At 33.5% G+C, this 72,089-nt stretch overlaps 5 protein-coding genes across 9 annotated transcripts; 3 read left to right on the plus strand and 2 right to left on the minus strand.

Moving 5' to 3' along the window:
- The first annotated feature begins 1,022 nt into the window (after window positions 1-1,022).
- On the plus strand, window positions 1,023-7,850 carry LOC140875612 (pyrophosphate--fructose 6-phosphate 1-phosphotransferase subunit alpha). Its single transcript, XM_073279342.1, has 19 exons — window positions 1,023-1,161; window positions 2,406-2,578; window positions 2,736-2,848; window positions 3,101-3,175; window positions 3,273-3,386; window positions 3,477-3,544; window positions 3,758-3,841; window positions 4,405-4,458; window positions 4,659-4,739; window positions 4,841-4,934; window positions 4,999-5,072; window positions 5,159-5,269; window positions 5,360-5,404; window positions 5,495-5,551; window positions 6,202-6,306; window positions 6,680-6,796; window positions 6,896-6,999; window positions 7,176-7,341; window positions 7,445-7,850. Exons 1-19 carry the CDS (start codon window positions 1,072-1,074, stop codon window positions 7,568-7,570), a joined length of 1,851 nt encoding a protein of 616 aa, XP_073135443.1. The 5' UTR covers window positions 1,023-1,071; the 3' UTR covers window positions 7,571-7,850.
- A 6,771-nt stretch (window positions 7,851-14,621) lies between these two features.
- LOC140874335 (protein PIN-LIKES 3-like) lies at window positions 14,622-18,964 on the minus strand. 5 transcript variants are annotated; one of them, XM_073277619.1, is made up of 11 exons: window positions 18,789-18,964; window positions 18,100-18,313; window positions 17,944-18,023; window positions 17,742-17,866; window positions 16,958-17,079; window positions 16,602-16,805; window positions 15,974-16,066; window positions 15,776-15,876; window positions 15,611-15,663; window positions 15,325-15,510; window positions 14,622-15,104 (listed from the first exon to the last, which is right to left on the minus strand). In XM_073277619.1, exons 2-11 carry the CDS (start codon window positions 18,232-18,234, stop codon window positions 14,977-14,979), a joined length of 1,227 nt encoding a protein of 408 aa, XP_073133720.1. In that variant the 5' UTR covers window positions 18,235-18,313; window positions 18,789-18,964; the 3' UTR covers window positions 14,622-14,976. The 5 variants fall into 5 exon arrangements, with proteins under 5 accessions (XP_073133720.1, XP_073133718.1, XP_073133721.1 ...); XM_073277617.1 differs by having other exon boundaries at window positions 18,100-18,316; XM_073277620.1 differs by having other exon boundaries at window positions 18,771-18,964.
- Window positions 18,965-28,617: 9,653 nt separating this feature from the next.
- LOC140864912 (AT-rich interactive domain-containing protein 5-like) lies at window positions 28,618-35,676 on the plus strand. Its single transcript, XM_073269327.1, has 12 exons — window positions 28,618-28,935; window positions 29,045-29,175; window positions 29,246-29,285; window positions 31,548-31,600; window positions 31,992-32,037; window positions 32,544-32,642; window positions 33,260-33,359; window positions 33,703-33,775; window positions 34,559-34,631; window positions 34,725-34,775; window positions 35,154-35,246; window positions 35,501-35,676. The coding sequence occupies exons 1-12, from the start codon at window positions 28,618-28,620 to the stop codon at window positions 35,609-35,611; spliced, it is 1,188 nt and encodes a 395-aa protein (XP_073125428.1). The 3' UTR covers window positions 35,612-35,676.
- Window positions 35,677-41,401: 5,725 nt separating this feature from the next.
- LOC140864920 (uncharacterized) lies at window positions 41,402-42,443 on the plus strand. Its single transcript, XM_073269334.1, has 2 exons — window positions 41,402-41,530; window positions 41,622-42,443. The coding sequence occupies exons 1-2, from the start codon at window positions 41,402-41,404 to the stop codon at window positions 42,441-42,443; spliced, it is 951 nt and encodes a 316-aa protein (XP_073125435.1).
- Window positions 42,444-58,832: 16,389 nt separating this feature from the next.
- Window positions 58,833-60,534, minus strand: LOC140883376 (AT-hook motif nuclear-localized protein 27-like). The gene is made up of 2 exons (XM_073289819.1): window positions 60,360-60,534; window positions 58,833-60,099 (listed from the first exon to the last, which is right to left on the minus strand). Exon 2 carries the CDS (start codon window positions 60,009-60,011, stop codon window positions 59,196-59,198), a length of 816 nt encoding a protein of 271 aa, XP_073145920.1. The 5' UTR covers window positions 60,012-60,099; window positions 60,360-60,534; the 3' UTR covers window positions 58,833-59,195.
- Window positions 60,535-72,089: the final 11,555 nt, after the last annotated feature.

Consider the following 72,089-nt stretch of genomic DNA (forward strand, 5'->3'; position numbering starts at 1 on the left):
TATTCAAAAATATTATTTTTCATTTCAGGCTTCAAATATGTATTGAGTTTAATCCGTCTTATGAATATATATATATATATATATATATATATATATGAGTTTTTTTATGGTGCCCAACACTATATGTCCACTTCATGTCCACCATGTACAAGTCAACTCATGCCTAACAACTATGCCTAACTCTGTGTCCACCATGTACAAGTCAACTCACCTATTGTACTGGTCAACTCACTTATTGTACATGGTGGACACAGAGTTGAGCATAGTTGTTAGGCAGCATAGTAAAACTCTCTCTATATATATATATATATATTTATATATATATATATATATTTATTTATTTATATCCAACTTAATTTCGTTTTTCTTATTTAAGACTTTCAATGAAATGTAATAAAATACTGCAAGTTGGAGATCAATTCAGCTGGTGTTCATGTTACCCTACATACTAACATTCAGGATAACAAAACTGTTCAATAACATATGATTCAAAATATGATCAAATATAAGACCAAGTATTTTAAATAATCATTCGAATAGCACGAAAATGATTTACGTTCAGATATGTGAGATGGTTGCACGTGTAAAATTTTGTGAAACAGATCTCTTAATTGAGTCACTCATGATAAATACTGTTTTTGATTAAAAATATCTATTTATTATAAATATTGGTATATTTGACCTTGACATCCTGCCAACACCTTCTTGAACTACCCTGTCACATAGGGCTTGCCCAGTGTGGTTTATCTGACTAGCGTATTTTGCAGGCTATTGCGTTAGAGCGCATCGAAAGGTAGCAGCTGCGGGTTCCCACGGCAAAAAGAAAAAAGAAGAAAAGACTACTCTTAATTATAATGATGATTATATTATAATAAATGTTAATAATAAACAAACTGCGCATTAAACATAATCAAAAGCGGCTCATGGTTTGGTAGCATCGCCCCAACTTTTAAATAATAATAATAATAATAATAAATATATATATATATATATATATACATAGATACATTAGTGCCATTTTGTGTCAGTAGGTTTGGTGAGTGAGTTTTGCGACGCAAGAAAGAGGAGCTAATGGATTCAGATTTCGGAATCGAGAGAGAACTCTCCGATCTGCAAAAGCTTCGGTCTCAGTACCGACCCGAGCTACCCCCTTGCCTTCAGGTCTTAATTTTCTCTGTTTGTTGTGTTTATGTGTTTTTTTTCCTTTTTAAAAAAAAAATTGGGTTGAGGTATAATCGATTTTTACACTGCGAATGCTACATTTCTGTTTAGTTTATGATTGGACTTTTTGCGGAAAAGTTTGTGTTTTTGTGGTTGGTTTTGGAGGATTGATTTTGGAGTTGGCGGAGATACTTATGCATGCGCTGGGGATGAATCTAGTCCGAGTTTTACTGTGTTTTCACGAATCGTAACGTCCAAGGAAATAGATCTGTTGTTGGATCGCCTGTAGTGTTTTATCCTTTTTCTGTTCCTGCCTTTTGATGCCATGCGTGTCCTTGATTTTGTGCGGTAAACGTTCTGGGAATTAATTGTTGCGTTTTGGTTTAAAAAGGAGAGTAGTCGCTAAAATGTAGAATCTTTGAATCCACAGCGTTTATGTTTCGGTCAAGTTTGAATTTTTTTTATTGTAGATCCCGGAAGGAGAACGTTTTTCTTTTGGAGCTTCTCTCTGGACTCTGATCTTGTATTCTCTGGTCTATTGTTCTCGATGATTGGGAAATTTTAGGCGCGGGGTTTGAATTATTGCCTTCTTAGTGCTGATTCTGTCTGCCCTGTAGTATGATTCTGTGCCAAGGCTAAGAATTTTAGTGGACGTGTTTCATAACCTTCAGAACACAAACAACATCACAAACAAACAAATATCCTGTGTATAAAGTTATGTCAATCTGAACTTTATTATTTCTTCAATTTAATCTGGACACATCATATGCTAGCAATAGACTATGACTCATCCATCTAGATATCCCGTGTACAGTATATATACCCATAGAAAATATTTTTTCTTTGTAAACCACTTGCGCCATCTTGTTGCTGGCTTATTTCGAATTACTTCTTCTGCATCAGTTTTATTTGCATGCAGAAAAGTTCAGTTGTAGTTTTGATCCTTATATACAAGGGCGGAGCTACATATATTGGCCCGGGTGGCAAAATTTTTTTTTATATTAATTTTGAATATTTTTTGATTAATTTGATATTAGCCCGGGTAGCTCAATTCAAAAAATTATAGCATTGGAGGGCTTAAAATTCTAGCCCGGGTAGATTGATAGTTCTGGCTCCGTCATTGCTTATATATATATATGTGTGTGTGTGTGTGTCTTTTACTGAATCCCCCTATGCATTTGCAGACCACTTCCAATTGCTTTGCCTAATTTTCAGCATCTACGGTCTTATTGTGACTTAAACAGGGAACTACAGTCCGTGTACAGTTTGGTGATGCAACCACGGCTGCAGACCCCTCAGGTTCTCACACCATTAGTAGGTCATTTCCTCACACTTACGGTCAACCCATAGCTCACTTCTTGAGGGCAACTGCCAAGGTCCCTGATGCTCAAATAATTACTGACCATCCTGCTACCAGGTATACTGCATAGGTATTTGTGGTGCTTTCCTGTTAACGTAATATTTTTCCTGTGCTTGTCATGTTTTGATTCATTCAAAGTTATCCATAGCGAGGCTCCATCTGTTTCAGCTAAGAGAAAATTCCCAAGAGCTCATTTTTTTCTCCCTTCTCTCAGGGTTGGAGTGGTTTTCTGTGGTAGACAATCTCCCGGAGGACATAATGTTATTTGGGGTCTTCTCGACGCTTTAAAAGTTCATAACCCCAAAAGTACTTTGCTTGGTTTTTTAGGTAAGGGGCTTAATTTCTTCCATTAGACTGTTTTTGCTCCCCATTAAAAATTTGAAGGACTGGAATTCTATGTCTATTGTCTTCATGGCGTATGAATCTCTATCAGTATTATCTTAGTTGATGAGAAAGCGTTTTTTCTATTGTATCAATTGCTGAATCATCCAAGTAGTTATTCTATGTTTCCTTCTTGTCTCATGATTCAATATGTTTTTTCAGCTTATTCATGTTGGAACCAATTTTGTGTTTTACCAGGTGGTTCTGAAGGTTTGTTTGCCCAGAAAACTTTAGAGGTCACCGATGATATTCTTGCAACGTACAAAAATCAGGGTATGTGTGGGTTATAGGCAAAAAATGTCTTCTTGATTATTTTCTTTTTGGAATAAAATTATAATCATTCTTGTTTTCTTTTTGACCTTTTTCGAAGGTGGTTACGATTTGCTGGGACGGACAAAAGATCAAATTAGAACTACTGAGCAAGTCAATGCAGCACTCAATGCATGCACAACTTTGAAGTTGGATGCTCTTGTCATCATTGGAGGTATTCATTTGTTGTCTCTTAAGGTTCCATGGCAATCCAGAATGTATGTACTACAGGTTTGCTTACACAACTCCTTTTTCTCGTTTGAAGGAGTGACATCAAACACAGATGCTGCCCAACTTGCAGAGACTTTTGCAGAAAGGAAGTGCCCCACAAAGGTATGTCACTTGATTGTTGTTTGATCAGAATAATTTTTTCTTGGTCCAGCTTTGCTATCTAATTAGTTACTTTATCCACCTTTTTTTGGTCATGGAGCTCTTCTGATGTGATGTTTTGGGTGCACAATCATGTTTCCATAGATCTTATGCTGTGTTCTTTTCACCTGTTTTTTTTCTCAAGCATTCTGATCTAAATGTGATAAAATTCTTCAGGTGGTTGGTGTTCCTGTCACATTAAATGGAGATCTTAAAAACCAATTTGTTGAGACAAATGTGGGCTTTGACACGATATGTAAGGTATTATATTTGTCTTCCCCAAATGTTTTGCTTATTGTTTCTCTCTTGAAGGTTGAGGAGTCCAGCAATGTGATTGTAATTTGAGCTTGTGGATTTTACCATATATTGTTCTTTTAAGGTTTTCTTATCATTGCGGAGATGCTCAAAACACATAGATCTGAACAATTTATCCATTTAACCAACTGTTAAGTGTTGATAGTATGCTGAAAAGTGTTTTACTCAATCTCCTATGCACATGGCATGTGTTCCCTTTACATTGTCTTATCACTCTTATTTCTCAGTGACCTTGATGGATAGTTTTATACCTCTACAATATGGGTTTTCTTTTTATCTTTGAAATATTTCTATTCTTAAAAGGGTACTTGATAAGTATGCTGAAAAGTGTTTCTTCAATTTCCTTTGCTCATGGCATGTGATCCCTTTGCATAATCTTATCTTAACTGTTGTGATCTTCTTGGATAGTTTTATACTGTATAACACAACATGAGTACCTCTTATCTTTGAATTATTTTTCTTCATAAAAGAAAATTTGAATGACCTTTAAACGAGTTTTCTGATTACAGGTTAATTCACAGCTGATAAGCAATGTCTGCACTGATGCCCTCTCTGCAGAGAAGGTAAATGATTCTTTTCAAATCCTGCATCCTTTTTTGGGTTTCTATCATGAAGACCTATGGAATATCCTTTCTTTACCTATGAAAAAAAGAACACTTTTGAAAATTCACTCAGTTTTCTCACAAGGATTTTCTTATTAAAATTGTTTTACTTTTTCCTTCTTATTTTCCTTCTTTGTTGTTCCCACTCTGTTTATTTGCAGTATTATTATTTTATTCGGCTAATGGGGCGGAAAGCATCGCATGTTGCGTTGGAATGCACTCTCCAATCCCATCCCAATATGGTTTGTATTGATTTATGTGTCATGCTGATTGAAATGTTTGTAAGAGCAATGTGTTCAAATTTCGTCGTGTTGACATTATAGATCTTTGATAATTCTTTCAGATCATTCTTGGTGAAGAAGTGGCTGCATCGAAGCTTACACTTTTTGATATAACAAAACAAATATGTGATGCAGTTCAAGCCAGGGGTGAACAAGGTAGCATTCATTAGGCACCGTAATGATCAGTTCACTATTGCCTGCTAACTGGTTCTTGTTTCAGATAAATACCATGGTGTTATCCTGTTGCCGGAGGGGATAATAGAAAGCATTCCAGAGGTTTATGCTCTATTGCAGGTAAGGAAATGTATTAAATTTATTATTTTAATATTCTCTTTCTACCCACTGATCCTGAATCTGCATCAAAATGTTGTATATCCCAGGAAATTCATGGTTTGCTCAAGCAAGGTGTCTCTGCTGATAATATTTCTACTCAACTGTCACCATGGGCTTCTGCCTTGTTTGAATTCTTGCCACCTTTTATAAGGAAACAGGTACCTCTTAGTGTACTTCGTTTCATTGATTTTTGCAGCTTATAAATTTTTTATTATCTTACTTATGCTGAAGTTTATATCATGTAATAGCTTCTTCTCCATCCCGAATCAGATGACTCTGCTCAACTATCTCAGGTGAATTGAATCTGCTCATTTTATGTCTCTGCAAGGTGATATCCACAAATTTATTTGATTTTAATTAATAATGTTATGTTATGTTGATAGATCGAGACAGAAAAGCTGCTGGCTCATCTGGTTGAAGAAGAAATGAACAAGCGATTGGTAAATTATCTCTGCATTCCTCAATTTTCTGATATGATTTAGTTCTTAAATTTACTGACTGAATGATCAGTCTTGGCAGCTGTCTCTACATATTTTATTATTTCTTCATGCTATTATAATTTCATTACCAAATTAAATGTTCCTCAAAGCGATGAATTTAGAATTTGTGTATTTCCAGTAACAAACCCTGTGATGTTGGCTGTTGTATTTTCCTTTCACAATTAGTTAATTTGTATACACTATACAGCTTAATGCATATGTTTAGAATTTTTACACCTGCTTTTCTACCATACTGAACTGTCTCAGGGTCTTATGTTATTCTTATATGAAGAGGATTTGGCTGTATGAATTGTTGATGCTATTCCACACTATCAGGCTAAAACTCTTTCTTATAGTCTCTCGTAAATATGTGGCAATTAAATTTGGATTTTCTTCTCACTTGCAAATTATTTTTTTCTTGTTGCTTAAAACCATTATTTTTGCCAAGTGAGACCTGCCTGACACTTAAATCCTAATTAATCCTTTTCTGCCTGAGAATGTAATATAATTATTTACTATTTCGCTTGTTTTAGATACAATGGGCTTGTTTGTTTCAGAATATCCTACCTAATAGATTAATTTTTTATGCCTGTCATTTTGTGTCTGTACAGAAAGAAGGAACTTACAAGGGAAAGAAGTTCAATGGTATATGTCATTTCTTCGGTTATCAAGCTCGAGGTTCATTACCATCAAAATTTGATTGTGACTATGCCTATGTAAGTATTCAATGAATTAAATTTGACTATATCCTTATGTTTTGTTAAATAGTAGACGTGAACCTAAGTCATGCAAATGCTAGTAGTCTTAGTGGCAAAAGCAGGGCAATTCTTGGATTATGCCACTGCCACCGTCCTGTCTGATATGTGATTGCATATATCTTTACCTTCTTTTTGAGGCTTGAAATTTGTTACGTAGTGCAGGCTTTTGGTTTAATTCTAAAAAAAAATTTTGGGTGGGTGGGTGGGGTGGGACAGAAATGTTTAGGATTACTTTTCTGTTGGTTTCACCTCTCATTTACTCTTCCAATCAAGTTTTGGATTTTGCAGCCAAAAAGTTGAGAAACTGAAAGTAGCAATAATGTTATTACAGGTGCTTGGTCATATTGGCTACCACATACTCGCATCTCGATTGAATGGTTATTTGGCCACTGTAACAAATTTGAAAAATCCTGTAAACAAGTGGCGTTGCGGTGCTGCTCCTATAACTGTAGGTTTCCTATTTCTGGATTGAGTTATACACGCAACCTATGTGAATGATCATCCAATAATAAATTAACTTCCACCTGGTTTTGTTACTTGTCCTCAGGCTATGATGACTGTTAAACGTTATGGTCGTGGTCATGGGGCTTCAACCCTAGGAAAACCAGCTCTGCATCCTGCAACTGTTGATTTGAAGGGAAAGGCCTATGAGTATGTCATATCTTGGTGGCAATTTGCTTAATGCTTGGTTAACCAAGAACTCAAAATATTTATTTTGAAAAATCTATTTTGATTTCATTATTCCATCAACTTTTGTTCATTTTTTTTTGTATGGTCGGTAACTTAGATGTGCTTTGCTGTTTATCATTGTTTGTTATACTTGCCAGGTTGTTGAGACAAAATGCAACCAAGTTTTTGATGGATGACGTATATAGAAACCCGGGACCTCTCCAATTTGAAGGCCCTGGGGCCGATGCAAAGCCTGTAACCCTTTGTGTTGAAGATCAGGATTACATGGGTCGCATCAAGAAATTGCAGGAATACCTTGACAAGGTCCTGCACTTCCCCAGCACAGTCATCGAGTTCAAATTGAATCTTTTAATTCATTATCAATTGGTGAACTTTGGTTTGATTTTCCCCCTTGCTATCGTTCCAGGTTCGTTCGATAGTGAAACCAGGATGCTCTCAAGATGTTCTTAAAGCTGCTTTGAGTGCAATGGCATCCGTGACTGACATTCTTTCTGTGATGTCCTCTCCTTCAAGTGGGAATACTCCCTTCTAAAAATCTTTACTTGTTTTCTCCTGCTGCCGCAACACCACCTCTCCTCCAACCCCACTATTCTTTTTCTTTTGCTTCCATCTCAATGAAATTTTGATGCAGGGTTTAGACGACGGTAACAAAAACAGTTTTGATTTTATGTTTTAGTTTCTTCTATTGATGTGTAAGATTGACAAATAAAATGAGGAATTTCTTTTGCGGCTAATGGGAAAGTTAGGACTTTGTCTTCTTTAACATATGTTCAGAACTTGTTTTGCTTTGGTCTAGTTTCATCTTTTCTCCCTCTGCTTTCTTTCTGCTTCGGCTTTCTAAACGTTTAAATATGGGAATTAAATAATTCCATGATGTGTGTGGAAGAAAGGATTTTGATTAGATCGGAGGGTGGATATGAAATTGAAGCAAAAGAATATACTTACATGAATAAATATACTTAATTTTCAGTCAGATGGTTATGGATTTGTGATTTTGAGAGTGGATCAAATATACTCAAATTTTTCGATCTAAATGAAAAAATTTTATTGAGAAAATAAACAAGAAAAAAGATTTTTAGTGATAAAAAAAAACAAGAAAGCTTTAAATTAGTTGCGGTTCATAAATTTTTGAGATTTTTAGTCCAATTATGATGAAGTAATATTGTCACTTGTGTAAATGGACCGGTAAGCACGATGTTGGCGGTAGGGATGACAATTTTTTTTGCGGATTCGTGTACTCGTGAAAAAAACTTGAAATGAGACTGGTTTGGGGAAGTATTTTTGGATATGGGTTCGGGTTCAGGGATTTTTAAAAATCCTCGAAACATATTATGGTAGGTATGTGGATGCTATCTCTATCTTCGAACCCGCCCCGATAATAATAATAATAATAATAATAATAATAATAATAATAATAATAATAATTTAATTATCAAATTTTATTAAATCTAAAATATTATTAAAAAATTTAAATTAAAATTATTATTATTATTTCATTTATATAAATATATATTTATACATTATATATAATACATCCATTTATGATAGCGTAGTTTTTTATAACATAAAAATATTATTTGAATCTCATTTATGTTATGTACACATATAAAATATTTATATTAGTATATATATATATATAATATTTATATTAGTATATATATATATATATATTATTTATTTTGATAAATTTAGAAACAATATATAATCTTAATAAATTTTTGATGCATATTATTTTTTTAAAATAATAATTTTAATTTACAGAAATATTTTGTATTTAAATTTTTTTTATTAATTTTAAAAGTTAATATTATAATAAAAAATTTGACCCAAAATATTTTAGATATTTTATTATAAAATTGAATAATAATTTTTATATTCTTATATAATAAAATTTACTAATATATATATATATATATATATATATATATATATATATATATAGAAATTTTCAGTTGCCCAACCAATGCTGCTCAACTCGTCCCCGACAACTAAAATCCGGTACCGCATTTTAGTGATACGAAAAATTAAAAAAAAAACAACTAAACCCCGGTATGTGGTTTTAGTGATCGAGGACGAGGACGAGGTGAGTAGGAAACTAAGAATGGTTGAGCAGCTGAAAATTACTTATATATATATATATATATATATATATATATATATATATATATTAATATATATATATATATATATATAATATATATATATATATATACTTATATAAAAGTGTGAATAAAAGGTCAAAGTTTTACAATTGTGAAATAACAACTTTGTCCTTTTATTTGTACTATAAGCAAAACCATATAAAAATATATAGGGTTATAAAACTAAAAACAACATTTTAGTTAGGGCATAAACGTAAATCAATATTTATATTATATGTAAAATTGATTATTATTATAAGGTCAAAATTGACAAAGTGTGTGCATATTAGATAAGGATTCAGTTTCCAAAAAAATTAAAATACCAAAATACTTTATATTCTATTTTCTTTATGATAGGTCAAAATTCAAAGTGTGTGCATATTAGATAAGGATTTAGTTTTCAAAAAAATTGAAATACCAAAATACTTTATTTTCTATTTTCTTGTAGATAAAAGTGAATATATTTTTTCACAAATATTTTTAAAAAAATTGCACAAAAACCTTAATTAAATACTAAAAGATTGAAACACCAGATATTTGATTTTTATTTGTTTGTAGACTGGATAAACATATATTTTTTTAAAAAAATCTTATATATTTTAATTTGGGTAAGGACCTATTGAGATAAATAATTATATCATGAGTTCATATTTAAATATAAAAAAATATTAGATTTTTAAAGTTATTAATATATATATATATATATATATATATATATATATATATATATATATATATATATATATATATATGATATGTGTGTGTTGGTGTGTTTTTTATTTATTATTTTAGATTAAAACTTAAGTCTACTTGAATTGATTTATTTCAACATGAGTGTGTAATTTAATTAACATATATATATATATATATATATGTTGAAATTAAAAAAATTAAACTAATTTTCCTCCTCATAAAAACTAAAACCATTAAAAAAATTATGAGATAGTCTTACAATTAATGAAGGAATATTAAATATACCAAAATAAATAATAATATGCATTTACTCTCAAAATAGAAAAAAAAAATTTGAATTAAAATATGAAATGTAAACGTTTTTAATTAATCACATTTAAAATTCAATCAAAAATTTCAGCAACGAAAATATTAAAAGCAAAAGGAGATAATTAAATTTTCAAAAACAATAAATTAAAAGGAAAAGATGATGTCCAACAATTACATCAATCATTAACGATATTGACATAAAAGTAATAGAAGACGATACATACCAGAATGTAGTTGAGAACGATGAAACTATTGTTATTTTTGTAACTAAAAATTTTTAGTAATAAAAAAAATTATGTCCAACGAAAAATAATAATAATAACGATAGCAAAATGTAAATGATTGATGGAGAAAGACATAATCACAAAAATTATATTAAGATGATGTGTATAATATTGATTCTTTCATAGAGAAGTAAAAAACGGATGGTAAATGGAAAAAAAAGTGAGAGAAAAAAATTCAAAATATAAAAGTAAAAAATAATTGCGCAATAATATAAATTAAGATTTAGAATGCATTATCTATATTACATTTATTTTTCATAAATCAATAGTCACAAAATAAATAATCAACACATAAGGTAAGAAATTATAAAATAAATATTTAATTTAATTAACTTATCTCACTTATTAACAAATAGAAAATAAATAATATTACTTGAAAGCATACATACATGAGTTAGAAAATAAGACGAATTCATGATTAAAAAAACCGACCATAATTTCTCAAGAATAATCAAGAAAACAATAGAAAAACTAGCTGTAATAATTGCATATGTTTCAATATCAACATTGTGACAAGGTAAAACTACATTAAATACTATATTTATAAGCTTATATAAGTTATCGATAATGTCTTATTCTAAACTGTTAATGTAGATATAAAATAATGATAACCATAAATGATGAAAATATTAAAACTCGGGGGTTACATTGTTCGAAAATATTGTAAATTTTTTTATTAGTTGCAATGTTAAAGATTATATTGATTCCATAACAAAACATGTAATAGTTTTTTTATTTCAAATAGTATATATATTATCAATTATTATAAAATATACTTTATTTAAAGAACGACAGCACTTCAATAAAATGATGATAATGGATCAGGTCTAAACTTAGCCTTGTATTAAATCTGCCCCAGAGAGACGAGTTTAGACTTGCCCAAACGTATTCACAAACAGGTCCGAGTGGGTCTTCGCGTTTGGCCAGACCCACCATAGAAATTGCTATTAATAAAGATGATAAGAATATTGATTTTTTCATAGAAAAAAATAGTGCATGATAAATAGAAAAAAATCGTGAAATAGATAAAAAAAAATTCAACATATAGAGGAAAAAATATTTATTAATAATTTAAATTAAGTTTTAGAACGCATTATTATTATTATTATTATTATTATTATTATTATTATTATTATTATTATTATTATTATTATTATTATTACGTAAATCAATACTCGTAAAACAAGTAATTAACACATAAATTAAAACATTACAAAATAAATATTTTATTTAATTTGATTAACATATATCACTTATTAGAAAATACATAATAAATCATATTGATTTAGAGCATACATACATAAGAAAAAAAATAAAACAAATGCATGGTACCAAACATATCATATTGCTCAATATTAATCAACCAAATGATGTGAACTCGAGTTAATAATTGATTCTTTCACACAGAAATAAAAAACATATATGGTAAATGAAAAAAAAAGTGAGAGAGAAAAATTCAAAATATAAAAGGAAAAAATAATTGCGCAATAATTTAAATTAAGGTTTAGAATGCATTATCCATATTACATTTTTTCCATAAATCAATAGTTACAAAATTAATAATCAACACAAAATATAAGAAATTACAAAATAAATATTTAATTTAATTAACTTATCTCACTTATTAACAAATACAGAATAAATAATATTTCTTGAAATCAAACATACATGAGTTAGAAAATAAGACGAATTCAAGATACGAAACAAACTATAATTGCTCAAGATTAATCAAGAAAACAATAGAAAACACTAACTGTAATAATTGCATATGTTTCAATATTAACATTGTGACAAGATAAAACTACATTAAATACTATATCTATAAGCTTAAATTAGTTATTGATAATGTCTTATTCTAAACTGTTAATATATATATATATATATAAAATAACGATGATCATAATGATAGAAATATTGAAACTCGGGGGGCTATATTGTTCAAAAATATTGCAAATTTTTTTATTAGTTGCAATGTTAAATATTTTATTGATTCAATAACTAAACATGTAATAGTTTTTCTTTCAAATAGTATATATATTACCAATTATTATAAAATATATTTTATTTAAAGAACGACAACACTTCAATAAAGGGATGATAATGGATACAAAATGAATATTTTATTTAATTTGATTAACATTTCTCACTTATTAGCAAATACATAATAAATCATATCGATTCAGAGCATACATACATACATAAGAAAGAAAATAAAACAAATACATGGTATCAAACATGACATATTTGCTCAATATTAATCAACCAAATGATGAAAACTCGAGTTAATAATTGCATAATAATCAATATCAATATTGAGCCAAAATAAAACTATATTAAACATTATATTTATAGGCTAACATGAGTTATTGATAATATTTTATTTTAAACCGTTAATATATATAGCTATATAATAACGAATTAATGATGACTGTAAGTGATGAACATTGAAATTATAAGCTTTTGATAAAGTGACAAGCGATCGATCCTACAATCGATATCAGAGCTAAGGTTATGAGTTTGATTCTCATTGATTACAAGGAGTGCAATGAAGATTGTTGAGTGCAATAATTGTCTTGCTGGGTAAAATAATCGAATCATGACGCTTGGCTGATGTGCGGTTTAAAAGATTTGAGTTGCACTATTACCGCCAGTTATAACTTTTGGTAAAGCAGCAAGCGCTCGGTCCTGTATATTGTTACAAATTATTAATAAAATCTTCTTTATTTATAAGACAACATCACTTCAATATATTACAAAATTTTAGAGACACTAAATAAAATATATATACATTTATTCTCAAAATGAATAAGACGGTTGAAATACAAGAAATGTTAACATTTTTAATCAAAAGCATTCAAAATTCGAGCAAAAATTAGCAACAAAAATTATTGCAATAGTATATTTCGAGCAACTTAGCATGAAATTAAAAATAGAAAACCCGTCCAATAACACATTGATTTTTAACGATATTGACTTACAAGTAATCGAAGATAATAACACAAGAATGGAGGTTGGAGACAATGAAATTATTTATACTCTTGCAAAAAATTATTTCAGCATGATCCAACAAAATAATCAAAGAATAAAGATATAAAAATAAAAATAATTGATAGAAAAAACATCACAAGAATTATTATCGAAGAAGATGAGAAAATTATTTTTAAATAATAAATAATGGATGACAAACGAAAAAATCGTGAAAGAAGAAAAAATGGTTATGTGAAGAAAGAAAAAACGCTGTAATTTAATTTAAAGTTTAGAATGCATTATCTGTATTATTATTATTTTCTCAAAATCAGTAGTGGTAAAATAATTTTTCAACCTATGTATTTTTTGTTATATTTTTTTCTTAAATTTTATTTATTAAATATTTCATGAAATCAAATTATATATTTTTCTCAATGTCTAATTTATACAAAATTATAGTATTTGTTACAACCATTATTTACAATAACGTCTATAAATTCAATTAAATTTGTAACATATAAAATCTTTAAACAAAGATTCTTCATACTCATTTTATAAAAAATGTTCTAAATATCATATTACATTGAATTTAATATTTACTAAAATATCATGAAAATTATTAACTAATTGCATGTTTATCTCTTCTTTTCTCATCTCAACTCATTTATTTAACAATATTTATCGATAATAAAAAGTGTTCCCACGTGCAACACACGTGACTTTTACTAATATATATATATTTGAGTATAGGTATGAGGATGAAGACTTGATCCCCGCGGGGATGGGTATGAGAAATCCTCGATAAAAATTAATGGAGATCGGTGTGGGTATGAGAAATCGGATTTGAATTCGGGGATGGGGAAGACATTCCCGTCCCCGACCCGCCCCATTGTCATCCCTAGTTGGAGGCGTCGAGCAATATATACTAATTCATGTTTTGAAGAATTTTGTTACTAGTAATCCACACACGCAAATTTTCACGTACACAAATAATTACGTTACATTCAAAAATAATAAATATTTTTTAAAATTTTAAATTGAAAAAATCAAGTTGAAAATTTTTGTGCATCCATTAATTTGATTAAGATTATTCTAACAGAAACTAACTCGGGTAATAGTTTTGGTTCGGTATTAAATTCGAACATGCACCAAGGCTTTGGTTTAGTCTCCATTCTCCACACAAAAAACATGAAAATTTACTAATTTCTGCAATTGAAGGAGAGGATAATGATGCCATTGTGATATTAGAATTCCTACTAAAATTCTACATAAAATTGCCAACAAAGTAATTGATACTCGAGCACCTACAACTGTGGTTAGCCTTCAAGGATGAATTTGACCCGAGAAGAAATTCTTATAAATTTCATTATTATAGGTTGTAATGGTTGACAAAATCACCCAAATGCTTCATTTGGTTGGCGCTCGTGCCACTCCAGCTTGCTACTTACTATTCCATTCACCAACCCGAACCATCCATCATGCACGAACTGGCAATGGTCCGGTAACGGAACAGTGCATGTAAACCCAAAAAGACGAGGTGCTATTTATTGAAGCAGAAGCCACAAGAAGAACGTCGACCAAAACGTTAATGCAACCGAAGCCAGCAGATAGCACCACAACATAATGACTGAGCATTCTGTCTCTCCAGACCCAAATAACTGGGTTATGGTACCTGAGGCCGTGTAAAGACATAATCAAGCAACTCTTTTAACAATTTGAGTCAAATTTTTTTTTTTCTTTCTACTACTGTAAATTTAAATAGAGATGAGGTTTTTAATGGAATCTATGGTGTAATGTGTTGTTTGTGTGATCCTGCGGTCACAGGGAAGTGGTAACTTCAGTTACACACCACAACGAAAATGAGAAAGGGAATGCTTCAAGATTTGATGTACCTATGTTCATTGCAGGAGGGAGGGCAAACTGCAGCAAGAGAACAAACTGGTACAATAGATCATCATGCACAAAACCGAATCGAACTGCCCCTTTAACAACACCAATGCCTATCAGAGGCATCACTACATATCGAACAACAATAATTCCGAAAACAATAGATTTCTCAATTTCTGAACCTTTTAAGCCTGACAGAAGAACCATGAGTCAGTCATCAGCAAAGAAAATTTCCAGACAGGATCAAGAATTGATTTTACTCTCGATTATCATACATATGATATGACATACCTTTTAAAAGGTTTCCTCCCATGATCAATGTAACTGCTGGAATGGCTCCATCCCTGCATTTTAGGACCCACCAAAGAGTACACACACTCAGTTTAATAAGCTTATGGAGAAGTCACAGAAAATATGAATCTAAGTCGTTAAGTATATAACACACAGCTACTGTACCCCAGCAAAAGAGCAGTATCTTGGAATACACGGAGAGGAGCCGTATCACCAATCAGAAAATTTCTAATTTGAGGTACGAGTCCGACTATAAATCCAACAATCTGTACAAAATTAGCAGACAAATGCTATCACATAAACAAGTTAAAGTTACATACAAATGAGTTCCATAATGGATGTCAAGGAGAGAAACAAACATACTGCACCAGTTGTTGATGGCGCGAGCAACCTCTTGAGGTTCATCTTTTTAAAGATCTTTTCTAAGTGATGCTTTATTTTATCTGAAACTCCTACCTGCAATCGAACTTCAGACATCAAAAATTTAATATTCGAAGTCTTCTGAAATGGTGTTTTGAAACAGGGCATGCCACAGTTATCTTGCAAATACGAAGCGCTAGCAAAGCAGCTCTCTTAGCTGCAAGTTTGAGTCAATCAAAGCCCGGCACTAATTGTACGATTTGGTATATTTACTAATCTGCTACTCTATTGCGGGAAAGGGATATTGTGCAACTTCGAAATGCCATGAAGTTCTTGGTGGATTCTTTTTTTATTTTACCTTTGTGTCCCTTTCCACATTACTGCCCATCAAAGTCTTATATAACTAAAAAGACAATGTGTATGGGGTCTACTAATGGCCTTCAGAAGAGTTATAAGCACAAAAGTCCAGCGCTTAAACGTATTACTTACAACTTGATTTGCTTGAATACACAGAGATGATATGGATGATACTAACACTGAACATAAAATTCAACATTTTCACTGATTTCAACGGAATTTAAACTTGCTCCTTGTGAAGTTATGCAGATTCAAAGAAACGGTGGACGATTACCTGAGGAGGCGTATCATTATCAAATCGATCTCGTGGCAAAGTCAATCCAGTTTCATCTGCCGAAAGTAAAGGTTCGGTCCAAGTCTCTCCGGATGGCAACAAGCTTGATTTTGGAGAGTTCCTTATTTCAACTTCCATCGAACTCTTACTTGATGATATTCGGACGATGTTGTACACATAAGACCACAGATAAATTGCCCCAATCTAAACCAGAAGAAGAATAAGAAGAAACATAATACAGTTTCAAAACTAACTTTACGGAATTTATGACCTTTAAGAATCATTGCTGAACTTTTATCAATAAGATTGATTGTTCATGTTTCCTAACAAGCAAGCATTGTTATCTGAAAACTTACGGCCATCGAAAGAGAAGCATAAGCCATTCCATATGTATGGCAAACATCAGGACTTCCGAATGGGCTTCCCTTCTCTTTACAAACTGCTGGAATTATGATGAGAAGCAGGTTCCCCAAGTTCCCTGATCATACAAACACAGCGAACATATCAGGTTCCGGATAAATTATTCAATATAACAGAAACGCGAGCCTTAATTGGTTTCTTCTTCTTTTCGCCCTTATCAGATTCCTCTAGAACCATTATTTTAACTTACGCCAAAACTATGATCCAATCGGTTCCTTCAATTCATCCGAAACATAGTAAAACTGATTTTTAAAAGACGCTTCCTGAATGTATGAACAATGTAACTAGATGCCTTTTGTTATCTAGTAACCATTAATGTGTGAATCATTTAACAGAATGAAGGAAACATATGTGACTTGCAAAAAAGAAATGCTACTAGTTACTACAACTGGTGCCTATTTATACTGTGGCAGAGCATGGAAATCTAACTTAAGGGGAATGTCTATGCTAGCACATGGGCAATGACCCATTTTTTTTACATTTTAGATGTTAAGGGGAATGTCTATGCTAGCACATGGGCAATGACCCATTTTTTTTTTTACATTTGAGATGTTCGCGCGAAAATCTCAAATGCAAAACAAATTCGGCCGTTGGATCCCCATTCAGGGAGTTCCCGAATGGGTTAGCATAGACTGCTCCGATCATATACAAAATTACACTCGACTACAGAAAAGTTTACCCTGGCGGGGGGACTGTTGATTTAAAGCTTATTACAAGTACCTGCAGCACAACAGCCTATAACAAGTCCTCGGAGATGAATAGGAGCTCTTGTAACTTGAATGACCACCCATCCGAGGACCGAACCAATAATGAATGTGAAAAGGATATTAAAAGGCATGAACCACCTGCAAAAATCAGCTAGACTTGTACTCGAAATCGATACAGCATGAAAGTAAAAGGATAGAGCAAGAATGCTGCTTACAGCTTAACCATGCTTTCATATGTTATGGATTTGGCTAAGTTGCTGTAGACGAGAGATGGATTGAACACATAGAAAACCACCTGCCCACAAAAGACAGTACTGAAATTATTTCGAAGAATGGTCGAACATTCAAGATGAAGATCAAATATTACTTACATTGTTCAAATGTTTCCTTGCATCATCTCCAAGAATGTTAATACTGTCTGAAGCAAGATATGATCCCAGTCCAGTAACCAAAAGCACTTTCAGCACAGGAATCGAAGAGGCAATGAAGAGATCGAAAAGGCCCATTTTGAAAAAAAGATCACACAATCTGGGATCCTCCAAGAATTGATGTTTGATTAATTAATAATCAAGAATCAAATGTGACCTGCTGTTTCAAAGCCAGCTAGCAACTCAGTATACATGCACGGATGATTCTTGAATTGCAATCAAGAATGCATCTTAAAGCGAATTAAGTTGCAGTACTGTTTCTAAAATTATATAAATTAATAGATATAAGAATCGATGTTTCCATCCAAAGCACAGGTTTTGAACTTAGAATTCACCAATTTCCATTAATAATTAATTAAACAACAGGAAGACACCAAAAGACATGTCCTTTTCAATTTTTTTCCAGATTCTGGCGCATCACGTTCTGCTTTAATTTCCTCGAATTCCTTCTCTGTTTCTTTCTTTTATTTTTTCCCTTGGGCCCGTACGCATGCAATTATTGCTCCGCGATAGAAATCAAACAACACGCAGAAAAAGTATACTTTTCGAATCAAGAAACGTGTTGTAAGTTGTAACAATCAAAAAGTAGAGGGAAATCTGCAGAATCAACGGACCCTTCAATTATCGATTACCATTCAAGAATCCATGGAAGATGAATCGCTGGAAAGCTTTCTGTAAAATTTAACATGTGCCGACACTTTGAATTAACGATCTGCATGGTGGGCTACTATTTATGTACTTAATTGTCATAAATTCTCTGAAAGTATATATATGGGGACAAAAGGGTAAGATAGAAGGCGAAGGAATTTTTAAAATTATTTTTTTGAGCAGGAAAGAAAACACAAATATGGATACATTCATGGGAATTAAATAAAATATAATTTATTGTATCGAAAACATTCATGCATCAAATTTGATATATTTAAATAAAAACAAAACAATACACGTAAACGTAAACGTAAACGCATGCACGGTTCCTAAATATCATGACGTGCAGGTATTCAAATCTCTTTTTGTTGAAAAGTTCAAATTGATAACTGAGTTCGTTATTGTTTTCTTTAAATTGAAAATTTAATTTAAAAATTCTTTGAACTAGCTAATCTTCGCGTGCGCTGCATATTCATATATAAGTTCTTTTTTATAATTAATTTTATTTATATTCAAATAATAGTAATGTCATAATGGTAAAAAGTCGTGAAGGTCTGTGCTGTAATTTGAAATAATAGAGTAAAAAAATAAAAAATATATAAAGTGACTAAATTATTATAATTTAAAATGATGAATAAAAAAGAGAGAATAATAAAAATTCAAACCATGACACCAAGTTTTGTCCTTAAACTTAATAAATAGTATCTTTCAAAAAAAACTTAATAAATATTATATATATATATATATATATGATTTAAAATGGTTATAAAGGTGTACTAATTAAATTGCTTTTTGATATTTTTATTCGATCTTGGTGGTGACTGGAATTTTTTTCGAATGGTCATCACTCATCAGGTTGATGTGAAATGGATTCCAATATTCATTTATAAGCAACAATATTAAAGTACTAATTCTCAATCCTAAATTTTTCATTTTCATCTATTTAATTAATTAATTAATATTACGGTACTTGTTGAGATTTTTATGGTATTGGGATTAGGGCTGACAAAAAATATCGAAATGCCGTCATACCACTTTTACCGTACCAAAAAAAACCGAAAATATCGAAAATTTTGGTATACCTTAAATTTCGGTACGGTATGATACCGTACCGAAATTTTCGGTATCGGTAACGGTATAAGATTTTCGAATTTTCGGTATTTCGGTATACCCAAAAAAAATCGGTATACGCGGTATCGGTATGATACCGTGTATACCGATATTTTTTTTTAAAAAAACAGTATAAAAAATCGGTATACATGGTATCATACCGATACCGTATCGAATTTCGATATTCGGTACGGTATCGGTATGAATTTATGTCATACCGAAATTTGTCGGTATACCAAAATTTTCGGTATCGAAATTTCCGGTACGGTATGCGTTATTCGATACGGTATGCGGTATACCGTACCGAACCACCCCTAATTGGGATTGATTAGAGACATCAATTTGGATTTGGTTAATCCGGATCTACTCGTGTCTCCTCCTAAAAAAATTGCAGGTTGGTTTATGATTTTGGTGGCTCGTACGAGTCGGAAAAAATATTGAATTTTTGGTATATCAAGGTTATCTAATCGAATAAATATCTAATTTAACGAATTTTTTGTATACCGAAGATCTCGTTACGGTAAGATAACGATATGAAGTTTGAAAATTAATAAGTATAACGAAATACTTGAACAATATATAAAAATTTAAAAATATATAATATTTTTAAACAATAAATTTATATATTTTAACATATAATGTTTTTTTTCATTATAAACCGTATATACCCATACCGTAGCGAAATTTTGATATATGGTAAAATTTTAGTATAATAAGTATGCTAGTTATATGTACCGATATTTTTAGTATACCAAAAGTTTTGATACAGTACTAGTATTGATTTTTTTATACTCTAATTTTTTATACGATATATATTATATGATTTTTGGTACGATAATTATAGTATACCACTTCTGGTGGCTGGTTTGAAGGCAGGTCAAAATAGGTGGCATGTTTGGGTGAGAGGTTTAATTTCGATTGTTTTAATAATTATATTCTATTTATTATTTTAAGTGTTAACGTATCATTGGTAAATTTTGAAAGTTATATTTTATTTTAAATGATTTATATATGGTTAATAAGTTTTGAAATATTTAAATTATTTATAATATTTTATGTATAATCGATTAATTTTGAAAGAATTAGTGCATGTTTGGACAATTAGTTTAAAAACGTCTTTAGTTTTTTTATAAGTTTTTTTTTTAAAAAAAACTTAAACATATGCTTGGAAAATATTTCTGTAAAACATATTTTAAAAATATTTTTTAAATAATGTTCTTAAAAAATAGTTTTTAAAAATAATTGAGACATGTTTTGATATTTTTAAAATCGAAAGTAATGATGAAAAACAAAAAATGCTACTTTTTTTTATATTGTAAAACGTTTTTAAAGAATATTTGTTCAAATGTATATTTATTTTTAAATTTTTTTAAAAAAATTTATTTAAAAAAGTAAAAAAAAAAAACACTTTTATAAAATGTGTACTTATCCAAATGGAGCTTTATATTATTTATAATGATTATGTATGGATTACGAATTTTGAGATACGCATATTATTTATAATTGTTTACACGTGATTTTTTTTTTTATATATATATATATATATATATTCCGTCTTTTTGTTTTAATTTTTTGGTGGATTGGATGGAGTTGGAGTTTTATCAACCTACCAAATCATGGTGGACGACCAATTTGACAGCTCTAGTGTTGATAGGACATAATTTTGGGACATCTACAATATTCCCTTTCAAAATCAATGGATTTGATTTGGAGAGGGGAATACCAGATTTTGGGAAATGATTTGAATGGTGAATTTTAAATGACAAGTTAATTAATTGGAAATTTTTATTCACCGTCTCAAATTTATCAACACAAATGCAATCTAAAAGTAATTAACAGTGTGTTTGGATTCGTAAAATAATGAGATTTGGAATTAGATTTGGAAATTGATTTCAAATCCATGAAATCGAAATTTCATTTTAGTTTTTGGGAAAAATTTTGAAATTGTGGTAATTGATAGTATTGATTTGTGAATAAATAGTATTTTGTAAATTTTTTAAAGAATACGTGAAATTCATGAGTAAGTTTTATATATTTAATGATTTTATTTTATTTTTTCGAATCCAATGAAATCCAATAAATTTTATAAAGATTTTGTTTAGTTAAATTAAATCCAGTTAAATCTTACCAAATACCAATTTCATTTTAAAATCTTATTTTGTCAAAAGCTAAAACTATCCCTCCAAATCTATTCGAGTGTAGGGATTTACAAGTTATCATATATTTAAAAATGTAAAAAAAAAATTGAATTGATACGTTGCGGTGGCAATGGCAACGACTGCACATTCGATTGGACCAATTCAATTAATGACGACGATAAATAAACTGAATGATTGAATAAAAAAATTATGATATTTAATGGCAATTCTTTATTGACATAATTTTATGAGATATTTTACAATTTGAAAAGTATAACATATCGGATTAAATTAACATATATATGATAAGAAAGATGAGACTGAAAAATGCTTATTGGAATGATACTACAATAAAATTACAAGAGATCTTAAAAAATGACAAGAGAATTGTTATTTCTCTTCATTCATTAATTAGTACCTTGGATTGACTATATTTCATATATAATATTATTAAACTTGGATAATATGAAAATTTTGTCTATCCACATAAGATGTAAACACTACTGGTTGTGACTAATACATTTAACGTGCGAAAAATATATTATTGCTGGGTGTACTTGTAAAATAAACATGTTGAGTGTATCTATACTAATTAACTTACTTCAGTATGATGTTGTTGGAAGATATATATGTTTGTGCATAAAACACATTTTCTTATTTTGCTTGCACACTTTATTTCCCTTAGTTTAGGCCGTGTATAATTAACATTTTCTTCATCATTATGTAAACAATATATTTTATGGGGGTTTTTTTTTCCCCTTTCTGTTTTTAATGGAACTGCAGTTTTTCATCGCAACCCTTGTTCTTCTTAACAAGTGTGAAGCTTTTTTTTAACCTAAAATATCACCTAATTCTAACCATCCAATTATATTTACCCTATATTTTTTTTTCACATTTAATTTTCTTTACTATCATTTCAATTTCAAAAATTAATATTTTCATTTAGGAAAAAACTATTGCATTTTCTAATTTTTCTTCAGAACACGCATATCATGTGTGCCGTGATCCGCTAGTATTTATATATGTGCAAAATAGCAACCGTATTAAAATCAATTAAAATTTGTTTAATTTCGAAAAAAGATAGTTGAAAGATTTATATTTCATCAGCAAATTAAAATCTATAGATATAGACAACTCATAAGATAAAATCTTTATTTTGGTGATGATATAAAACTCAATAAAGTTAAAGCAGACTAGATGATACGTTGAATAAAACCAAGAACACATTCAATTTATATATCAAATCGGTCTTATAAACATTTGATCTAAACAAAACTAAAACGATAAGAAATCTCTTATCATATTAGTAATTTTATTGGATCAAGCTTTCGGCTAAAAAGAACTAGTCTGGTCCTTTCAGATCGATCGTCACAGCCAGACCAGTTCAAACAAATCCAAAACAGATCAAATATGTCTTCCGAACAACACTCAGTTTATATTCAAGATGGATCTAGGTTGTTGGAGAAAAAAAAATAAAGTCGTTATTCCCATATCTAGCAACATTTCAATTGTCTCGTACTGTCTGTACTATATCTGAAAATAAGAAAAAGACACGTGGTGCATTCTGGTGAATTTTCGGCTATTTGTGGAACAAATTCTCATCGGCTAGATTTTTAAACGTTGGACATTCTCTCCTATAAATACTAGAAGATGTACGCAGTTGCAGTCTCTCTTGAACTTTTGAATCATCAAGCATACAAGTGTTTTCAAAGCTTTTACAATCTTCATATTCAAGCAAAGAACCAGATCAACTACTTCGAGCTGCTATCACTTACCTATTGCTATATCATATCAATACCAGTGATCAAGCTGTGATATATACCAAGTCAAGCTTCGAAGAGTATACATTAGTCTTATTACTGTGTTGTAACTCTATCAGAAGGTGATCTGATTTGAGATTATATTACTAGGAATTTCAGTCAAGAGTTGATGAGATTTATGCAAAATATTGTATAAATTAAATTTTTCTAGTGAAAATCTTTCTAGAAACATAAGAAAGGTAAACGTAGAAGTTTTAGATTCGAACTTTCATAAAATATCTATGGTGTCATGTACTTTTATTTCCTTTCATTTATCTTTAGTCTGCCTAATTTTGAAAAAAATAGTTGAAATGTTTCTACTTCATTTGAAAATTTGAACTTTTAGATGTCGAACAGTTGTCTTTAATAAAAATTAATCACTATCATTAAAAAATTTTAATCTAGTTTGTACGATTAAAATTCTTTTTTTTTTTCTAAAAAAATAGTAAGTAATATGAATGTTTTCGAAATCGTATCCGCGATCGAATCGATATATCTTAAAAAAAATTAAACGATCCAACCGATCGAACCGGAAATGCTAAAAGCATGATTCATGAATGACCAATTATGTCAGTAAATTCAATTTGGATGGTGTTATTATTGAAGAATAACAAGTATATATATTGAAATGTGAGATTTTCACAAATTATTTGGGACGAAATGATACAATATGTTTTTTTTATTATGCAAAATGAATAAATGATGATTGCCAATAACAAATTACATGTGGTAGTATGAAAATTTTTTAGCAAAAATTCTCAAAATATTCGAAACTGATTATGAGAAAATACTTGGACTTGTCATATATGCATCGATTAGATAGTGAAATATAGAAAAATTGTCAAGGATTTGATGTCCAAGATATCTTTTCGCCAACATGAAGTCATGAAAGTGAAAAAAAGATATTTGGTTTTGAAGTACCAGTCTGAAGACAATGTCATCACTTGCATCAATTTCGGCGAATCAATGTACATACAAGAGTTCAAAATTTCAAGTGATACTTGCAAGAGGGGGAAGTAATCAAAATTGTACTCTTTTATTTTGTTTATGATTTTTTCCATGTGATTTTTCATAACAAGATTTTTATTGAGGTAATTAACAAGTAGCGAGATGTCGTATTTTTTTTCCTTTTATTATAGGATTTTGTACCACAGAATTTTTCTTGATAAGGTTTTAATGAGACACATCTATCGTCGGGAAGACATTCAAAAAAAGTATATGTTGTTGTACACTTTTTCTTTCATTCAGATTTTTCCCACGGAGTTTTACTGTCAAGGTTTAATGAGGCAACACTTGATTCTTGATGAAGTTTTGGAGATTTTGAAGAATCGGTTGTTTATGAAAATAATCATCTAAGGGGAGTGCTATAAATATATTGTTTTTTTAGGGTGTTATAAATATATTGTTATTATGATCAAGATCATTGCACCTGAATATTGACTCATACGAATTCTCTTCATCTCATAAATTTTCTCTAATTATCTCTCTATTTCTATTATAATTTATAACATATTCCTGTTTTAAGCATAATTTATGTTTTTATATATAGATACCCAACCATTAAATAAAGTTTCATATTCAATAAATATGATAATTTCTTTTTTTTTTCTTTCAACATACGTTTTATATGAAAAGAGGGCCAAATCGTCACATTTAAGTTTTTGTTATTTTTTTAAAAATTAATATTTATACAAGTTTTTTTATTTAATTTAATAAAATTAATCAATTTCTTTCAAAGTACTTTGATAATTCACTAAAAAATTATTTTGTGTATACAAAATTCTAAAAAAACTTATTTCACTAATTAATGTTTCAATAGATAATTTTTTTATATATAAAAACAACTTATACTCTCAATAAAATGTAGTTAATCAATACCATATGTGAAATCCTAATTTTTATTTTTTAAAATTTTTTGAACTGATATTATTTATTACTTATAAAAAATTGAATTTGTGTTTGTAGAAATATACAATCGACGTGTTATATAATAATAAGAAACTGAATTATTTACTAACTTTATGTATTTATTAAATAACGAGAATTCATTAATATGTCAAAATTAAAAAAAAATTATAGGTTCATTTCTCTCTTAAAATTTTGAAAGTAGATGCTGTCCACTTAACTTCATTATAGAATCAAAAATTAATATTCAGTAATAATAATTACTTCAAAAAAAAAAGAAAAAAGAAAACGGTAATAATTAAATATTATTTGGAAACAACATGCAAACGATATAAGTTGCACACTGCTTTACTAACGGGCAATTTCGTTTTGCGGATAGAAAGTTTCTCTCACCTCGACTTTGTTCATCTTTGTTGCTGCTATTGTTGTTGTTGACGCAATCATTTTCAGAATTCGAAATACACCCAAATAACAAACGATATAAGTTGCACACTGCCTTGCTAGAAGAGCTTTGAATTCGTCGTCGAGTATGGAATGGGTTAACGATGGTCTTCCACCTTGGTTGTTTAAGATTGTATCAAACGATTATTTGACAGCTTAATTACTATAAGTGTGTTTTCTTTAAAAAAAAAAAAAACCATAACTCAGCTCCGCCGCCATCGTATAGGGGTAGGGCCGGGCTCGGGCTATGGTTGGTTACTTTCCGTCACCCACTGATTTATTTCTTGTGTCCCAACAATTTACACATCGTTCTACAATTTTTTATTTACTATTTATCATTTATGTATAATTTTCATTCATGTACTATCATAAACAGTCATCTTAATTAATTATTATAATATACATTAATTCTATATATTAAATCTATAAAGCATTTTAATTTACCAATTATTATATAATAATTATATTTATCTCTAAATATAATATCCACTTAATATATAGTGTTTCTTTTTTGAAAAAATGAGGTCGGAGAAAAAAAAAATTGCTCTAATTCAAAAAGTGAAAATAATTTTACTTAGTCATTTTACGGCTTAAAGAAGTTGAAACCATTTGCATTTAATCTAAGAAATGAAAACAATTTTGATTTTTGAACGTCGTGGGTTGAAATATGGCTTCTAAGAAGCCCAATGCAACGGTGGGCTTTCTGAAAACCAAGCTATTTGGGTTATTAGACTTTCATTGTTTAGTTTTGGTCCACTAACATAGATTTTTTCTGTTTGTATTTATTATATTTACTAACGTATTATTGAAAATTGTTGACTTATATGTTGCCACATATATTCAATCCAATTTATGAAAAATATTATTTTTTATCTTAAAAATACTTTTTTCCACTTTATATATGGACAACTCTCCCAAAAAAACATATCAATTCTCATGCATGCTTCTTAATATCCACGTTATGACCTATGATATATCTTCTATATTATTAAGTTTGAGACATAGATATAACTACTTTTAAAAGCTTATGTCATACCAATTTTTGTTTCCAAAATACCTTATCCCATAACTATCACATTTTTTTTAAATAAAATAAATAATAAAAAATTAATAATAAAAAAATATAACATTAAATATAAATTACTCAAATCTTATTATATTTTACATACATGTTTGTTATACACAAATATAAACTATATTTTATAAAAATTTAATATATGTACACGCATCGTGCGGTATATGTTTACTAATATATTCTATAAAACATTAAAACTCCAGGCTCCTTTAGCAATTGAATTTGATCTCATTTGATTATATCAAACTAAATTTACATAACCTAAAACTACAAGATGCTAAAAATTTGTGCTCATATTATCATATAATTTAACTGGTCATTAATTTACATACGCGACTCATCTACTACTTTAGTAATCTAGACATTTGAGTATTTAATAGAAATAGACTTTTTTTTTTAAAATTTCAAAACTAATGAAAATAGAAAATTTTATAAGGATACGTTGGAACTTCTAATTTTTCCGTCACATTTATTAAAAAAAAAAAGTGACCAAAATTTATTAATTTCGAATATTATATATATATATATATATATTATATTTATATTTAAAGATTTTCCCTCTGTTTTTTGCGCTTAAAGCCCGTTTGTCTTCTTCAACTGCGAAACAACCAACCAACCGTAATTGTTTGCAGAGCTACTCTCTCCAAGCTCACGTAAAACACATCGCTCACCCAATTAATATACATTTCGCTCCGATTCAAGAAAATTTGAAAACACAAGCTGTGGATTTGGGTTTGAATTGCGCCACCCAAGCACTAGCCTCTTGTTGCAGGCAAGTTTTTCGCCCGTTTCAGCTGTATATGATATGATGTACGTTGTTTTACGTTCCGTAAGTGAATCTTGAGTTATTTTTGACACAATAATGTTTTTCTTGGTCGGGTTTTTCAATGTTCTTCCACTTATTTGCTTCTGGGTTATTTTTCTTTCGTCCATGCTTGCCAATTCTAGCTGTTTCTTAATTAAAGGAAAGGGTTCTAGACGTTGGTGGAGGATAAATTTCGATGGAATTGCGTGTCTGTTTTGTTTTTATTTTTGATCTTGTGATTGTACCCATGGGTTTTTATCCCCCCATCCTCTCACATACTGATTTTGAAAAAGTTTCAACATTCAAAACGTCTAATGGAAGCTATATTGATATTTTGGAGTAGATATCAAAATGGATAAGAGTGATATAGAGATGGAGGATACTGAAAATCACCCTCATGATTCAACAAGTTATGTCAAAGAGTCAGAAAATAACAGCAAGGAAGAAAAATCCACCCCTGCAACCGCTGTCTGGGAGGATGCAGAGGGAAGTGAGAATGGAGGAGAGGATCCCTGTGAATGCGACACTGCTACGAGTATAATGGAACGCCCAATTAACACTAAGGGTGAGGTCGATGAACCCATGAATGTTGAGGGATCTTTTGAGGGGCAAATCAACAGTGAAAGAAAGAACAATGTGGGGAGTAATGTTCAGGAGTTGGGAAATAAGCTGGATGGTGGAGAAGACACCGGTATATCGAGAGATGATTCAAAAGACAATAAAATTCTCACGGGTTTGCTGGAAGGCCAAACTAGCCCCAATATTGAGGCCACTGAAAATGTCAATGCTGTGAATAATTGTGGTGAAGATAAGGAGCTTACGGACAAGACCATATTTGCTCCAGCGAAGCTACCTCTGGTAATATAATAACCATAGGATATTAGAAGTAAAATTGTGAAATCTGAGTGACTGGGGATGTAACGCAACGAGAATCTCATATTTAAGTTGGTTTTTCTTTGTTTCTTAGATGGTGGAGGATGATGATGGAACGCCGGAGGAACAAGCCACATTTATTAAGGAACTTGAAAGTTTTCTTCAGGAGAGGGCAATGAACTTTAATCCACAAGAAGTTAACGGGAAGCCGCTAAATTTCCTGAAGTATGTTGCTCATTATTTTGTTTATGAGTCGGTTGTCGGGTAAAGATTTATCACCTTTCTTCATTTCTAGGTTATGGAGATGTGTGATAAGATTGGGAGGCTATGACCGGGTATGAAGAACTTCCTCGTTTTTCTTACTTCGGCATACTTGATAGTGCATTTTATTATTAATTTTTGTTACAGCCAACTGTCAGCCCAAAACACAGTAATCAAAAGCCCTTAAGTGGAATTTCATAGCCTCTCATTTTTGTTTGTAGATGAATGGAACATTTTTTTTCTTTTTCAATAATCTGTAAAATCTGTATTGGATATCAAATGGAATCGTGTATCAAATACATAATTTGTAGAATATTATGCCAAAATGCGTCTTATTTCTTCAAGACAGTGTACCACCTTCAGCATCCTGCCTAGACCTCTTTACACCATGCCGCCCACATGCCTTGATGTGCCTTGTGCTTGTAAAGTAGTGGAGGGGCCAGTACTTCAACTTTGGGTGCACTGCAGCTGCATCTGTTATCTTTTTCTCAATAGCAAGACATATCACAAGGAATATATACGTCGACCAGACACCCTTATTCAGCTTCATTTTTATTCCTTTCCATAACATCCCTTCAATTTTCCCCACTTTCTTCCTTCTCTTACACCTTTTTCATACATCTGTGTTTACATTTACACTCACACAACACACATACCTATGAAATAGTTCATTTAACAACAGTACATCTCCTTCTTCTTCTTGACTTATTATTTATGCCATCCCTTTGTTGAAACTTGAAAACTTTTCTGTACTTAAAACACACTAGTAGATGCTATATATCAGTACGGGGTGAGTAAATTGTAATAACAAATAACGTAACTTTCTTGCTAAAGGGAACTTCGTGAATTCTAGCTAAACCTTTTTGCCATTACCAGTTAAAGGCTTGGTTGGCCAACTTTCGTGGCAGTAGGGGGAAGTCATTGTTGATATTTTCCATTTTTTTGATGTGCTATATGGCATCTTAAACATTTTGATTGATTTCTGTGGTAAAAACTGGAAGTACCATGTGCCAAGCTCTAGGAATACAAGTACATATCTAATTATCTGAAATGTTTGGATCTGTGCAGTAGTTGTGATCATGGTTCGAGGGCATGGTCACAGAGGGTGTCGCTGAAGCTATTGATGTAGTTCTATTGGTATTTCATGGAACAGTCACAGTGACTGCATGAATTTTTGTGGAAAAAAATTAAAAAATTCAGAAATTTTTGTGGAAACAAATTTTATGATTTTCATTAGCAAAAAAAAATTAGAAGGTTAAAATATCTTAATTTTGAGAAAACATGGTCATCCACCAAATACCAACAACAGAGCAAAAAGAACGTTCCATGATGGTTGATGTCATTTTGCAATGCTGAGAAATCACCGCGGTTCTTTTTAAAAAAGCAGTTACATCTCATAAAAAATAAAAAAGTTCTCCCCGACACCAAGAAAATTGGCATGATTAACAAATGCTGTTACATAACATCGCCTGGAAAGCTTGGATGGCAAGAGCCATTCCTCTTCGAAGACGACCATTCAGTTTTTCTGTGACCATTCCACCAAACCAAGGTTGTGAACAAAATTTTTAGGCAATACTGTTTTCCATAGTTGTTCATTTGAATTGAAACTGACTTATGGAGTATATATGATTGCCTTTATGCAACTGAGATTGTCTCTCTTTCTCACAGCTTGTCTAATTTATTTATCTTATACTTCCACAATCCTGCACTGGGAAGGAAAAATTCTTTGTCTATGTTAGTCAGCTCATTATTTGCCGTTTGACCTTTGAGGTGGAAATTGTTTGTTAGTCCTCTTGATAGAGTAAAAACGACGTGCACATTGGAACTGCCTAGAAAATTATTGAAGTAATATATATATTTTTTCTATTGAATGAAGTCTGATCCTTTGTTTTTTGGATCGCCTATAATTTCTTTCTTTTCACCTTCATGTTTACTTTGCACCTTCTACAGTCCCAGTATCTTTAAAATCTAACTTATAATTATATATGAGCTTTATGTATGTCTCTTGATTGAATGAATGAACTAAAATATTCTAATATTTTGGAAGCAATTCCCAACTCTTGGAATTTTGGATGAATGATTTTGCATTTGTTTTTCCTACTGTGGAGTATTCGAGGCACAATCACTTTAACTAGCCTAGGAGACCATTCATTTTCATGCTGCTAACTCATAGAACTTTGAGCTGTAACCATAATATCTACCAACTAGCATGGTGTCTACAATCTCCCAGGAAAAGTTATGTTATGCATTCCTAGTGGACTATAATGTCAACATTCTTGAAGTACATTTGTACAAACACTGAACCTAATTGTGAAATTTTATGGATTTGTAATTAGGTAACTGGATACAAGTTGTGGTGGCAGCTTGGAGAGTTATTCTTCCCATCAAAGTAAGGATGTCTTTTGGAACTTCGTGACAATTCTAGTCACGTGCAGAGTTTCTTTCCTTTTTTATTCATCTCATTTAATGGTCAGGCGAGGGTTTTTGAATTGCCAGTGTTTGTCATCAAACGGTTGTGACGCATTCAGTTGGAATAGCTTTCATCAATGTTCACTAATGTAGGACATAAATTATGGTCTGCTATGAAATTTAAGGGATGTTTAGTGTACTTAATAACTTTAGATATCATTTTGTGCTAATGGAAAACGTGTTTGAATACTTTGTTTTCCACTTCTTGAGGCTTCAGTTGGCATGCTTGTACAGTCTCTGATTAATCATCGTCATTATAATGAGGGAGGTAATGAAAGTTAGGTTAGTTGATCTCATCTTTCCTTCTACAGGACATGCGTAACAATTTCTTGGGCATGCCAAACTCTCTATGAAAAGGTGACAATTCAGGCTCAATTTTCATTTGTTGGTGCAACAATGTTTTCGTTTCCAATTTCAATCCATCAGTAGAAACTGATATGATCCTATTGCAGGACCTGCCTCATCGTTTTGCAATTGAGATTTCTTAACTTCGCAATTTCTGGTCTGCTTATAGAATTGTGAAAACTAAGGAATAGAATCCCGGTATCGGGTCTACCATACCTTTTTAGTAGTTTCATTTCACTAGGATTCACTTCTAAGAGTAGAGCACCTTATATCATTTAAGATACTTGGAGGTAAATATGAGTTTGAATGAAAATCCTGTTTGTTCGTAGAAACTTGCGAAAGAGATGGATAAGAGCAAGGAAACTCTATTAATTCAATAAACATATTCTTTAGAATTAAATTTACGCATTCTTGTAACACTTCCACTCTAGCATGCGTTTAATATTGCTTTATCATTTCTGATTTAGTCACATGTTTTTATTACATTTTATGACCTAATTTCCTATCCACATGCATAGTATGTCCTGGAATATGAAAGGCACAAGACACAAAGTGGTGAGCTTCAACTCCCAGAAGTAATGCCCCGTGGACCTGAAACTTCTGGTGTTGACAGAGAGGTGTGTGTGTCTTTATCCACTAATTACATGTTATTTTACCCAAAAAGTGAAGGTTGCAGTTTTCTTCGGTTTCTGTTTTTCGCGATGTCTCACATCTAATCAGGTAGAGTATCTAGTTTATTATGTAGCTGTCCAGAAATATTAATGATATTTTTGTAGAATAACATTGATGAAGAATCGAATATTTGTTGATCATATAGATTATTTTCCTATCAATATCTTCATTTTTCTGATTTCAGTTTTTCTTATTTTGTGTCTCTGTGCAACCCCACAATGCATCCTTTCTAGAACTGGAAAACCGATTTTTTTTCCTCGTGTGTTATGTAATTTCATTGTTGTACATTTAGAAATAATAGTGATATCTCATGGAAGAGGATGTTTCTTAAGGCTTTCGTAACACCACCACACCTAGCAGTGCCCAAATATATTCCTTATCACTACTTAATGTACAAGCATGACTATTATACTATCATCTTTCCATGCATGTATGTTGTAGGTTTCTAGATTTGTATACTCTTATCAGTTCTTTTTTTTTTATTCTTGCTAAAAAAAATTGGTTGTGTCGCGGGAAATTCATTACATAATCTTCCATTTGATCCTCTTAAATAATTCCTCAGGGAAATGGTCATCAAGGATCTGGGTCAGATAGGACTAGAAGAGATTCTGACTCTCATTCTACGCAAGGTTCGCATGCCCACCATTTAGGTCTCGGTGAAAGTATGCCTTTGAGCTTACTATTATTTCATCATGTGAATTTTTTTTCACTTTCTTTATGATAATTTGATAGGACAAGAATCCTAGCAATATAGCATTTAGTGAGAAAAATATCAAGAGCATTGGTAAGATAGCTTTAAATATTTTGAAAAGGATGACACTCCTCAGATAAATATTTTGGAAAATTTAGATGTAAATGAACTATATTGTGTTGTAACCTCAAGCTGAGAGTGTCGTATTGTTTCGGTTTGTTAGGTAACACTAAAATGAATGTATGGTTCAGGAACCTGAGAGTATTGTATTGTTTCGGTTTGTTAAGTAACACTAAAATGAATGTGTGGTTCAGGCTCAATCAAACAGAAAAGTCCAAATGACGGGAATCATTTAATCAAGGCTGCTCGAACTGAAACATCTAAGCAGTTAAGTTCGGTTTATGATATATTCATTCCTATTCTTTGGTGGTTTGTATGGGGTAATCTGATTTTGATTGGAGGTTATCAGTTCATATTTTGATTTTGAGTGAAGTTGATATCTTAAAATGCATGCCATGAGCTGGAAGAGTGATTTGATTGATCCTTTTTCATGTAATAATATATGTTGAATGTGGCAGATAGATGTGTTCTCTGTTATGAATTGAGATCTGAAATGAATTCGATACAAATGCATGGATTTGGATTTGAAATGGTTATAGCACATCAAGCAACAAAGCATAAGCTGTTTCTGTTGATCTTTTGATTGTTGTGCCACGGTGAAGATGATACTTGCTTGGCTTGTAACATATCATTATTAATTCAAAAGGGGTGCTTACGATTCACACCGAATGCTACACGTGCACGATGAAAATTCTGTGTGCCAGATATTCATCCATAATTTTTTTGTAAAACTAGGAGTACATCAATTCTCTTCGTCAATTGGATTCTCCAAAATACTTGTATAAAACGTGTGGTTGAAAGTTTGGATTATGCTTGCTCCCCTCTGTTTCTTTTCTATTAGTTTCTGGAGTAACATACTCTAGACTTCTACTCCAAACCAACAAGCCTGATACGAAGAATATGTTTCAAACTGGTAGTTGATGGTGTATTGCTTTGTTTGTGGCACAGTTGCTACATATGTACTCGCCTCTAACTAAGTTTTTCAGTCAGAAAATTGAATCCTACTTGTGACAATATTGTCCATTCTTCAAAGTACTATTTGGTTGGCAGGAAGCCGACAGTACCAGTTGTTATTAATGTTGGCCCCTCAGCTGATTGGGTGAAGATCAACATACAGGAAACTGTATGTTCGCTTCAATTTTTTTACTTTAATTCCTTTTCATCAAGATGCCCATATTTGCAACACGAAAAAAATTGAATGTCTTTTGGTGTGCAGAGCAATTTCTATAAAGTTTATGGCTTGGTTCCAGGGCTTTCACCTGAAGAGGTGTGTACTTCATGTGGCTTTTCTTGCAAAATCACCGTCACCTTTCGGTGGCTATCGGTCCCCCCACCCGCACATAAACCAGAATAGAATGTCACACCCTCTTCATGTTTCTACTAAAAAAGTGCTCGCGTTGCTCGATCCGTAGTTTCTTTATTTTTTCTTTATGTGGAGGATATCTTCTCGAGTAGAAATGGTGAAAGAAAGCTTCAAAGAAGCAATTTACCTTATAATGTTGTGGTATTTCGTTTTTGTTTCCTCTGTCAAGGGCTGGCACATATTGCATACACATGTATTATGCATGCAATTTCTCTATTCAAAATTGTGAACTTAGACTTGGACACCGAATCATATTTATGATATTTTTTGGTGTGCGCTTAGATACGAGTTCAATCGGATCCTGCTGGACGTTTGGTCATATTTGGTCAGCCTAAGAGAAGTAAAGTTCGTTGGGGAGTTGCATCATTCCGAAAGGTGATCTCACACTTCATTTTTAGAAATCTATGCTATATCTCAGCAACTTATTATTAATCCTGTTTGGTTGTTTACGAATGTGAAGTTTGTGCATTGTTTTTCATCGACTAGATTTTGATGTTATGCTTGGATTGATAAATTTGAAACTATGGATTTCAAACTCCTTGAATTGCTTGGATGAACAATTCAGCTGAATTTCAAACCTGCTCTATATTGAGGAGCCAACTTTAGTGATTGATGATGGGGTTTTCCAGATTGTTATCTTTCCTGCGAGGATCAATCCACGCAAGACTTTTGCGTTCGTTAGCATGTATGGACGTCTCTGGATTCGCGCTCCTTTCGAGCAGCCAAAGAAATCCAGCTAAATATTCACCTTTTGTAAAGATTTGGCATTTTTTTTTCTGATGACCCATGAAACTGCTAGAGATAGCACAACTCATTGCAGAAGCTTACGAGTTTGTGAAAGTGTAGTATTGAGCATTACTTGTGTATGATTTGGTGTATTGCATCATTAGCAGATTACTTGGGTTTTCAGATCCCTTCCTAAGTTCATATCAATTTGAGAAGGCCATAGAATCCGCCAGTGTGTGTTTGGTTGAAAAAGCCAACCGAAAAAAAAAGCACTTTTAAAAAAACTCAACATTTAAGTGTTATTTATTTATTTATATACATATATATATTTTTTCTTTTTGACTTTTACTTCTATTTAAAATTACTTAAGAAAAATTATTTAACATTCAAATTCGCTTATGCTCTCTTTCTTAAAAAAATAATAATAATAAAAACACTTAAAAAAACTCCACTTATTTAAATACTTTTTGAAGGTGCAACTTTTATATAAAATTAAACTCACCCCCAGCACCCTTTGATTCAACTACTTGGCCGGATTAAATGATCTTTTGGGCTGCTAATCTTCTTGGTAAAGTGTGCACTTTCATCCAAGATTGTTAAGCTGGAAATAAACTCAAATGGCTGATTTAATGGCAATTGTTGGACTTGGGTTGAGATGAAATATGAAAATTTTAATTTGTTAGAAGATGAAATCAAATTTGGCTCATGTACCACCAAGTACAAAATTATGTATAATATAATGTGACCGTGTGAGAAAAACTCAAATTTGGCTCATGTACGACCAAGTACAAAATTATGTATAATATAATGTGACCGTGTGAGAAAAACTCCTGATAACCTTGAATAGCAACAATTCATCTCTTAGAACTGGCAAAATTATTAGAGATCACTATCATTTCCAAATCTCAACTCATTCTTGTCCCGAAAATATCTCTACTCTACTTTTATCGATCCAAAATGTCGGAATTTTTCCTGTTCCGATCAATATCGGGAGAGATATCGGATGGAAATTGTTTTCTCGACATAAATTCAGTCCCTACTACCCAATTATATTACAAATATTTTTTTATATTAATAATATTATTTTTATTAGTCAACTTAGGGTTCATTAATGTTTAATTTCAATCTGTTACAATAATCTCCTCTTGTTATGTTACTCTCCTCAACTTTATCAAATTTGTGATTTTATCCTAGCATACAAAGTACAAACGTTGCCGGAACACTTTCCAAAACATCGGTATCTTACATTTTAATGAATTGTAATATAATTTATTGTAAAATGTCTAAAAATTAATTAAATTAATTTATCATCAATATAATTTGTTTATTTTTGTATTTTTATATCAATTATATATATATATATATATATATATATCATATTTGTCTACTTTAATTTTTTCATAGATAAACATAAAAATCTGGTTTGTAAACAAAAATTTAATGAAAATGAAAATCAACAATATATAATTAATTAAATTATAAAAACCAATTTAAAGTGAAAAAAACTTGCAACATATAAAACAATAAACTTATTAATTACCTAAATCATTAATTTTAAAAACTAACAGATCAAATAAGGGCGAATTGTAAAAAAAAATCCCTAATCCTAAACTTGATTTAGTGTTCAGTCCCTACACCAGTGGATTTTAATTTGCACTTCCTGACACTCACCCGTACTTGTTTCTCACTCCCTACAAAAACCAATTTACATATTTACATATATATATATATATATATATATATATATATATATATATATTTCATTGACTTCTTCTCAACCCCCACATGTAGAAACTAAAGCTCTAACCGCCTCCACCCACTCAAGCGCTAGAAAACCTACGGTCTCAACCACCGAAACCCATCGACCGACCAAACCCACCAACGAAGAGACTGAAGCAAGCAACGAGTCACCTTGAAAAAATAGTAAGATTCTTCAATTTGTTTTATTTTTTGTTCGTTAGTCACATTTTGTTTTATTTTCTACAATTTATTATTGGTTTACATCTAGTTGTTCAATTTTTTGTCACATGATTTATTTTCTGCAGTTATTGTTGGTTTATCGCTGGTGGTGGTTCAAATTCTTGTCACAACATATCTTCTTTGGTAGTTGATGAAACCATAATTTTTGACTTATCATTTTGTATCATTGGACTTTGTGTTAGACTTTTAAACCTTGCATTTGTTTAAAAATGGTAGAGTTAAGTCTATCATTTCATCTATTAATGCAAGTATTTAGGGATTTCTCTGCTTTTAGTACAACACAAGTTGTTTGAGGGAAATTTTGGTAATTGGAGTGAAAATAAATTTCAATAATTTTCTTTTATTTTTAAAGTTACACACACAATTAATACCTCAAAGGCTCAAATCATTTGCATATTTGGGTCATTTGTACTACTATCTTGAGTTTGGGGCATGAGTTACTGAATTGCATAGTAATTGATTGAATTTGTTGCTGCTAAGGATCTTAAACTCTTTAAATTAATTTTATCAATGTTTAGAAGATATTAGTTTGGATTTTAAGCAAGAAAATAGAATTATTTCTTCATTTAGAATGAAATTGTCTTTTAAAATCTATGAACGGTTTTCCTTGTTTTGTATGGTTTCAATTTTTTGAGTATAGCTAAGTGGTGAGTACAATAGTTTTATATGTATCTTATCTTCTCAGAAAATACAGAAAAATAACTTTAATATGAAATTGTTCTTTTATATCCTTTTTAAAATTCCAAGATCGAAAATTTGGTAATGCTTCGTGCTAGCTGGTTATCTATATTTTGTGTATTGTTATCTTGAAATTGTGGTGGGCATTATGAAATCTTTTTGTAGATAAATGAAGTATCTAACTGTTGTGAACCTATAAATTCTCCAACCAAACAATATATGTATAGGAGGGATTAGTTTAGATAATGTGAGAAATCGAGTTCATTAGTACAATCGTCGAGAGGTGGCGCTATTAAAGATCTTCGATTGAAAATTATTCATGTTTAATGATGATACTCAATTTTTTTTTGTAAATGAATTGCACTAAAATCCATAAACCAAAACAACACTTATCCGTCTGTCCCTGTGTCTATATTTATTTTACTTCACTCTCTTACATAATTGATTTTTTAGTTCAAGCTCCCCATTTGCACAAATAGGCTATATTGCCCTTTTTATTTACCATTTTTTGCTTGCCCAATTTCTCACCATTTGTTTGATTCTCTTTTCGAATTCCATGGACGAAAGCCGCCGTAAGTGATATTCACCTTCTTTGGCTCCAAAAGTTCTTTTTTTTCTGCCTCCACCCGTTTCATCTTCATATTTCCTCGTTCTTCGCTCTTGAATATTCATCGAAGCTGTGTGTAAGTGCTCGTATTTTGTATTTGTTTGTTGACCATCGCTGCCTCCAAGATGTCTGTTAATGTTGAGATTTTCTGTCGATTGATCTTCTTTTATATGCTTTTTTTTTTTTTCAGATTTGTCTAGATTTGAGCTATTCAGACTCATTTCAAGTGGAATTGAGGTACTTGATTTTGATTAGGGTTTAAACCTAAAAATATAATGCCATTAATATCAATTATGAATGAAAAGTCTTCATTTTGTTTATTTATTATTTTCTTTACTTGAAATATTGGATTTTTAGTTGATATAAAGAAACGTTTAATTGTCATTGTGGTTTGGGGATTTATCAGGACACGATAACTTGGTGATTCAAAGTTTTTTTTATTGGTTGTAGCTCGCAAGAATTTGTTATTCAATGATTGTTCAATAGAAATTCACAAATTTGATAAATAGATTCATGATTTTAGTTGTTATATAAAGTTGGGTCTTGTTTTTATATTTTATGTATAGATTTTGAAACGATATTATGTTTTAGCCAATATTGCACTTCTTCTAGTTGAAGTTAGTGAAGATTTTAATTTTTCAACATTGATGATACTAGTTCATGAATATTGAAGTGCAACGATTTGTTTTTTTTTTTTTTTGGATTTTAAAAAAATAATTGTAAACTCAATAATTTTAAACATCTATCTGCCAACGACTTTTTTTTATCTGAAGAAGATGAAATTGTTGTGCGATCTACTCACCAATTATTTTTGGCTTCTAATATTTTATAATGTTATCTTCATTTTTTGTATTTTTTAGATGCACGAATCCATGGTTCTCTTGTATATGCTTTTCATAAAACTCTGAATCCAATGTTGCACGAAAAATTCTAGGTATAAAATAATAACATTTGGTTTAGATTGACATTTTCTAAATAACTTTAAGGTTATATTTATGATTTATTATATTGTTCTTTGTTTGAAATGCTTGCATGTGAAATTCTGTTTGATTTGTGCTATTGAAAGATGAAATCTTGCTTATTTCAGCTTTAAATGAATTATAGTTCTACATATATCATATGCGAGAACTTTTATTGATTGAAAACAACCTTTATTTTTGTAAAATGGAATCTGGAGTAGGGTCTTCTTCCAACCTTGCATTTTTGGGTTGCTGCAAATGTAATGAGAAATTATTTGTGATTTCGATTATGAGCGAATCTAGTTTGGATGATTTATTTAAGAGTTTTTCAAGCAAATATGAACAAATTAATTCAATCTATGCACTACAATACATAGCTTCACACTACAAGATGTATGTTACCTTGAACAATGATGATGATGTTCGTAATATGATACATCTTCACATGTGTATGAGGCTGACTATGATTGAATTGAGGGCTGAAAAAAAAGATCAGACTATAGGAGGCTTAAATACGAAAAGGTATAATTCACGCGTTCCCTTTTTTTGTTTGGCACTGTTTTTACTGCTTACTTCGGTAAATTATTTGTCATCTTTATGTATAGATAGAGCCTGAAAGTGTGATTTTGTTTTTGTACTTAGTTATAGTTTTCTGCTGATTTTTAATGCTGATTCATCCTGAAATTAATTACGAAGTTATGGTTGTGAAATTCATAAGGGACGACGAAGACGACAGACAATCCAGAAGTGATAACGAGCTTGAAGAGGCTCCCCTACAAAATTTCCTTGATTTTTGGTTTCATTGCATCCGTGGGGTGGGCCAAACATTCAAAGATGCTGCAGAATTTAGAATTTATATGAAAAAATATTCGGTTGTTATTAGACGCTCATTTTTGTATGCCAAAAATGAAAGCGATAAGATTATTGTTGTTTGTACTGAACATAATTGCAAGTGGCGATCAGTTTATGCTAGATATAAAGCAGACAATCTATTTGGGATCAAAAAATGAAATTTATAACACACTTGTGGAGAGGACAATTTATCTGGTAGAGAACATCCAAGAGCTGATTCAGCTTGGGTTGCAGATTTGATGAAGGATAAATTGAGGGGAGAGCCATCTTACCGTCCCTGTGCAATGGTGAAAGATATACACATAAATTATGGAGTAGATTTAGAGTATCACAAGGCTTGGAAGGGCAAGGAATTAGCTATGCATTATCTCCATGACACAGATAAGGGCTGTTATGATAAATTGAGATGGTATTGTCGCGCAGTTAGAGAAAAAAATCCTGGTAGTGTGACGGATTGTGAGATTGATGTAATAACTAACAAATTCAAACGATTATTCATTTGTTTTAATGCATGTGCAGTTGGTTTTGATACTGGTTGTAGACCAATGATTTTTCTCGATGTAACTCATATTAATAACAAATATAAAGGTAGTATCCTACTTGCAGTGGAAAAGGATGCCAATTATGATCTTTTTATATTGGCATACTCTGTAGTGGAGGCTGAGAATGATTTGAATTGGGAATGATTTTGTTTTCATTTGAGAGGTGTCCTTGTTTTGCAACAAATCATGGTGTTTGAAAAGTTCACTTTTTTCTTGGATAGACACCCCGGTATTATCAAGGCTATTAAGCTATTATTTCCGGGAAGTCACCATGATTATTGTTTGAGGCACTTGGTGAAAAATTTTGTGAAGCAGGTTAGTAAATAATTTATTTATTATTTGAAATATTCAAATAGTATTATTTATTGATGGTCATATAAATATGTAACGTTTCTTGTCATTGAAGGTGTTGCGAAATTATCCGCTACACAACAAAAAACATTGGTCATCTGTGTTCAAAAAAACTACATATGCCCATTCACAACAAAAGTTTACACGACACATTAATAATATTTTGAAATCCATGCCTCTTGCTAGTACTTTTATCACAAGTTCTGATCCACAAATTTGGGCCAATGCTTTATTTCCGGGAAGACGATGGAGTGTTATGAACAATAACATTGCCGAATGTTGGAACAACTGGGTTAAACCAGCTCGTCATCTTCCTATTGTTTCTATGGTGGATCATGTACGTGTGCAAATCATGAACATGATGCATAGACGACGTGAAAAAACATCAGTCATGGTTCAGGAATTAAGCCCGAAGAAAGAGAAGGCTCTAGCCAGCACATATATTGAATCCCGAAACTTGAGTATTCACAGATCATGTGGTTGGAAATTTGAGGTGGTTGATGATGATAAATCCTTTGCAGTTGATTTGAATGAATGTACTTATTCATGCAGATCTTGGCAGATTAATATGCTTCCGTGCAAGCATTCTTGTGCAGCTATTAAATCAAATTCGATGTCGCTATATGCTTTTTGTGATCGGTATTTCCATATTGAAATGTATCGTCAAGCATATGAAGGAATTATCAATCCCATACCGACATTTGACATGTACGAGACCAACAATGATGAAGGATCTGTAATCAATGCTCCGGATATACGAAGTCAACCAAGTCGTAGGAGGACTAAGAGGATTCCGTCTCAAGTTGAAACACTTGTGCCAAAGTGTGGTCGTTGTCATAAGCCAGGCACAACAGACGTAGTTGCAAAGAAGCCATAGAATAGGTTTTTATGGTTAACTAAAATAGTATCTCAATATTTAATGTACTTATAATGATTTACTTGTTGACATCCTTTCTTGTTATATATGATTTTTACGAAATATTGATAATTAATTACTTTTTTTTACTCTTTCGCAGGAGAAAGATGATAGAGGAAGGGCAATTGATCGTGGACTTACCTGCTAGGAACATACACGTTCCAATGGTGGATTTGTGGTTTAGTTTTAGTTTAATGGTTTCAGCTCTAAAACATTTTAGTCCGAACTTGTTGGGCTTTTAGTGATTTATGGTTGAATGTTGCCTAGATGGTTCTTGTATTTGTATTGTGCACAACTTATTGATATGCTTGTTATTGTTGACGTTTAACCTTGATGGTGTTGTCAAGCTTGCAAGAAAATCTCCATAATCACCGCTCCGCAATTTACGTCTACTCCCATATTCTTTCAGTCTATTAAAAATTTTCTCTGTAGAACAAAGATTGCAAACATATCATACTTCTTATTTGGTCGAAAAAGACAATAAAAGGTACATAATCGGGATGCCAAGACTAACCTGAACCGTTGTGTCCACACAATATATTTCAGATCCATATTCCTTACTTTTTGCTTGCATAATTCGCATATAAACATTTATGATTTCGAAATCAACGGGGTTGCCAAAGACAAAGTGGTAAAATTTTCGACCATCTAACATCATACTCTCGTCTTCCCAAATTACGACACTACATAAAAAATAGTAAATGTTTTCTGAATCTATAAATTTTACAACATTTAGGAAAAAAATCATTAAATATAAGCGTACTTCAATTCCTCTGTCGAAAGATAGTGTGTTAAAATTTGTTTCTCTTCATCAGTTGTTTCTTCATGTCCACAGTAATCGGTCCTATCTTTGAATTCATGTAGATCATCTTTCATTGGACTCTTAGCATTCTTATCAACATCTACAATGCACTTCTCCTTCAAAAGAATACACTTTGAAACACAATAGCAAAGAACAAAAAATTGTCAGCATATATATATATATATATATATATATATATATATATATATTTGTGTGTGCGTGTGTGTGTGTGGAAATACATAAAACCAAAATAAAAATGATGAAGAGAATTTCAAACCCGTTTTTGACCCTTCTTCTTAGGTCTTGGAGATGAACTGGGCGGCGTCACAAAGATCGATGATTTCCTTTTCTTATTGCGGTCAACCCTTGTTCTTACAGTATTCACAATCGAAGATTGAAAGCTGGTCATGTTCACTGCTTTGCTGGTACCAACACAACTCACAATTTTCCTTTCCTCACTTGTTCCATAATTTTTCTCAAATCCCACAAAATCATTGTTAATTTCATTTACAACATTTTGCACCACCAAATTAAGCTCACTGTAATTGTCATGGTCATTAGACGAACCAATCTCAGATGAATTTCCAACATCTTCAATCATTTCTTTCTCATTTTTTTTCAATATTCTCTTCATCCTCGTTTCTGACAATATGCACATCACCTTTACTGTTCTCTATATTATCATCCTCAACATTTCTCTAAAAATTCTCATATCTCTTAATATTCTCATCCTCCTCATTTCTCTTAGTATTCTCATGCCCATCATTTTTCTCAATATGATCATCTTCATCGGTCACAAATCCACACTCATTTTTAAAATTTCCTTTTCAATCACAATCTTTGTCTTCCTACGACGCCTAAAACTACCACATCCTAATTCAAAAAACATTCGATTATTAATTTCAGCCACTTTTTTTTCTCACAACTTCTTCTAATCTTACTGCATCGGTAGTACCGTCAATCAATTTCAATACCTATGGTTGAGTCAACTATTATTTAATGTTTTGAACTTTTGAGTCAATTATCCATATTCCAAAAAAAGTATTTGGAAAAAGGTCAAACTACTCATCCTATTTATTTTCCTCGTGAAAAGGATATATCGGCAAGATCTGTAAACTTATAAAATCACAAAAAATATTGTCAGTGAAACCAAGAAATTGAAATGAGCAATTTAATTCATTATATCAAACAATTACTTTTGATGAATCTATGGATTTAAGCAATAATTCAGCTTTTTTCTCATTCAATGGGATTTTGCTGTCCCCCCACCGAAACAAGCGAGGAAACATTTCTAAACTACGTCATACACCTAAAGAAGGCGTTCTCTCATACACCCAAGCCTAAATCAAATTAAATAATAGTCAATTAATCGATAAAACAATACAATAATAACTAAAGTAACAAAATACGCACCATTAGTTTTACTTCCAGTTTTGTGTATTTCTCTTTGAATAAATCGAAACGCTGCATCTCCCCAAGCATATTCAAAGAATTTGGTAAGATTGTCCAGATAAGGAAATGTAAAACTCAGGGTAAAATAATTTCCGGTGAAAAATATTATGAAGTTGAAGATGAACAAAATGTATAGCCGAACAAAATCATCCACAATCAAAGAACAAAATATATATTGTCGCTCGCTTCTCTTTTCCAACTTGACCTCCAAATTGACGAGCCACAAATATAGAATCCATTCTTAGATCCAAGTCTACAGGCTGGCCAATATGATGCAATCCAAGAATAATAGAAAACTTTTCTGGAGTAAAAGGAATCATAATACCATCATCCACAGTCAAAGAACATGATTCAATCTGAAATCTATTCAATATGAAATCAACTCTACAACTACTAACAACGAGTTCGGGCATGTCAACCCAATTAGCAAAAGGAGTCTCATTTATCCTAATACATTGTTTTTGTCCTATAATTGGTTTCAATTCTGTCATCGCATCTTTAAAACAAGTGGGCGAGCATCGACTACAATACAAATTCGTACTTCTCTTGTTTTGTCCTTCATCAACAACGTTCTCTTTCATAGTCGTTCTTAAATTCAAATATATATATATATATATATATATATATATATATATATATATATATATCAGTAAACCATAATATGATCAAGAATTGTGATAAAATAATTTACATATAAATCACAAACACACAAAAAATAACAGAAAAATAATTTACATATAAATCACAAACACACAAAAAATAAATATGATCATCACATTTTCATTACCAAGTGTAAAATCATTTAATTAAGTAATAAAAATCTATATTTTAATCATTGTTACCTTATTATTTTAAAATCCAGCTTATAATTATATAAGCATTAATTCTAATACTCAATTCAATCTAATCTAAAAAAATAAATATACAAGTTTAAGTTCAATATACCGATGTCGAAAGTTAACATTCAAAATTAGGTAACCGACGTAGAGAATTTAAGAAACTATACGCCAAAATTCTTCCAAATAAGAAACAGGGGTGTGGTATTTGCACTACAGAGAAATATTTTCTCCATTACAACATAATTTTTATATTTCATCAAGAAGAATAAACACTCAGTTTAATAATAAAACAAATCAACTGTAAGCTAACGAACAAGAAAAAAACCCTAGAATTTAGGGATTAAGATTTAGCATACGAAAAACAGTAAAATCAACAACCACCAATAATAAAAAAAATAGAATAGAAAAGAATTACTGAAATAGATTCACAAGAACATTACGTTGTGACGCTCTTTTCGATTTCAGATCTTGAGGAGCATTTCTCTACTTCTTCTGCTTTTTACTTTTTTATATGTTCTTCGACTTTTTGGGTTTAGGCGACTTTTTAATCATCTTTCACGCCAAATTTGCTGATTAAATCTCGGATGTGCAGAAGAGGATGCGTAGATGAGGGTTGATGAAGAAGAAAGGGAGAAAGGGATCGATCGGAATTAAGGAAATGAGGAAGAGGGACATTTTTTTTTATTATTTAACATATATATAAGATATATATTTTTTTTAAAGAAAGGGTATATGGGTATTTTCGGGTAAAATGGGGAGCTGAAACTAAGAATTAACATGGGTCAGGTACTGAAAAAATAAAATTACTGGCATGGGGACTGGAAAGCAAAAAACATTTAGGTTTGGGGATTTCTCCCTAATTCACCGATCAAATAACTACCGTTATTTTTTCTCGCGTTATCAATAGAAGCTCGGATAAATGGTAGAAGAAAAATTCGTCGATGTAATAGTTTAATCTAATGATACGATAATTTGAAATGTTAATATTTGCTTTAGATTTGCTCAGATTAACCAATATTTTTTTTAGTTTATTTGTAATGTACTAAGAAAATGTTTTAGTTTGTTATGATTATGTTCTAAGAAATTATTTTAATTTATTCATAACGTATTAAAAAGTTGTTTTTGAGAGTCTCCAATCCATATATATATATATATATATATATATATATATATCCGATAGGATTCGAATGTTCGAATCCCGATGCTTTTTAGGTATTGGATAAGAGAGGTTTCTGACCTGATCTCACCCCTAGCATCTCTACAATTTAATTTAAGAAAAAAAATCATTTGGTCCTTTATCTTTGTCTGTTTTCTTTTTTAGTCATTTAACTAGTCAAAATACTATATTGATCCTCTTACTTTTATAGTTTGGCTATATTGATCCGATTTTTATCGGAATATCTAATTTATATCGAAAACTGTTGACTAGGAAATAAAATTCGACGATATGACAAGACATTCGAGGACTTTTAAATTTAAAAGATAATCATTCTACTTGGAATGCCAAATATTTTTACAAAATTTGGTATGTTAATAGAATAAATATGTGTATAATTTTAAAAACTAACAAAATCAAAAGTAAAAAACTGTGAACTTCAATTAGATTTTTTTAATTATCTAAACTTTTGGAATGATTCTTTTTTTTTTGTTTGAGAAAATGGTTTCTTCCGCCCGACCCAAAAAAAAAAAGAATTAATGTTTGCCCCCAATTGATTTATTTTTGAATTAGTTTTTGAATCAGAAATCGGAATGTTAAAAAAATGTGATTATGAGCATTATAGCTCCTTGTGTTTTCTCTGAAAAAATTTAATTTGTAAATTAAATTTTGAAACTTCGTGAAGCAAAAGTTAAGAAATGCAAACACCACCCTCTTATTATAAATCACCACCGAAAATTGAAAAAATGGATCTGATCAACCATTTTCTACAATCCGCCGATCTGTAGAAACTAATGAGAGAATAATATTTTCATATATCTCAAAGATGATTACATATGATATTTTTATATACAACAATAAAGACTAAAGAAAGATAAAGATTACAAAGAATAAAAGATTACAAGATAAGAGGAAACAAATATACAATAAATATACAATATATTCCAATGGGCCCCCTCAAGATGGTGGACTCATAGAGACACCAATCTTGGAACATAGTAGACGAAGACGAGAACCAGAGAGCGGCTGTGTTAAGGCATTAGCCAGCTGGTCAGAGGACGAGACATGAGAAACACGAACTTTGTGGCTCTGAACCAGCTCACGTACAAAATAATAATCCAAAGCAATGTGTTTCATGCGAGAATGAAACACAGGATTTGCACATAAATAGGTGGCACCGATGTTGTCACAATAGATAGGAACCTGAAAGGACGCACGAACAACACCAAGTTCAGCAAGAAGAGAGCCAACCCATTGCACCTCCGCGGCAGCAGAGGCGACGGAATGATACTCAGCTTCCGTAGAGGATCGAACAACAGAGCCCTGCTTTTTAGAACTCCATGAAATAGGATTGGGACCGAGAAACACAATATAAGCACCAGTGGACGTGCGATCATCCACATCACCAGCCCAGTCTGCATCACAATAAGCATGAAGTGATAGAGAATTGTGACGCTGGAGAAGAATACCATAGGAACGTGTACCATTGAGGTAGTGCAGGAGCCGCTTGACCGCCCCCCAATGCATAGAGGATGGAGAGTGCATAAATTGAGACAGCTTGTTTACAGAAAAAGCAATATCCGGGCGAGTAAACGAGAGATACTGTAAACTACCAACCGTCTGACGATACACAGTGGCATCGGCAGGGGGCGAGCCATCAGACTGGTGGAGCGCAGGGGACGAAGCCATAGGAGACTGTGCCGGCTTTGAGTCTGCCATGTTAACTCGTGTAAGAATATCAATCAGATATTTTTTCTGAGATAGACGGAGGCCCCCTGAGTAGAAATCCACTTCAACACCAAGGAAATAAGACAAGGATCCAAGATCATTGACAGAGAACCAACGGCTTAACTAATCAATAAAGTCCTGGATGGCGCCAGAATTATTTCTTGTGAGAATCAAGTCATCAACATAGACAAGAAGATACATAGTAACACCCCGAGAACAGTAAATAAAAAGAGATGTGTCAGCACGGGAGGCAGTAAAGCCAAGACTGACTAAAAAATGCCGAAGTGCCGTGTACTAAGCGCGGGGCGCTTGCTTAAGACCATAAATGGCTTTTTTCAACTTGTAGACATAGGAGGGAACATTAGGATCAACAAACCCAGGCGGCTGCATCATTTACACACAATCATCGAGTTGACCCTGCAAAAAGGCATTATTGACATCCATCTGACGAAGAGGCCACCCATAGGAAACGGCAAGGGATAAGAGAATGCGAACTGTAGTGGGTTTGGCCACAGGACTAAAAGTATCAGTGTAGTCAAGTCTAGGACGCTGTTGAAATCCTTTCGCAACAAGGCGAGCTTTATAACGGTCAACAGAGCCATCAGGTTTCCGCTTAATCCGAAACACCCATTTGCAGCCGACCACATTATGAGAAGAGACAGATGGAACAAGATTCCAGGTGTCATTGCGAAGAAGAGCATCAAACTCCTCAGACATAGCGGCACGCCAACGAGGATCCTTGAGAGCTGTAGTGTGTGAGGATGGCTCAAATGAAGTGGTGTCAATGACAGCAGTGAGCGCAAAGCGAGGGTTGGGCTTGAATATATTATTTCGGGAGCGGGTAACCATAGGATGAGAGGTTGAGGGTATGGGTGGGGTGACTGTGGCTGGGTTGAGAGGTGGCTCAAGAGGCCGAGGGGTAGTAGGGTGGGGGTCGGCGACGGGTGGAGATTGGATGGAGCAGGTGGGTGAAACGAGATACGGCGCAGGAGGACATAAAGGTGAAGAATCTCCAGACGGGGAATCCTCCATAGGGACACTATCAGGCAGCACTTCAGGAGGAGAACCAGAACCAGCACCAGCGCCACCACTAGTAAAAGGATACTCGGACTCAACAAAAACAACATGACGCGAGACAAAGATTCTGCCAGAGGAAGGTTCAAGACACAGATAGGAACTCTGGGTAAGAGAGTAACCAAGGAAGACACAGGGAGAAGAGCGGTGGGAGAGCTTATGCGAGGCGTAAGGGCGAAGCCAAGGATATCACAGACACCCAAAGATACGGAGCTTGGAAAGATTAGGAGAATCAGCGAAAAGGCATTCAAAAGAGGATTTTTAAGAAAGGTTGTGTTTAGGTAGCCTATTAATGAGATAAACGGAAGTGGCAAAGACATACGACCAGAATCGAGTAGGTACCAACACATGGTGAAGGAAGGCAAGACCTGTTTCGACAATATGATGGTGACGACGTTCGGAGTAGCCATTATGCTCAGGAGAGTGAGAGGGTGTAGTTAGGTGAGAAATACCGTGCAAACCAATAAATTCTTTGAGGGCCAGGAATTCACCACCATTGTCAGTGTATAAGGTGATAATAGGACGATTAAATCGTTTTTCGACGAGAGATTTAAAACATCGAAATACAAAAAGAACATCCGATTTTTGTTTTATGGGATAAAGCCATATATATTTACTGTAATGGTCAAAAAATATAACATAGTATTTATAACCATCGCAGGAAAGAACTGGCAAAGTCCAAACATCAGAAAAAATTAAATCAAGTGGAAATTGCGAAGAAAGAGATGAGTCATGAAAGGGTAATTTATGACTTTTATTGCACTGGCAGGAATTACAATTAAATTGACGCAAAGGAGAACTAAAAGATGATAATGACTTAGACACAACTAACTGACGTAAGACTCGATCAGACGGGTGACCAAGACGACTGTGCCAGACAGGCAAGGACACGACAGAGGACAATAATGCCAGTGGTGGAGAAGGCGTGGATGCAGACCAGGAGTAAACACCGCCCTTAAGTGGACCCTGATGGATAATGGACCCAGTTTGAGGATCCTTCACCTGAAAGGCAGTAGAAGAGAAAACAACAACAACATCATTATATTTGCAAAGTTGAGAGACAGATAAAAGTTGTTTATTAATGGAGGGAACACAAAGGGCATGTGGGAACTTCAGGGAGCACGAAGTGGAGGGCGGTAAGAGACAACCTGTGTGAGTGATGGGAAGGCCAACACCATCACCAACAACAACAACAACACCATCAGAGCCAACATAGGGAGCATGCATGGAGAGATTGGCAAGATCAGACATCACATGGTGAGTGGCACCAGAATCAAGGATCTAGTCAGATGAAGAGGATGGGGTAAGCGTGTAGGCAGCAGCATGGAAGGAAGGCGGGCCAAGGTGAGGCGCATGTGTAGGTGCAGAAGCTGGCAGATACTGAAAATCCGGACAGCGACGGGCAGAGTGGCCCTGACGACTGCAGAGCTGGCAGCACCCGAGATACGGGCGAGGTGCAAGCTGACCCGACGCCGAGCGGTTGGGATTCGACGACGGCCGAGAGAGCAAAAAGCTAGGATGGCGGCTGACGACAGGGGGTTGCGGGATGGCGGCGGATGATGGACGGCGGTAGGAGCCGTTAGAGCGGGCGGAGGATAGTGCCGTGGCTGGAAGGGGGGCGGTAGCATCTCGGCGAGCAGTAAGATGAGCTTCATGATTGAGGAGTTTTTCATGTAACTCCTCAAACGAGATTGCAGTGTCCCGCGCCTGGATGGCATTGGCGAGTTCCTTGTAGTCATCATCCAGACCATGGAGAACCTTGATGGTAAGGTCCTCAATATCAAGAGGTGCATTCATGAGAGCGAGTTAATCAGCTTTGGATTTGATGAACTGCATAAATTCAGTAATGGACTAAGAGCCCTTTACCGGATTTCGAAGTTGTGTCTTGAGTTGAGTGATGCGACCACGAAAGGCCTTGCCATAGGTGAGGGCAAGAGTGTTCCAAGCGGCAGCAGAGGTGGCGGCAGTTGCAATAAACGGAATCAATGAAGGAGACAACGATCCAATGATGATATTCAGGATCAAATGGTCTTGGCGGATCCAGGAGGTATACTCAGGATTGAGAGAGTGAGTGGCGGCGGCGGTGGCCGTGGCAACGGTGGTGATGGTCTTGGCCGGACAAGGATGAGAACCATCAATAAAGCCAAGGAGATCATGACCTGTGTGGAGGGTCGTGAACTGCAATCGCCAAGAGAGGTAGTTCGAAGAAGTAAGCTTCAAGGGCGCGTGGGCAGCAACATTGAAGGAAATTGGAGAAGAAACAGTGCCGGTGGCAGCCATAGAGTCGATCGAAAAAAAAAGAAAAATTTTCCGGTGACGGGATAGCGGCGGCGGCTGGAGGCTAGGGTTAGCATTTATTGGCGTAGGTCGTGGGCTCTTGATACCATGTAGAAACTAATGAGAGAATAATATTTTCATATATCTCAAAGATGATTACATATGATTTTTTTATATACAACAATAAAGACTAAAGAAAGATAAAGATTATAAAGAATAAAAGATTACAAGATAAGAGGAAACAAAATATACAATAAATATACAATATATTCCAATACGATCGACCGGTTGGGTTGTTAACCACAAAATGGTGGATCAGAGTACAATATTTTGTTAAGTGAGGGGCCAAATTGCAATTTTATGAAATATCCCCAGAAAGATAGGATGAGATGGGTGTTAGAAATGGCAATGAACATTGAAATGTGTGCCACTCATTACACTACACAAACATTACTACTCACTCACTACTCGCTTGCAATAAGGAACTAAATAGTACTGGTCCTCATTTCTTCTCACTCACTTTCTTCAACCCTAAATCGTACAATAATATTCTTCAAAAAGACTAACAAATATTGGGTACTGTTTGTTATCATATTTGAGACTCAATAAAGATGGTAAAAAATTTAGAATGTTACTGCAGTCTTCTCTTTGTGGGGAAAAGATATTAACAATTTTATAAAAAGATTAGATTAATTTATAACTAAACAAAACAAGCATTGTATTCAAATCCATTAGTATTGGTGTAATGTCCATAAATCATAGCAGTGATTATATAACTATACAGTTAAACATGAGGGTATCATCTTCCCAGCGAGCAAAGTGTACCCGGATTATTCGAAAATAGTCAGTATTTTAGTCCAAACTTGTTGGACTTTTAGTGATTTATGGTTGAATGTTGCCTAGATGGTTCTTGTGTTTGTATTGTGCACAACTTATTGATATGCTTGTTATTGTTGACGTTTAACCTTGATGGTGTGGTCAAACTTGCAAGAAAATCTCCATAATCACCGCTCCGCAATTTACGTCTACTCCCATATTCTTTCAGTCTATTAAAATTTTTTTTTCTACAGAACAAAGATTGCAAACATATCATACTTCTTATTTGGTCGAAAAAGACAATAAAACGTACATAATCGGTGTGCCAAGACAAACCTGAACCGTTGTGTCCACACAATATATTTCAGATCCATATTCCTTACTTTTTGCTTGCATAATTTGCATATAAATATTTATGATTTCGAAATCAACGGGTTTTCCAAAGACAAAGTGGCAAAATTTTCAACCATATAACATCATACTCTCGTCTTCCCAAATTACGAAACTACATAAAAAATAGTAAAGGTTTTCTGAATCTATAAATTCTACAACATTTAGGGAAAAAATCATTAAATATAAGCGTATTTCAATTCCTCCATCGAAAGATAGTGTGTCAAAATTTTTTTCTCTTCATCAGTTGCTTCTTCATGTCCACAGTAATCGGTCCTACCTTTGAATTCATGTAGATCATCTTTCATTGGACTCTTAGCATTCTCATCAACATCTACAATGCACTTCTCCTTCAAACGAATACATTTTGAAACAAATAGCAAAGAACAAAATATTGTCAGCAAATATATATATATATATATATATATATATATATATATATATGTGTGTGTGTGTGTGTGTGTGTGGGAATACATAAAACCAAAATAAAAAGGATGAAGAGAATTTCAAACCCGTTTTTGACCCTTCTTCTTAGGTCTTGGCGGGCGGCGTCACAAAGATCGATGCTTTCCTTTTCTTATTGCGGTCAACCCTTGTTCTTACAGTATCCACGATCGAAGATTGAAAGCTGGTCATGTTCGCTGCTTAACTGGTACCAACACAACTCACACTTTTCCTTTCCTCACCTATTCCATAATTTTTCTCAAATCCCACAACATCCTTGTTAATTTCATTTACAACATTTTGCACCACCAAATTAAGCTCACTGTAATTGTCATGGTCATTAGACGAACCAATCTCAGATGAATTTCCAACATCTTCAATCATTTCTTTCTCATTTTTTTCAATATTCTCTTCATCCTCGTTTTTGACAATATGCACATCATCTTTACTGTTCTCTATATTATCATCCTCAACATTTTCCTCAAAATTCTCATCTCTCTTAATATTCTTATCCTCCTCATTTCTCTCAGTATTCTCATGCACATCATTTTTCTCAATATGATCACCTTCATCGGTCACAAATCCACACTCATTTTTACAATTATTTTTCAATCACAATCTTTGTCTTCCTATGACGCCTAACACTACCACATCCTAATTCAAAACACATTCGATTATTAATTTCAACCACTTTTTTTTCTCACAACTTCTTCTAATATTACGGCATCGGTAGTACCATCAATCAATTTCAATACCTATGGTTGAGTCTACTATTATTTAATGTTTTGAACTTTTGAGTCAATTATCCATATTTCAAAAAAATTATTTGGAAAAAGGTCAAAATACTCGTCCAATTTCTTCTCCTCGTGAAAAGGATATATCGGCAAGATCTGTAAAATTATAAAATCACAAAAAATATTGTCAGTGAAACCATGAAATTGAAATGAGCAATTTAATTCATTATATCAAACAATTAATTTTGTTGAATCTATGGATTTAAGCAATAATTCAGCTTTTTTCTCATTCAATGGGATTTTGCTGTCCCTCACCGAAACAAGCGAGGGAACATTTCTAAACTACGTCATACACCTAAAGAAGGCATTCTATCATACACCCAAGCCTAAATCAAATTAAATAATATTCAATTAATCGATAAAACAATACAATAATAACTAAAGTAACAAAATACGCACCATTAGTTTTACTTTCAGTTTTCGTATTTCTCTTTGAATAAATCGAAACGCTGCATCTCCCCAAGCATATTCAAAGAATTTGGTAAGATTGTCCAGATAAGGAAATATAAAACTTGGGGTAAAATAATTTCTGGTGAAAAATATTATGAAGTTGAAGATGAACAAAATGTAAAGCCGAACAAAATCATCAACGTCTAAGTCATTATCACTGCCTGCAAGAGAAATAAGTTTTTTTATATATTGTCGCTCGCTTCTCTTTTCCAACTTGACCTCCAAATTGACGAGCCACAAATATAGAATCCATTCTTAGATCCAAGTCTACAGGCTGACCAATATGATGCAATCCAAGAATAATGGAAAACTTTTTTGGAGTAAAAGGAATCATAATACCTTCACCCACAGTCAAAGAACATGATTCAATCTGAAATCTATTCAATATGAAATCAACTCTACAACTACTAACAACGAGTTCGGGCATGTCAACCCAATTAGCAAAAGGAGTCTCATTTATCATAATCCATTGTTTTTGTCCTAGAATTGGTTTCAGATATGTCATCGCATCTTTAAAACAAGTGGGCGAGCATCGACTACAGTACAATTTCGTACTTCTCTTGTTTTTATTCATCAACAACATTCTCTTCCACTGTCGTTCATATATATATATATATATATATATATATATATATATATATATATATATATACATACGTACATAAATATCAGTAAACCATAATATGATCAAGAATTGTGATAAAATAATTTACATATAAATCACAAACACACAAAAAATAACAGAAAAATAATTTACATATAAATCACAAACACACAAAAAATAAATATGATCATCACATTTTCATTACCAAGTGTAAAACCATTTAATTAAGTGATAAAAATCTCTATTTTAATCATTGTTACCTTATTATTTTAAAATCCAGCTTATAATTACATAAGCATTAATTCGAATACTCAATTCAATCTAATCTAATCTAAAAAAATAAATATACAAGTTTCAGTTCAATATACCGATGTCGAAAGTTAACATTCAAAATTAGGTAACCGACGTAGAGAATTTAAGAAACTATACACCAAAATTCTTCCAAACAGGAAACAGGGGTGTGGTATTTGCACTACAGAGAAATATTTTCTCCACAACAACATAATTTTTATATTTCATCAAGAAGAATAAACACTCAGTTTAATAATAAAACGAATCAACTGTAAGCGAATGAACAAGAAAAAAATCCTAGAATTTAGGGATTAAGATTTAGCATACGAAAAACAGTAAAATCAACAACCACCAATAATAACAAAATAGAATAGAAAAGAATTACTGAAATAGATTCACAAGAACATTACGTTGTGACGCTCTTTTCGATTTCAGATCTTGAGGAGCATTTCTCTACTTCTTCTGCTTTTTACTTTTTTATATGTTCTTCGACTTTTTGGGTTTAGGCAACTTTTTAATCATCTTTCACGCCAAATTTTCTGATTAAATCTCGGATGTGAAGAAGAGGATGCGTAGATGAGGGTTGATGAAGAAGAAAGAGAGAAAGTGATCGATCAGAATTAAGGAAATGAGGAAGAGGGACATTTTTTTATTATATAACATATATAAAAGATATATATATATTTTTTAAAAGGGTATATGGGTAATTTCGGGTAAAATGGGGAGCTGAAACTAAGAATTAACATGGGTCAGGGACTGAAAAAATAAAATTACTGGCATGGGGACGGGAAAGCAAAAAACATTTAGGTTTTGGGATTTCTCCCTAATTCACCGATCAAATAACTACCGTTATTTTTTCTCGCGTTATCAATAGAAGCTCGGATAAATGGTAGAAGAAAAATTCGTCGATGTAATAGTTTAATCTAATGATACGATAATTTGAAATGTTAATATTTGCTTTAGATTTGCTCAGATTAACCAATATTTTTTTTAGTTTATTTGTAATGTACTAAAAAAATGTTTTAATTTGTAATGGTTATGTTCTAAGAAATTATTTTATTTTATTCATAACATATTAAAAAGTTGTTTTGAAAGTCTCCAATCCATATATATATATATATATATATATATATATATATATATATATATATATTTATACGACAGGATTCGAATGTTCGAATCCCGACGCTTTTTAGGTATTGGATAAGAGGGGTTTCCGATCCGATCTCACCCCTAGTATCTCTACAATTTAATTTAAGAAAAAAAATCATTTGGTCTTTTATCTTTGTATGTATTTTTAATCATTTAACTAGTCAAAATTCTATATTGATCCTCTTACTTTTATAGTTTGGCTATAGTGATCCGATTTTTATCGGAATATCTAATTTATATCAAAAACTGTTGACTAGGAAATAAAATTCGGCGATATGACAAGACATTCGAGGACTTTTCAATTTGAAAGATAATCATTCAACTTGGAATGCCAACAATTTTTATATACTTTGGTATGTTAATAGAATAAATATGTGTATAATTTTAAAAACTAACAAAATCAAAAGTAAAAAACCGTGAACTTCAATTAGATTTTTTTAATTATCTAAATTTTTGGAATGATTCTTGTTTTTTTTGTTTGAGAAAATGGTTTCCTCCGCCCGACCCAAAAGCAAAAAAAGAATTAATGTTTGCCCCCAATTGATTTATTTTTGAATTCGTTTTTGAATCAAAAATAAGAATGCTAAAAAAAAGTGATTATGAGTATTATAGCTCCTGTGTTTTCTCTAAAAGATGAAAAATTAATTTTTAAATTAAAATTTGAAACTTCGTTAAGAAAAAAGTTAAAAATGCAAACACCGCCCTCTTATTATAAATTACCACAGAAAAATTGAAAAAATGGATCTGATCAACCATTTTTTACAATCCGCCGATTGACCGGTTGGGTTGTTAACCACAAAAAGGTGGATCAGAGTACAATATTTTGGTAAGTGAGGGGCCAAATTGCAATTTCATGAAATATCCCCAGAAAGATGGGATGGGTGTCAGAAATGGCAATGAACATTGAAATGTGTGCCACTCATTACACTACACAAACATTACTACTACTCACTCACTACTCACTTGTAATAAGGAACTAAATAGTACTGGTCCTCATTTCTCCTCACTCACTTTCTTCAACCCTAAATCGTACAATAATATTCTTAAAAAAGACTAACAAATATTGGGGTACTGTTTGTTATCATATTTGAGACTCAATAAAGATGGTAAAAAATTTAGAATGTTACTGCAGTCTTCTCTTTGTGGGGAAAAGATATTAACAATTTTATAAAAAAATAAGATTAATTTATAACTAAACAAACAAACATGCATTCAAATCCATTAGTATTGGTGCAATGTCCATAAATCATAGCAGTTATTATATAACTTGAGTGTATAATCTTCCCAGCGAGCAGCGTGTATCCCCGATTATTCGAAAATAGTCAGTATTTTGTATCCCTATCTCTATATATCCATGAACGATCTCATTTGTATCCATGAATCATGAATCAAAAGGTGGTACAATTTCTCATAATGTGATTCCATTCTCAATTTTTCGTATGGTGGATTATATCCTCGATTCATATAATCATCCCATTCATTATCCAATGACAATGAAATTTTAGAATCATCATAGCTAGAAAGAGATCAAAATGATCTCTTTCATCTCACAGTTAATAATTGGAACTAATCAAACAAGAAGAGCAAGCAAAACTTTCATCTAAACTCTTGAACTATCTTTTGTCGAGGGTTTTCAACATTTGTAAATGGTGTACATAGAATGGAAGATTGTATACTATAACGAAGTATCGTGACAAAAATTGGGGTGTAAATAGGTGACCCAGTATCCTAATAATCTTATGTTGCGTAATCACTCTAGAATTCTAAACTATAAAATCCGATAATGCTATCTTTTGATTATCAAATACAAACATTGAGAGTTTCCAAATAAAACATTATTCATGAATGGAACATTAAGAGGACGCATATAATATGGAAGATGATCATATATATGAATGGATGGATATACGCAAACACACTTATAAATAAATAGTATAAAGCGGACACAAATTCATGAAATCAAGAATCTCACAAATGACCAAATTAAATACAAAGATTGTGCTTGGAAATTAACTAGTTACGTACAAAAGAGATAGGATCTCTGATTACTGACCTTGAAAATGTAATGTAATAGCTTCAAATTGTTAATTCATGTGCTGCTGCCATTGATGTCTCATCTTCCTTCTCTCTTTAATTACTTACACTTGAAAATCAAAAAATCAGACCAAATCCAGCTTGATCAGCTTCACAAAAGAAAATGTCAATTTTTTACAATCACACCGCCGCCACACTTGTCTATCTAATGTAAAATTTGTAGTACAGAATCCATCAAGTTTTTGGAAGAAATCCCATAAATTACAAGTGATCCTCGCTTCATTTCTCAGCTGCTAATTAATGTACTGAAATGGAGAAAAAAGAGAACAATGAAACTAGCTAGCTAACCCCCCACCCCCAATATTGAATCGACTTTTCTTTCAAGAATTTGAAGATGAACATGATGATAGTCAAAAGGGTGGCGGCCTCGCGGAGCTTCCGCTACCCCAGCCGAATAGATTCACGGAAAACGGGTAATTGCCGCCCGCCGAGGGGCTGAAAAAGGAACTGCCGCCGCCTCCGGCGGTGGTGCCACCCTCGCTGACATGACCGCCGGCGGTAACACCGGATGACTGGGATGCGGCTTGCTGAGACTGGGCGACGGTGGCGGGAGCGGGGACGGCGGCGGCGGAGGCGTCCTCTTCTTCTTCTTCTTGTTCCAAAGGCAAACGTTCGAAGACCGCATTAGCGAAAGAAGTAGCTATCAGAACAACTGGGCCCGAAGCCAAGAGTGGGCCCACCACACTCCCTCCAACGACTTGTCCCTGCCCACCAGACAAGAATATGGACAGCCCACCAGCACCTGGCGGAGCAGGCGGCGGGAGAACCGTACCGGAGAGAGAGAGAATCTCGAAACGTCCTTGTAGCGTGACCACGGTACCCGCCGGAGACGCGGGCTGGCGCAGGGTGACATTAGACACCGTCCCGCTGCCGCTGAGTATGCAAACGCCACGCCCCCTCTTTCTGGCATAAACAGACACGCTATCCACGACGTCGTTTCCAGCGGAGACTTCGAGAACGTGGGAGCGGAGAGCATTGGGGCTGTCACGCGTGACGAAGACAGGAGGCTTGGGCTTGTTCTTGGAACCCGGAGGCCTGCCGCGAGGCCGGCGGTTTATGGTGGGAGTGCCACCGGAGCTAGTGGTAGCCACCGCATCGGGATCCTTGTCAGGTGAAGCAAGGTGGAGATCTGGGGCGGCAAGAAGGTCGTGATAATTACCCGCCATTAATCCCACATCTATATTCCTCCAATTGTTTGCCAGCTCTGAATCTTTCTCAGAAATAGCTAGCTAGGGGCCGGGGAAAAAGATGAAGCTGTAATCCCACAACAACAGAAGATTAATAAATGAAAGAAAAAAAGATCCAAAGTAAAGAAAGCAAATATTATTGACTAGAATCCAACAACAACTGATTGATTAGACACCCATCATCAGTCACACTACTACTGTTTCTCTAGCTGCTATAATTCCCTTCTTCAAGGATCAAATTCCACTTCCCCACTTGCGTAACAAAAAAAAAAAAAGAAAAATCTAAACTTCAAATCATTCCATTCCGTCCCATTATACACAATGAACCTTGTTATATATATATATATATATCCTGCAGCAGATCCAGCAGTAGCTTGGATGTTTCCTCAAATAAACCCACACCGGCCAGGAAGAAAATCTAGCTTGGAATTCGACAAATGAAGAAAAAGTGGGAAGAGGGGTCGGAAGAATGATATATTCTCAGCTGACGGTGGTGAAGTGCCCTAGGTGGGAATTAAGCAGATAATAATAATAATAATGAATACAAGAAAGAAACAATATGAATAAGCTGGATAAATGGAGTTCGGAGTTGTAGACTTCTTTTCTTTCTTTTTCTTTTTCTTTTTTTTTTTTTGAAAAAAATTAATTAAATATAATATATTGTTAGTTATTTTCATGTGAAAATATCTTACTGTACGTGGCAAAGATTTTTTTAATTAATCGGTGAAATTTTAGATGATTATATTTTAATTTAATTTTCAATAAAATTAAAATTATTAAATAAATTAGTCATTTATATTGTTTAACTCTTTTTTTTAGTCATTAATAATAATCTTATTTACCAAAATGACATTTCATTATCTTTGTTTGTATTTTTAAATTTTTAGATTACATAATTACCACTCTTAAATTTTTGAATATCTGATTTATTATGTGACTTCTAAAAATAGCATGAAAATCAATTAATATTAGAAAATTTTATGTTCATGTACGCATCGCGTGCAAGGGACGCTCGTGTTATATAAATATTAGGATGTCATTTTAATTTAGTTAGATGAGATTTATAAAAATTCCGAATATTTAAATCAATTTTAGATTTTTGAATTTAAGGATATTTGTAACTCTAAATCTTGATTTGTTTATTTTTCATCTAAAAATAAAATTTTAAAAAAAATCCCATTTTCCCCAAAAGCATATAAACACACGAAAGTATAAAGAATCGATAAATAGACACACTATGTTAGTTTAATGCGGCGGTTTCAAGTTATGTTCCTCAAAATTGAATCCTCAAAATTGAATCCATAACATAATTTTTTTTTATTTGACAGAAAAATAAGATATACAACTATGCAAAGGATACATCAGTTTTTACAACACAACTTAGCCATCTAAGGAGATTATCAAACCAAACAAAATTCCTTTGCAAATTAAAAACATGCTGAGCTATAAAGTGTGTTGTTTGATTAGTTGATCTTGGAGAGAACCGAATCTCATTCATTCGATTAAGATTTCGCATCGCTTTAATCCGATTCAATAAAGAAGCTTCCGGAGCCCTATACGCATTGGAATCTAGGGTCTAAGAATTTGATGTTATCAGATCTGGCTCCGTCTCTAAATTCAAAAATTACTTGTGATATCTGACACGACGCCAAGAAATGATTAGATAATGTTGGAAAATGATTATTTGTATCGAAAATTTGTTGACCAGAGATTCGAGTACCGGAAAATTAATCTTTGAAAAAATATAAATTAACAGACGAAGACCATGAATTGACCAACAACACGTCCTAAAATGCAAAACAATACAAGTGACAGAACAATCTCCAACACAATTTTATGTAAGAAATTGAAACAAAGTGTGATTCGGGAAGTGGTGGTGACTTGTAATTTAGGTTAGGTTCGAACACATATACTCAAGAAGAAAATGCCCACGAAATCTGACTTTGTTTTACACTTGGAAATAGATCCATCGTGCCTGTTTCCTCACGCCACCAACTTTTTCACTAAACTACAAATGCTCTTCACTAGCTATAATGCTCGTCTGCATTATTTTCTAATATTGGATGCAAAACTTGCGTGTGACTCCTCCCAACCCTCCACAATTCATAAGGAGTAGTTGATGAAATTGAATTCAATGGATTTAAGTTCATGTAATTTGGGTCAAAAATTCATCATCAAATTAGGTGCAAAAGATCAAATCATCAAACGAAAAATAGACGGTCGTTAATTTATAGTAGAACTGACTTTACTCGACTGATTTATTGAGTTTTGTGTTTATTTACAAGCATAATTCTAGTAAGGGTGTACTTAATTTAAACATTGTTTCAAGTATGTTATGCATTGTTTAGGTTAGTTTTGGTCTTATGCAGGAGACATTCGATTTTGAGGGACCTAATTCATATATTTTTAATATTTGGTTCTCGTCTCGATAAACAATAGATCGTTGTTAATCTTATAATTAAGTTATTTCCACCAACTCATTAATTCGTTTGGACCAAATATCTCATGCATTTATCTAATATATATTTTGAGTTCATATAAAAATATTTTTTATGAGTCAAATAAAATGAAAAATATATTTCAAATAATTGTTCGATGAAACAGTCTCATAACAATTTTTATATTATAATTTTTTATACAATCTTTTTCTAAACAAAATTTTTTTATAGATACTTTCAAGTAAATAAATATCGAACCGAATTGAAAATATTAATAACATATGAGTAGATGGGGTAACGGTAGTTTGTCCCCATCCCCCACTACAAATAATAAATAGTGAGGAATGAGTAGTTAATTTTTTCTGAGGTCTAAAGGGTCAAAGATGTAACACGCCATGGGACCACGTGGACGTTGTCAGTATGTTGGAACTTGATCCAAAAGACCAAAACTTATCTTTTTTCAACCAATATATTTTACATTTACCTTTTTTTAAATAAAATAATAATTTAACTAATAAATAAATAATCCTTATCTTATTTGTTATTTTTTATTTGAACTCCAAATCCAATCATTCTCTTTTGTTAAAAAATTATAAACTATTATATAAAAAGTAGGGTTTTAAAAAGTTTAATTAAGTCTCACTTAATTTTTTTTAAATTTGAAGTTTGCCTAAAACGCATTGCTTTGATCAAAACGATAAAAAACGATCAAACATAAGTTGATCATGTCAAATGTTATTAAATACGCTTAAATGTGTTTTTTTTTAAAACCAAAATTGATTAATAAGACGAAAAAATCATAAATTAGCGATTTTATTAGCAAGTGATTGTTAGCGATTTTATAAATGTATAATATTGGATAGCTAAATGTAGCGATGATGTGAATGCAGTACATATTGAGAGATTTTACAGCTAATGTTTTAAAGTAGACCAATTAATTAAGTTTATGTTCGATGACACGAGATCTGAAATGAATGATGAAATAAATTGAATTATAATCTCACAAAAAATTTATGCATTACACTTGAATTTATTATATATATTCATATTACTCCGTTAATTTGTTTGAGATGACTAAAATTATAGTTTAAATTGAAAACGTTTTTTTACGCTTAATCTCGTAGTAATCACGCTAAAGCTTAAATTTTGGCTCTCATGCTTCGACACACTTCACGTTTTTTAAAACTTTGATAAAAAATAGATTTCTTGAAGGAATTTATTACGAATCTATTATATTCACATGACAGATTAATCTGATCTATAGTTGTAATAAAATTTAATATTTTTTCATATATTGAAAATTTATTTCATAAAATTGTATCGTGAGATAAATTATCTGGAGTTTTTATTTTGTTTTAAGTTATAATAACATTTTTTTGGTAAGGGATCGGACAAAGTTTTATTATCAATACAATAATTACGACATGATATTATATATATACATTATATATTAAAATTAATTTTCATTGTGATTTGTTGATGAAGCATACCATTTTTATTCTCCTTACTTTTCTCCTTCGACCAACTTCTCTCTCAATTTTTTTTTTCAATCAATCAACCAAATACTATAAATAATTTAATGTTTAACATAATTATAAATATTTATATATCTACATTAAGCGAAGCATTTTTATTTTTATTTTAAGATGAAAATAGATTTCATTAATCTTGAATGTCGGACAATACAATTTCTTGTAACCAAGAAGAAAATTCATAGTTAATCCAAGAAATACAACTCGATGAAAATAAAATAAATCTCGCAAGGCGATGATCTACTTTGTTGGCTTGTCTTCTCATATGATAAATTCCACGGTACCAATTCTCCTCCAACAACACTTTAATTCGATCGACCAACATATATATAGTTTGCATTTTCTAGAAAATATCTCTATACACTTCATAATTAATTAATACTAATTATTCGAAAACATGTTCTTCAATCTTCCCACTAGAAGAAACTTACTCTTGTATGTTTCAAAAATCACTAACTGCTACTACAATTGGACAACTAGTGTGTGATTGTAGTGACCCTGCATGGAATCATCTACTAACTGGCAATTAATAGCATGCATTAAACCTAATACAGCAAAATTCTTAACAGAGTAAAAAACGTGCGGAAACATAATCCATAATTTACATAACAGCTTAGGAAAACATATCCAGGCTTAAATCTATAGTGATACAACCATATCGAAGAACTTAAAAGTAACCATTATACAGACAAGCAAATCCTGCTGTATAAAATCCCCTGAAAAGCTCCGGCTTCCTAGTCCTGCCTCGAACTATCGGCTCCGTCCATCCTACGACCTGCCCGTGGAATAGGGTGTCCAAGATAACAACTAGGACGTGAGCGCTAATGCCCAGTACATAGACATGAGTAAACATATGTATATGATGCATGCAACATGATGACTGGTAAATGGTCATCTGAAAAGTCATGCTCAGTACCGGCGCCACATGAGTGCTGCCACCGCACGGATCAACCTCTGGGTGCAACCACACTCGTCTAGTACACCAGAGTAGTCAGACATACATGTCCCCGCCGTCGCGGTACTCTCAGTGACAGACTATCGAGTATAGAGCTGAGCGGCTCTATAATCAGGTATAACAAGGTATAGGCTCAACGTGTGTGTGCACATGATATATGAATATAGAAAACGGTAAAACATACATCATGCCACATAATAATGCCAAATAAATGCAACATGTAAACATGTATACTCGTTGGCAATCTCAGTCAATGTGTATGTACCTAACACCGAAGTCTGAACTAAGCTGGAAAAAGACAAACCCTAGCTATCCTAGGTCAACTCCCGACCCGACCTGGTCTCAAGCTTGACCCGAACTGGTCTCTTGGTCCGACCCCGAGCTCTTCCTTCCCGAGCTATTCCTTCCCGAATTCCCGAGCTACTCTTTCCCGAGCTCCCGAGCTACTCTTTTTCGGGCAAAGGTATGAAGTGAGATGGAAGTGATGTGAAAAAAAACTGAATCCTCAGCTCCTATTTATAGACAAATATTTGGGGTGATCGGGATTCTTAAGCTGATGTCGAGACGTCCGAGCTCCTATAAGCATGCCACGTATCAGATGCTTGAGCTGAGTCACTACCATTATTGACAGCTCATGCTTAGGCGCCAACTGTCATTCATGAAAGCGTCCACACACCTGCCTTCCTGTCCTGGAGGGTTCGGGCTTCCCTAATAGCAGTTCGGGATTCCCTAGCAGCAGGTCGGGATTCCTTAATAGCAGTTCGGGATTCCCTAGAAGATTTTCAAACTTTCTTAGTAACGAAATTCTCTAACAGGCTAACAGCAGAATTTCCTAGCCGTAGAATCCCTAGCAAGAGAATTCCCTAGCTAAAAAATCCCTAGCTGTATAATCCCTAGCTGCAGTTCAGCAGCTCAATAGTTCAGCAGTTTAGACTGGACCCTTAATCATGATTATCATATTATTATCTTAAAATGGAATCTGGTTTACTACATTCTCCCCACCTTTAGATATTTCGTCCACGAAATAAAATCTAAAGACAAATTAAGATAACAATATGAAACAGAAAACCATGTCTTATTACAACAAACTGTAATTACACTGACACATGGTAATCAAAAGTATAAAGCAAACAACTCAGGATATTCTCCTCGCATACGGCTTTCCGTCTCCCAAGTTGCTTCTTCTACACCTCGGCGCTGCCACTGTACCATCACAAGTGGTATAGTCTTGTTCCGAAGCACTTTTTCCTTCCTGTCTAGGATACGGAGTGGTCGTTCAACATACGACAGATCTGGCTCTAGCTGAACATCAGTAAGTTGAATAATATGAGATTCATCAGCTATGTACTGTCGAAGTAACGACACATGAAAAACATCATGTATACTGGAAAGAGATGGCGGTAACGCCAAACGATACGCAACATCTCCGATCTTTTCCAGTATCTGGAAAGGCCCAATGAAACAAGGTGACAACTTGCCTTTCACACCGAATCTCATCACCTTCCTGAAAGGTGATACTCGCAGAAAAACATATTCACCAGGCTCGAACTGCAATGGCCTACGGTGAATATTTGCATAACTGGCTTGTCGATCTTGAGCAGCTTTGATCCTCCGCTTGATCAAATCTACCTTGTCTACAATCTGCTGCACCAACTCAGGACCCTCGACTTGTCGTTCTCCTATTTCATCCCAGAATAACGGAGTACGACACCGTCGACCATACAATGCCTCGAAATGTGTCATATCAATACTACGATGATAACTGTTATTGTAAGCAAATTCGATCAAAGGTAACTGATCTTGCCAAGATAAACCAAAGTCCATGACAGAAGAACGTAGCATATCCTCCAACGTACGAATCGTCCGTTCTGACTGCCCGTTAGTCTTCGGATGATATGCAGTACTTAAACTCATAGTGGTACCCAACGCCTGCTGAAAACTACCCCAGAAACGTGAGGTAAATCGCGGGTCTCTATCACTGACTATGCTCACTGGAATTCCATGCAATCGCACTATCTCCTGGACATATAAGCGTGTCATGCAATCATAAGAATACTCCCGGTTGTAAGGAATGAAATGTGTTGATTTCGTCAAACGGTCAACAACAACCCATATAGCATTACACTGACGCGAAGTCATAGGCAAGTGGGTGACAAAATCCATAGTTACGTGCTCCCACTTCCATTCGGGAATCTCAAGATTCTGCAGTAATCCACCTGGTCGTCGGTGTTCAGCCTTGACCTGTTGGCAAACCAAACATCTTGAAACAAATTGATATACACTCCGCTTCATCCCTTTCCACCAGAATCTAGTTCGCAAGTCCTTATACATTTTCATGCTTTCAGGATGAATAGACAATTGACTCCTGTGAGCTTGAGAAAGAATATCGTTTCTGAGCTCCGCAACATCAGGTATAACCACTCGATTCAATAAGCATAATAAACCATCTTCCTGATAATGGAATCCAGATGTATTAACTCCATTGGCTAGACGTGCCAAATGCTGAGTCTTAGCATCAGATATCTGAGCATCTCTGATCCGAGAATACAATGTTGGCTCAGATAGAATAGTATACAATCGAATCTCATTTCTCCCTTTCTTGTGCTTGAGCGTAAAACTCAATGAACAACACTCTTGAATTATATGAGATACTTCACTAGTCTGAAGTGCAGAAAATCTCACCTGCCGACTCAAGGCATCAATAGTAAGATTAGCAGAACCTGGATGATATTTGATTTCGCAATCATAATCCTTCAGAAGATCCATCCAGCGTCTCTGTCGCATATTCAACTCTGCCTGAGTGAATAAATACTTCAAACTCTTGTGATCCGTGAATATCTCAAATTTCTCACCATAAAGATAATGCCTCCAAATCTTGAGTGCAAATACAATGGCGGCTAACTCGAGATCATGTACTGGATAATTATTCTCATGCGTCTTTAACTGTCGAGAAGCATAGGTAATAACATGTCCATGCTGTGTCAGAACACATCCTAACCCCTGACCAGAGGCATCAGTATAAACAACATAACCTCCTGATCCAGAAGGTAGAGCTAGCACAGGTGCAGTAGTAAGACGTCTACGCAGCTCGTGAAATGACTCCTTACAATCCGAAGACCATATGAAGGTAACATCTTTCCGTGTAAGCTGTGTCAAAGGCCTGGCCAACTGTGAAAAATTCTTGATGAACCGACGGTAATAACCCGCTAGACCCAAAAAACTACGAATCTCAGCAACCGTCGTCGGACGAGACCAGTTCAGCACTGCCTCTATCTTACTTGGATCAACAGATATTCCTTCACTGGAAATCACATGACCGAGAAACACTACCCGATCAAGCCAGAATTCACACTTGCTTAATTTCGCATACAGCTGCTTATCTCGTAACGTCTGCAATACAATCCTCAAATGTTGTGCATGCTCATCCTTGTCATGAGAATAGACAAGAATATCATCAATGAAGACGATGACAAATATATCCAGATATTCTCGAAATACCTGATTCATCAGATTCATAAAGACTGCCGGTGCATTCGTCAAACCGAATGGCATCACCAGAAATTTATAATGTCCGTATCTGGTCCTAAAAGCAGTCGTAGAAATATTTGAGTCTCGTACCCGCATCTGGTGGTATCCTGATCTCAGATCTATCTTAGAGTAAACAGAAGTATCCTGTAATTGATCAAACAGATCATCAATTCGTGGCAAAGGATACTTATTCTTGATGGTGACACGATTCAGCTGCCTGTAATCAATACATAATCGCATCGATCGATCCTTCTTCTTGACAAACAAAACAGGTGCTCCCCACGGAGAAACACTCGGACGAATATATCCCTTATCAAGCAGATCCTGCAACTTCTGTTTCAATTCCCTCATCTCTGACGGTGCTAGACGATAAGGTGCTTGGGATATAGGCGTAGTTCCTGGTACTAGATCAATACCAAATTCAACCTCTCGAACCGGAGGAAAATCAGGAATCTCATCAGGGAATACATCAGAAAACTCGCTGAAAACCGGTAGCTGATCGATACCCGGACTACTCGTGGACATATCAACAGCATAAATGAGGTAGCCCTCCCTACCTGACTCCAAGACATGACATGCCTTCAGAGCCGATACAAGTGGCATCGGAGGTCGCGCACCCTCACCATAAAAGTACCAGCTATCATCCTCATCCGGATGAAACTGTACCAGAAGCTGATAACAATCCACAGTAGCGTGATGCAAAGTCAGCATATCTATTCCCAAAATACAATCAAAATCTGCCATCGCTAATATCATCAGATTAGCCGATAACACATTACTCTCAAACTCTAGAAGACAACCCATCACTAGACGCTTAGTTACTACCTCCTGCTCCAGCGGAGTAGATACAACTAAATCCATATCTAATGATACATAAGGTAATCTATGTCTCTTAACAAAACGACTAGAAATAAAGATATGCGACGCTCCAGTATCAATTAAGACAAGTGCAGGAATACCACATAACAGAAAGTTACCCGCCAACATGCGATCGCTTCCCTCCGTAGCCTGCTCCTGATACAGAGCAAATACCTGCCCTTGAGTCTGTGGACGGTAACCAGAAGAACTCTGTGGTGCTATCTGCTGACGTGGAAAAGTAGAAGTCTGAGATCCAACCTGTGATCCCGATCCACTAGCAGAACCCATGCGCTGAGGACAATCTCTTCGCAGATGTCCCTGCTCACCACAAATATAACAAGCACCAGTAGCCTTCCGACACGAAGCCGCAGGATGCTTCCCACCACAGTGGCTGCAAAATTCCTCCTTCTTCTTCTTCTTCCCGAAATGGAAAGTACCTCATGAACCACGAGAAACAGACGAAGTAGTAGTAGTAGTAGTAGTAGTAGTAGTAGTAGTAGTAGTAGAAGACATAGGCAGATTGCACAACAGATTGAGCCCTAGGCCCAAGAGATCCACTAGGCTGTCCTGGCATCATCAACAGTGCCCGCCTATTGCTGTTCTCCACTTGACGGAAATGGTTCACCAAAGTCTCATAAGATGTCGGATTATCACATATGACAACTTGTGAGTAGATATCTTGATTCAGGCCTTGCAGAAAGATATCATACTTGGACGCATCACTGTCATTGATATGAGGACTAAAAGGTAGCAGATCAAGAAATCGTTGCTGATATTGATCAATAGTCATTGATCCTTGCCCCAGAGTCAGCAACTCCATAGATCGTGCCTGACGAACAGCTGGAGGAAAATACAGTTTCTGAAACTGCTGGCAGAAATCCCCCCAAGTCACCTGTCCTCTCTCAGTATGTGCCTGAGTAGCTTTGGAATCCCACCATAAGCGTGCTCAATCCTCTAGAACGAATTCTAGAACTTTCAGTTTCTGCTCCTCAGTGCAATCGAAAGCTCGAAATGCACTCTCGAGTTTAGACAACCAACCTCTTGCCTATTCAGGATTCTCACCTCCCAACAAGGGTTTCGGTCCTACTTGCATGAACTTATTAATAGAGTAACGACGTCTACCCTCATGAAGACGATGCCGATCATCCTCATGGTGATGGTGATGATGATGATGACCACCTCCCTGGCCAACACTACCGTGACTCTCGTCAGCCATATCTTGAAAAGAATTGCACATTAAAATCCTAAATGCGCAATAATTACTTAAGATGAGAGTAAATCCCAAGTACTAATCCCAAAATCCATGCATGCTCTGATACAAAAAATGTAGTGACCTTGCATGGAATCACCTACTAACTGGCAACTAATAGCATGCATTAAACTTAATACATCAAAATTCTCAACAGAGTAAAAAATGTGCGAAAACATAATCCATAATTTACATAACAGCTTAGGAAAACATATTCAGGCTTAATACAACTATATCGAAGAACTTAAAAGTAACCATTATACAGATAAGAAAATCCTGCTGTATAAAATCCCCTGAAAAGCTCCGGCTTCCTAGTCCTGCCTCGAACTATCGGCTCCATCCATCCTGCGACCTGCCCGTGGAATAGGGTGTCCAAGATAACAACTAGGACGTGAGCGCTAACGTCCAGTATATAAACATGAGTAAACATATGTATATGATGCATGCAACATGATGACTGGTAAATGGTCATCTGAAAAGTCATGCTCAGTACCGGCGCCACATGAGTGCTGCCACCGCACGGATCAACCTCTGGGTGCAACCACACTCGTCTAATACACCATAGTAGTCAGACATACATGTCCCCGCCGTCGCGGTACTCTCAGTGACAGACTATCGAGTATAGAGTTGAGCGGCTCTATAATCAGGTATAACAAGGTATAGGCTCAACGTGTATGTGCACATGATATATGAATATAGAAAATGGTAAAACATACATCATGCCACATAATAATGCCAAATAAATGCAACATATAAACATGTATACTCGCTGTCAATCTCAGTCAATGTGTATGTACCTAACACCGAAGTCTGAACAAAGCTGGAAAAAGACAACCCCTAGTTGTCCTAGGTCAACTCCCGACCCGACCTGGTCTCAAGCTTGACCTGAACTGGTCTCTTGGTCCGACCCCGAGCTCTTCCTTCCCGAGCTATTCCTTCCCGAATTCCCGAGCTACTCTTTCCCGAGCTCCCGAGCTACTCTTTTCCGGGCAAAGATATGAAGTGAGATGGAAGTGATGTGAAAAAAAACTGAATCCCCAGCTCCTATTTATAGACAAATATTTGGGGTGATCGGGATTCTTGAGCTGATGTCGAGACGTCCGAGCTCCTATAAGCACGCCACGTATCAGATGCTTGAGCTGAGTCACTACCATTATTGACAGCTCATGCTTAGGCGCCAACTGTCATTCATGCAAGCGTCCACACACCTGCCTGCCTGTCTTGGAGGGTTCGGGCTTCCCTAATAGCAGTTCGGGATTCCCTAGCAGCAGGTCGGGATTCCCTAGCAGCAGGTCGGGATTCCTTAATAGCAGTTCGGGATTCCCTAGCAGATTTTCAAACTTCCTTAGTAACGAAATTTCCTAACAGGCTAACAGCAGAATTCCATAGCCGTAGAATCCCTAGCAAGAGAATTCCCTAGCTAAAGAATCCCTAGTTGTATAATCCCTAGCTGCAGTTCAGCAGTTTAGACTGGACCCTTAATCATGATTATCATAT

This window comes from Henckelia pumila, chromosome 1 (assembly GCF_033568475.1).
Source record: "Henckelia pumila isolate YLH828 chromosome 1, ASM3356847v2, whole genome shotgun sequence".
Classification (NCBI taxonomy): Eukaryota; Viridiplantae; Streptophyta; class Magnoliopsida; order Lamiales; family Gesneriaceae; genus Henckelia; species Henckelia pumila.

Bases quoted from the DNA above. Each gene is read 5' to 3' on its own strand.
- LOC140864920 (XM_073269334.1), top strand. From the start codon at position 41,402: ATGGTGTTTGAAAAGTTCACTTTTTTCTTGGATAGACACCCCGGTATT. The intron at 41,531-41,621 runs GTTAGTAAATAA...TTGTCATTGAAG, and splicing joins TGAAAAATTTTGTGAAGCAG to GTGTTGCGAAATTATCCGCT.
- LOC140875612 (XM_073279342.1), top strand. From the start codon at position 1,072: ATGGATTCAGATTTCGGAATCGAGAGAGAACTCTCCGATCTGCAAAAG. The intron at 5,073-5,158 runs GTAAGGAAATGT...TGTATATCCCAG, and splicing joins AGGTTTATGCTCTATTGCAG to GAAATTCATGGTTTGCTCAA. The intron at 6,307-6,679 runs GTAAGTATTCAA...ATGTTATTACAG, and splicing joins TTGATTGTGACTATGCCTAT to GTGCTTGGTCATATTGGCTA.
- LOC140864912 (XM_073269327.1), top strand. From the start codon at position 28,618: ATGGAACGCCCAATTAACACTAAGGGTGAGGTCGATGAACCCATGAAT. The intron at 33,360-33,702 runs GTATGCCTTTGA...TGTGTGGTTCAG, and splicing joins CCATTTAGGTCTCGGTGAAA to GCTCAATCAAACAGAAAAGT. The intron at 33,776-34,558 runs GTTAAGTTCGGT...TTTGGTTGGCAG, and splicing joins CGAACTGAAACATCTAAGCA to GAAGCCGACAGTACCAGTTG.
- LOC140874335 (XM_073277619.1), bottom strand. From the start codon at position 18,234: ATGGGCCTTTTCGATCTCTTCATTGCCTCTTCGATTCCTGTGCTGAAA. The intron at 17,080-17,741 runs GTACTTGTAATA...TTGTATGATCAG, and splicing joins TATAGGCTGTTGTGCTGCAG to GGAACTTGGGGAACCTGCTT. The intron at 15,664-15,775 runs GTACAGTAGCTG...CCTAAAATGCAG, and splicing joins GATACTGCTCTTTTGCTGGG to GGATGGAGCCATTCCAGCAG.
- LOC140883376 (XM_073289819.1), bottom strand. From the start codon at position 60,011: ATGGCGGGTAATTATCACGACCTTCTTGCCGCCCCAGATCTCCACCTT.